General features: G+C 37.1%; 2 protein-coding genes across 5 annotated transcripts; both read left to right on the top strand.

The window, feature by feature from the left end:
- The first annotated feature begins 8,422 nt into the window (after positions 1–8,422).
- syt9a (synaptotagmin IXa) lies at positions 8,423–23,396 on the top strand. The gene is made up of 7 exons (XM_038306678.1): positions 8,423–8,712; positions 14,014–14,509; positions 14,719–15,274; positions 20,236–20,356; positions 20,455–20,626; positions 20,867–20,996; positions 22,767–23,396. Exons 1-7 carry the CDS (start codon positions 8,565–8,567, stop codon positions 22,833–22,835), a joined length of 1,692 nt encoding a protein of 563 aa, XP_038162606.1. The 5' UTR covers positions 8,423–8,564; the 3' UTR covers positions 22,836–23,396.
- A 17,473-nt stretch (positions 23,397–40,869) lies between these two features.
- ppfibp2a (PPFIA binding protein 2a) lies at positions 40,870–62,169 on the top strand. Of its 4 annotated transcripts, XM_038306736.1 has the most exons (23): positions 40,870–41,074; positions 42,962–43,048; positions 46,204–46,317; positions 47,865–47,996; positions 49,761–50,045; positions 50,313–50,405; positions 51,493–51,604; positions 51,749–51,781; positions 52,354–52,415; positions 53,060–53,138; positions 53,227–53,351; positions 53,467–53,534; positions 53,606–53,666; positions 54,234–54,375; positions 55,166–55,307; positions 58,024–58,149; positions 58,238–58,388; positions 58,500–58,611; positions 58,842–58,930; positions 59,029–59,151; positions 59,716–59,841; positions 60,900–61,088; positions 61,194–62,169. In XM_038306736.1, the coding sequence occupies exons 1-23, from the start codon at positions 41,027–41,029 to the stop codon at positions 61,413–61,415; spliced, it is 2,721 nt and encodes a 906-aa protein (XP_038162664.1). In that variant the 5' UTR covers positions 40,870–41,026; the 3' UTR covers positions 61,416–62,169. The 4 variants fall into 4 exon arrangements, with proteins under 4 accessions (XP_038162664.1, XP_038162667.1, XP_038162665.1 ...); XM_038306739.1 differs by lacking the exon at positions 46,204–46,317 and having other exon boundaries at positions 40,872–41,074; XM_038306737.1 differs by lacking the exon at positions 51,749–51,781 and having other exon boundaries at positions 40,873–41,074.
- The last annotated feature ends 9,920 nt before the right edge of the window (positions 62,170–72,089 follow it).

Below are 72,089 nucleotides of genomic sequence, written 5' to 3'. Positions count from 1 at the left end.
ACTCTGGATGACCTTAAAAAATAATCTTTAAAATTTCTGAAACAACAGTAGTACAGATGACCATTTTATGTAATCTTTACAAATGATCAATTTAACTGCACTAACAAAGTATTACGGTACCTATTCAGTCTATTTGCTGAGTTTTTTTCACATGGGTGGTGTGTTAGCTTCACATAGCTCCTTCAATTTGAGCTTCAGCTATGTAGTGTAAATACTGTGCATCTGAAATGCAGAGCGTTGAACTCCCCGTGGTGCTGGTGGAAATCAACAGGTAAATACAACTATAAATGTCACTAAATGAAGTCCTAAGAAAACATTTTATTCAACACATCAATACTAGTAGGGCTGTGCTTTTGGAAGTTGAAAACTAAAAGAAATGTATTTGGCTTTTAATTATTTTGAGGCCTAATCAACACAAGTTCACCGAACATGAGTTATCATGGCAACGTCAAGCAAGCTAGTAGTCACAGAGTTATCACACTTGCAGCAGCAGACTGGTAAATTTACATGGTCTAATAACAGAAACACATTTCAGATTTTTTGGAAAATCAACACCAGTGAAGAAGAACACTAGTACTGCAACCACGACAATGGAGAGCAGTGGAGTGAGGAGACTGTCCACCCACCTCTGATGACAAGCCCTTCCAGCCAACATCCAGTTCCAAATTTCCTGAATGGCTTTGTGGTAATGAAAGTCATTGTCATCATATATGTAGAAGCCTCATTGGACGCTGTCGGCAGCAAGGCCAACGTGACCAGAGGGCGGCAATCTTGGGTCGGACCACAGTAATTTTCAAATTTGTTTTGGTCTTTTTTGAGGGGTTGTGACATGTAAGAGATAATTGTAAAAATATCTCTGACTAATCTTTCATGTGATAAAAAAGAGATCTAAGGTGCCTCGTATTCATTCTGACCGCAGCTGTCTGAACTGTGGTCCGATCCAAGACGGCTGCCCCCTGGGCATGTTGACCAGCGTCCAATGAGGTATCTATGAATATAATGTCTATAATGAAACATTCTCACATTCTGTGGCACCGGCTTGGTTTGCTAGATGACCGTGGCTGCTTTATGAGGAAGAGACTGATCATATTTTGTGTTTCATTTGTCTGAAAGCAGTGAAAAAAAAGTCATACCAACAGACAAATTTATGAACCACAACCCCTTCACGAATGCTGAATTTTCAAATGGACGTAAAGCCACTGAACTTTTTTTTTATTGTGAAGTTTAATTAATAGCGCATATAGTCACTTGAGAACTGATTGATGATTAATGATGTCTGTGTGTTACAGACCCTGGTTTCGTGCACTGAATTGTATATGACAGTAAAGTAGTAAATCTCAATCTATTTATTTATTTTTACTGTTTGTATTTTAAATAGGCCTATAGCCTTATAGGTCTTTTGTCCAAAAAAAAACAAAAAACATTTTTACAGCATCCCCTGTTCAAAATTACTTCCAGCAGGCCTAGACTTAAGAGGTTCATAACATTTATTCTTACAGCTGGGAGCTGTAATGAGCGACTATAGATTATCACTGGCAGCTATTTGCACTGAATGATAATAAAAATGAGACCTGATCCAGTCCACTTCTTTTTGCCATTAGAGGCTGATTTCAGCACGGTCTAAATATTATTTTTTAATTCCAGAAAAAAGCCTATGATGCAAAATCAATTTTCTGGATGAACAAAATTACTTAAATAATTGCAAGCTCTTATATTTCAACATTCACCAGATTGCAGACTGAAATCAGCCAATTGGATTTACAAAGACACATAACAGAATAAGGTTTTAGCTTTGGAAAATAAAAGTCTTTTATTTGGACTATTATGACAGATTCCTAGATCTAGAGGAGGATAGTCCTTTCATAACTTCTAATTGTCTCTGGATTAATTCATTGTCAGGTTGTGTAGAGGTTTTGGAGTTTTGGAACTTCGGAATGAGGCAGAGGCTAGTCTTTCATAATTTAATGCAGTTCCAAAGGTATGAGAAAAAAAAAAATGAGAGCCATCAAGGAAAACCCATGAGGAGCAAATTAACGAGAAGGAACCGGCAAACAGTTACTGAAGAGGAGGAGTATAAGTGGGAGACTGAATTAATACTAGGCTAATTAGCAGACAAGCAATGGAAGCATCTAGAAGATGGGGGCAACAAAGGGTAAAAAACAAATACATAAGAATCAAATACAAACAGAAACAGCTAGAATAACACAAAGTGGAAATTAAACCAAAGAAAACTCAAAAGAAAACCTAAACAGAAAAAAAACACAAAAAACAAAAATGCACTCATACAGTACGTACAAGAAAATATGTTATTTTCTGTATGCATAAGCAATATTTAACTGGTTGATTTACTTTTATTTATAATAGTTGGCCTTAATATAAAGATGTAGAGATATTATCCAAATCTCTACAGTAAGTATCGCTTTGCATCATCATTCAAGTTATCCTTAGCGAAATTGCCCCTGCTAAATAAGCTTAAATTAGAGCTTTAATGTAAACACTCATACACTGCTTGTTAAAAGCTATCCTGGTTTCCCTTCAAGCCTGATCATATGCTACTTAAATATATATATATATATATATATATATATATATATATATATATATATATATATATATATATATATATATATATATATTAAAATATTAAAGTTAAAATATTAACTGTTTTCTGTGCTTACATCCTTGAATGATCTTCTTTTTCTAAAACATTTTTTGTAATTATGTGCATTGAACATATTTGTGTGCAATAAAAAGTGCTTTTTGGCAACATGAAAGTGTGCATCATAGGATAAAACACTGTCTTGTTTACTGTACCTCATTTATGAATCCTGTCCCTCAGGCATATGCACCTGATCCCTATCACTGGGCTCCCCTGTGTGACCTACAACACCTGCCACCTTCTGTCCCTTACTGACTCATTATGTCACTGGCACCTACTTCCTTGTATTTTAACAGGAACATCTTACATCAACTAGTCTCCTTGAGAATATAATAGGCTAGCATGGTATCTACTGATATCAAAGCATTATCTTTCACTGTAATATGCTGCAGAAAAGCCTGACATTTAATGTTTAACTCGACTGTTTAACAACTGCTTTTTAGATGTCACATCTGAACAGATACAGCTACAATAAATGTAAGAACATATAGGAATATGTGCAATGTAACACTCTTATCAAATTGACAAATTAAATGTCCAGTGTGTTAAGTTCTTGAAATGGTTTCTGTGTTTTTTAGCTACCTAACAATTCAATGACCCTTTTAAAATATATTTAAAATTAGTCATATTGACATGGTGTTAGTAACACGTAAAGTTATTTATATTTTAAAAGAAAGAATCACAAAGGAGATACTAATTATATAATATTCTATAATAAAGAGTACTAAATTATGATCATAAGTAAAACAAAAGGATTAAACCAGGCTAAACTGTAGGAGCAGAAAGGCACAATAAGGGGAAAATGAATGAAAGCAGAAAACAATCCAGACAGCCCAAAAAGATTTTTCCTATTACTGAGGTATCACACACAGAGTTTCTCATTATGGGTCAAAAAGTGTGATTAGAAAAACTTCTGCCTTCACCCAGACTGTGTGCGTAAAACATTTATTGTCAGTTTCTGATGATGATACATGAAATTACGATTACTATTACATGTATTAGTAAAACCAGCTAGACTGGTAAAGCAGACAGGTGATGGCCAAAACAGCTTGGTAACAGCCAGAACATAGAGATGTTAGGCTTGAGGAGACGGATTAAGTTACATCCAACTGGTGACAGGCTTAAAGCTTGGTTTTTGCAGACAGGAGGCAGGTTGAACAAAGTAGGGGCAGCCAGAGTAGTCCAGAGTGAGAAACCAATGAGAGTCCAGTAAGAGCGGGCTGAGTAAAGACACTCAGTCACAAGTTTAACATTGACTTTAGAGAAGAACCAGTAAGGACAAGATGAGCACAGGATAAGAAGAAGGGTGGCAATGCAGAATGACACTGAGTAATCCTTATACTGTACAAACAAGGTGTAGACAATCTGTCAAAGAAAGGCACGAAGACGCAGGTATAACAGGTGTGATTCATCTGGACAATAAAATCAAGAGCAGAGCAGAGAAGTAAACAGACCAGAAGCTTCTGCAGAGAAAGAAAAAAATAGCTGTTAAAAATGCCCAGTCAGATGTAGAGCTAAATAATTTATTTATATATTTATGAAAAAAGCTTAAGATCAATCGCATTTATTTAAGTTATAAGACAGTGAGCAAGAATTAGTCAAAACCACATCTGAGAAACTGATGCAAGTCCGTTTTCAGTTAAGGCAATATCTTGAAGTTGACATTACAACAAAGGTTGTATTGCGGATTTTTGTGAACTTTTTCACAAAATTTGTTCAATATTACACTGTCATTCAACTGTCCTAAACATAACTTTATTCATGGTGTATTTTTTACTATCTCTTTGTTTTCTGCAATACTTTGGGTTTCCATGATCCGTGCTCAGAATTATATGTTACATTATATGTAGCAATTTGAATACATTTACAAATGCTTTCCTTCCCCTCAATGTATATCCAACATCTCATTACAGTAAAGAATATGCACCTCAGGTATCTTTCTATCTGTTACACATTCTTGACAGAACTTCTGCCAACACCTTAAGTTGGCTTTGGGTTTTATGTAATTGCATATTTCTTTTCTCCTTAAATGTTCAAGGACTCTCTTTTAGCTACACAGAAGAGTGAATCTAAAAGAGAAATTGAGATGAGAGGATCCCATTCGATTGCCCTTCTTTGAAAGGATTCTCTGAGATATGCACATTGTTTGATGCAAAGCAAGATGAGAGCCTTGGGCACAAGATAACAGATTTTGTGGTGAATAGCTTGTTATCAATCTCATTGAGTCTTCTCTAGCCACATGTGGTTTCTGCTTCACTCTCCCAGCTACTTAGTATTCCACATCTTAAAGTTTGCTTAGCATTTCCCCCTATAGCATGGCCTTACCAAAACAGGCGTAATATAGAAACAGGTAAAACCTCTGTTAATGTTAAAATCTAGAAATGAAGGAAGATAAGCCATATCCAGAGTTATTGTGCATCTTTTGATATATAACACAACTTGTATGTAGTTACAACAAATTATAAAAGTTAAAGAAGCTTGAAAATATTTAACTGGGTGAGAATTGAATGGGGTCTTGTCAGTCTCATGTATTGTCCACCCTTGCCACAAGCTTACTCAGGATGAGTTAAACTCGATCAAATTTTAAATTCAGTGCCACAGATCTCAACAAAGATTTGGGATGGTGGGACAAAAAGAAAGTACTGTACAGGTAATTGAGAAATAAACAATGACTCAGAAAACAAACACTTATACCTCAGTCAGAAAGGCACAGTCGAAATTACTAACAGTACCAGAAGATTACCTGTATACCGATAAAAGATTAAAAAGACAACATATAAAACATGCTTCATATGGCAGAAAGCAGGCATTTTCTAAACTTAGGCTGAGAAATCACTGCATCATCATAAAAACAGGCAGAATGCAGTGTTTGTCTGAGTGAATGGGTGGCTGTCATGCACAAAATGGGCTTATGATATCAGTTCTGACAGCTATTAACCCTGAGTTGAGATTTTCTGTGGTTCCTCACTGAAACAATGAAGCTATCAGCTTTACTGTTCTGAGACCTAGATCGTTATAGCAGGTAATTGTTAGCAGGTCCAACATTCATGGGCTACTGTCTTCCTGTGAACATTTGCAGATGATGGTAGCTAATAATCTTAAAAAATGCACCATTAATTTAAAGTACTGAATGGGGAGAGAATTGGTAGAAACAAGGCGCAGTCTTCCAAGAAATAAAGGAGTCGATAATGACAAAGACTGAAAGGAAGAAAATGAGAGTAATTACGGTGCAGAGAGAAGTATAAGAGAAGTACAAAACATAATATATAATATAATATTTAGGAAGGCAAGCAAAAAGGCTTGGAGAGCACAGCTTGGATGAAGAATGTCTTGCTTTAGTTGCCATGGACACCAAGTAGGCTGACTTTGCGCATTGCTAGCAATTTTCTTTGAATGGAAAACCCACACATTGAACAAGACATAGGACCCATTAACCACTCCACACAAAAGCTCATACAACCAACTCCCCAAGTAGAGAGATTTTAACTTAAACAACAGTGCAAAAACATACTTTGCTGTGATCAAGTACCAAGACTCCATCTGGGAACTTATTACAAGAAGGGATCAGAGGCAAAGTCAGGTTTATATAAATATATACATACACTATCTTATTAGTATTAAAGCTTAATTTCTGAAGAAATAAAAGGCTTTTAGAAACCTTTAAACATTTTTCTTTGACAACTGAACCCCAGAGTTTTCAAATATTTTAATGAAGGAACTGATTTTTGCACACACAAAAATAAAAATCAATAATAATCAAGATCTTAAAAAGACCCTGTTTGTTAATTTACTTTTGCATTTACTTGTAAACCTAGAAAATGTAGTAAAAATAGAATTTTTCAACCCCCTAGTATTTAGGACATGGATTCAGATGTATATATTACTAATCAAGCATCTCACTCTTTGAGATGTTCTTTAATATAGCCTTCTATATTATATTAAGCCTTCTTATTAAAGTAAAATCTGCCTCACTAAATACCAAATAGTGTCTTTAATTGTCATATTTAATCACAAGCCAAAGAAATGTCATTGTCATTTGCTTGACACAAGATTTCTAAGTTAATTTAACTCTTATTTGGAAGTGGAAACAGGCTTTCAAACAGTAATCCCTGTTTATTACATTATGAAGTTAATACCATGTCAACTTATTTCGTGGCTGTATTCTTACGAAGACGGTGACAGAAAAGTAGCCCTGCAATTATTGCTTGACTGGCAAACTGCAAGATATGATGCCCAAGGCATCAGTTTAGCAACCATATGAAATAGTGTGTTGCCTATTTTTGTATTCTATTAGCTGGATTGGTTGTGGATCGTTAAAGCTTAAAATGCATTCATGATGATTTGATTTACATGAACTTTGCATCAGATTCAAGTACAAATACCATAAATTACATATTAATTGTAGGTTGCATTCAGGTATTTTTAGTTCACAATTGTTTATAAGAGTCTCCAATCATTTGACAAAAGCTCAACACCAACACCGCAAAAAAAAGAACCATGAAAGTGCAGCTGAATAAATTCACAGCTCATTATGGGTTGTATTTATGTGTGATGGAATATGACTACTGGGTTTTCTGTTTCTGGTGGAAGGAACACAAAAATCACAGACAGTGCAAGACTAATTATCTTCTTTTTCTATTCTAAGCATAAATTATCTTATACTTTTTAGTCTTGTAAAATCACAACAAAAAAAGACTGCTAATCATAGGTGAAAATGCACATAAATTACAAAAAATCCACCTCTCTTTCATATCTACAAATTTTAAAAGATATAACAACAATATCATGGTAAGTTTGAAGGAGCAATGCTCAAATGCAGATATAGAGGCATAGTAAAACATGAGGAAAATGATTAGATCAGAAAGAAAATAGCACATTAGGAACTCACTAATTGACACCAAAATAACTGAAGAAACAAAATAAACCACGAAGGAACTAATGAAAAAACACGAACCTGTTATAGAAACAGAGGCAAACACAAGGATATTGTGAAAAAGAAATAGTTAAGTCATGATACGATAATCACACTAGATTGCAGTGAGTAATTACCTTTTAAAACCTTTGTTTGAATTTGTTAAATACTATTACCATACTACTATAAACAAGAAGATAAATTGAGATAAATTAAGCCCCTGCTTTTAAATGCATTGTGTGGCTCTATCAGAGACAGTATCTTGAAAGCATCAATGAAAATCCTAACTTTCTTTGTAATGAAAAATGCTGTCAATGACGATTTTCGGAGGTATTTTACACAAATTGAAAAAAAAAAAAAATAATGGTTTTTGAGTGGGAGGCAGTCTTGCCCTAAAAGGCTGAAATGATTTCACAAACCGAAAAAAGGGGCTTCTGATTGGCCATGTGCAGGAACGTAAAACCACACAAGGAAGAGCAGAGATCGAGGCTTTTCATTGGTTGTAAATCTCGCAAATGCGGCTTTTTTATCCTCTTCTATTTTAAAAAAAAAATTAAATAAAACACAGTAGAGCTTTTTCTTTGTTTTGGATTGGTTCGTGGGTTAAATAGGAGGTTTTAGACACCGTCGTTTCCGTGATTGAAACGTTTTATTGCAGCGGCGGTACGCACACACATTTCAGCACCCTGGACAACGCACGGCGTCGCGGAGGTGGTGCGTGGATTCAACCGGTGGCTTCCAGCTGAGCAGCAGTGAGAGGAGGGTTTCACTTAGCGTAAATAAATAGATAAAAACTGATTGTACTCCACATGTTGGAGAGGTTGCTTTCCCCCAGGAGCACTTGGACTTGGATTTTTCTTTTTCACGCTTTCACATAAAGAACTGTGGTGGACGACGTGCCTCTATGTAAGTGGTTCACTCCAGAAACCGTGCTGACCAGCGAGGGATAGGTGCCGTCGAGAGACAGTTCATTTACAAGGATGCTGGTGGGAAATGCCTGGAGACAGAGATGACGAGATTTGTCAAAAAGCACTCGAACTCCTTTCAGATCTTTGCTCGAAGGGGGAAGTGCAGAACGAAAACTGTCTGGATTTCATCTACTATTTCCGAGACCTCGCCAGGCCACGATATTCTGATTCAGGTGAGGCATCTTTTCCACGCATTCTTTCGGCGGAGCAGTTGATCTGAAGGGAATGTGACTTGTCATTTACCGAGTAAAACGTGAAATGTGTCATGAACTCTTGCGCTAGAGCGTTTCTTAATCATAGCAGATACATTTTGATTCATGTCCCTTACAAGAACTTGTTTCAATTCTAAACTCAACTTGGAATTTAAGGCGGTGGTTTAGATGATTGAGATTCACCAAAGGGAAATTAAGGTGCATTCCTGACATGGTTTCATGTAGGTACTCCTACATAGGATAATATAATTAATGCGGTCTTTATCGGTTGAGTAAACATGTCTCTGTAGTCTTTTTGCTCCCTTTGTAGTTCACAGATCTGATTCTGACTCTAGACTTACTTATTTAAAAGTTGAAAGTCTTCTTTAGCCTAAAAGCATCAGGATTGAAGGAAGGGAACATGTTTATTTGTTCATGTAAACCATATCAGACTCAAAGCCGAATTTCAATAAATGATATCAACGAATATATTAGATTATTAAGGCTTTGAGGCAATGAAAGCTCACTTGGCTGACTTGGTTGGTTGAATGCGCGTGTGCAAAGGAGCAATAGATCGTGCTAGGCACAATTCCTGCACTCTTCTACAGTCAGTTTGGGGGAGGGAAAAATGAGTGCACAAAGTGTGGCTTTTTAGGGCGTCATTTTTAGGTTTACTAATTTCCCCTTATATAAAGCTGCTTCTTTTTTGTCTATTGTATGATTTTTTTTTTATCATAAAGCAAATCATGTTTTTTATTTTGTCAGCAGCGTCAAAAGTAGAGACATGAACGATCACAGTGAACATGATGATGAGTTAATATCACAATAGTCTTCATTTCTCATGTAACAGGGTACATTCCTCATAACAGAATAATAGCTGGGATAAAGAACACTTATTTACATTTATTCCTAATGAACTTGTGAGTGTTGCTTTCATTTTTTTTTTATTAGCCTTAGACATACTGATTACTTAGCTAATAATAACTGTTAGTCACTGTAAGCCACTGATCAAATATGTAAGACAATTAGTTAGACAAGTTTAAGATAAGCTAAACTATATGAGTGTTCACAGAAATTTCAGTCTTAGGATCTCTTTAAGCATCAGACCTCTCAGAAAAGACTTTAAAAACAGTGCCATTCTGAGTCAGACATAGGTACTGTATATGAGTGTAAAGAACTAGCTTATGCTTCTATTAAAGCTTTTTCCTCTTCAGCTTCATCAGTTTAAAAATTTCAGGATTAGTATGCTCACTTGTCCTGTACCCTAATATAAGCCAATACACAACGTTTATTCACTTTCTCTCCTTTGTTACGCCAAAACAGACCTTGTAACATATACATATATTAAAAACACTTGTATAGCACTGGGGACACTGAGTAGGAGATAACAGTTGTGCAACATACTTGCTGCTTTTCTAGGGCAGTACAAAAAACTTCTGCTTTCTATAATTATATTATATTTGTAGCTTACTATTGGCCAGCATGTCTTATAGGTTTTAAACCAAGCATCAGAGAGGATCAAAGGGGAAACCACTGAAATTAAAAAAAATCCTGTACCTGGAAACCATCTTTTCATTAGCAAATAGCAAAATACAGTAGTACTGGTTATTATGCATTGAGAAATTTCAGAATAAGAAAGTACAAATACTTTTTTCACCACTTGCTAACCTCCTACACTATTGCACCTCTGAGGGTCTTGTGTACTAAATTGGATCCACCTTCTCTATTGTCATGGCGTCTCTGAGTCTATCCAGGTGTCTGTGGATCCCTCTTCCTTTGGCATTTTGCCAAGCTCTGCTCATTGTCCTCAGATGGCAGATCCCTCAGTTTCTCTATGATCACACTTACTCTGTGTTCACAAAATCTCACAGCACAGAAAGGACAGTTGGTCTTAGTTCCTTTGCTAACTTCTATGAGTGTGCCTACAGACAGACTTAGTAATACAGTAAGCAATGTTGCTCCAAGAAACAAAAGATACAAAATGTACAAAATTACATTCTATATATATATATATATCTATACCGTATATATATATATATATATATATATATATATATATATATATATATATATATATATTTTTTTTTTTTTTTACATTTCTTTCTTTCCCCTTGTCATTGGGTTGACAATCATTAAATTTAGAGGGTTTACTCTACTGTACAAATATAATGAAATAAAAATTGTACTGAGTTTATTATTCTTTAAATTTGCGAATAAGAAAAAAAGTCAAATTTGAAAACTATTTGTCCTGTTTATTTTTTTTTATTAAGTTTATATACAGAAATGCTACTATTACACAACAATGTTATTATTAAACAATAATTGACTGATACTGTATATATTTTTATAATTATTTAGTACTATAGCCACAGTTTTTTTCAAATGTATTACAAAAAGCTCTATCGTTTCTCTGTCACAAAAAGCAACTAATGGCATGTTACATACTCAGGTTAAGAAAACAGAATATGTGTGCATCACTGTCACCAGGTATTTAAAAATAGATAACACTTTGTGGATTTGGCAGATACTGCAGCTATAAGAAGAAAAAAAAAATGTTAAAGAGCGTGAGAAGACACTTATGTGTCGGGCATGTTTAGATTTAAGTAGTTAACAAAAAGAGACAGTATGAAAACGGAATTACTCGCCCCATTTAAAGTTCAAGCAGCTTAATCCGAAGCTCAGGCACATATGGTGGCCAGCACATCAATAAATTCACAAGGGATACTTGAAAGTGGTGGACCAGTGCCAATTAAGCAGGCACATTGTACAATGCTAGATGATAAAGAAGTACAGCGTGTTTATTTCCTGGACAAAACCATTGCAAAACTACATCAAGTGACTAGCAAGTAGGGATGGGAATCGAAAACCGGTTCCTGTTAAGAACCGGTTCCGAATTTTCCGATTCCATGGCATCGTTTGGCAGCTCGCTGAACGATTCTTTTTTCGATTCCTGCAGCAACAGAGCCTAGAGCGCCGGCTCTGGGGAGCACGACTTACGTCACGTTTTTACGTAAGTTACGCAAGTTACGTAAGTTGGAAGAACAATTCGAGGAGGAAGACAACGAGCTGCGGTCACTTTCTGAATCAAAGCCCCGTCTTTCCTTAGCCCAGAGGGTAGATCAGGAAATCCAGCTCTATAAAAGCTTGCCCTCCATCCCCTGCAGGGATAGCGCCACACTGTGGTGGTGGAACAAGCAAGATACGCTGCCCTTGCTATCTGACTGGCTGAAAACTACCTCTGTGTGCAGGCTTCCTCCACCCCATCTGAGAGTGTGTTCTCCATGGCTGGAGACACCGTAAGCCCTGAAAGATCCCGTATCCTTCCAGAAAAGCAGATATGCTCATCTTTCTGCAAAATAACTGTTAATTTTCCCTACTACTGTTTTATAATTAGTATTTTTTGTTATTTAAAATAGGTTATTATCCCATAATTTGTTATTAGACATTGTTGGTTATTAAGTTTGTTCTTGTATTCATTTTTCATTTAAACAAAGATGTTACTCCAGTTTCACATTTCCTGTGGACATCTTGATCTTGTTGAGTTTGTAAGATTGTGCAATAGTTAAGTAAACAAAGTTGATTCTGATAATCAAACTGTTTGTTCTCCTTTTTCCCCCAAATTGGAATCGAAAAAAGAATCGATAAAGAATTGAATCGTTTCATAGAATCGAAAAGGGAATCGGAATCGTGAAAATCTTTTCAATTCCCAACCCTACTAGCAAGGACCTCCTAGTTTATTATCTTAATGTAATACTTTTGTTGTGAGATTGGAAACAAGGCACCAGGAGTAGCAGACATGAAGAAACTAATTTTAAAGGACGCTTCAGTTATTTTTAGCAATCAAACTGAATCACAGTGGTTTGTATTCTCTCATTTAAAATAAAGTTTGTCATAAGTCTAAAGAATTATTGAAATCTGTGAGCATCTGGTTAGCTTTCAATGTGGTTAGCATATCCATTGGCTCCTGGTTGGATTAAGCCCCAGTAAAACACATGACCGTAATTAATTAAAAGAACATTATTTTCTGGCTGAAAATAATGTTCCCTCATGTTGCTTGACCTGATACCTCTGGTGATATCCATTTTGAGGTATACATCTTTAAATCTGTTATTTATTAGTTACTTCAGGATTTCGGAGGATCTTTAGGGGTTTTACAATAGGCTTTGGTAACTGTTTTTGTGTCAATAAAAAAAAGAGCATTTTAGAATGAAAAATATTTGTAGCAGTTATTAACTGTTTGATTTTTAATCAGTTTTCTCTCAAATACTTCCAACTACAACATGAAAACTATGGAGGACCAGCTCTACCATATTTAAAAATAAATACAGAAATAAAAAAAAGTGTCTTAATTTATTCGCCTTTGTAATGATTACCTTATTTATTTATTGTTTGTTATAATCTTCAAATTTATTTATCAGTTACTTATTTTTTTAGGATTTTTTTTATGTGCATGTTTTACTATTTTTGTCTGTTTTATTCTTCTTTTGTATTTTTTTACCCTATTTTTTCAATCCGATTTATTTCTGCCTGTCGTTTTTACATTTCTGTATGCATTTCTTCCTCATTATGCAAATTAGGAAGGTTTTAGAGGGTCAAGTTTTGCCCAACATCTAGTGCTTTTTTTTTTTAAATAAAGGCACTAGAGGGGTCTGAAAAGTTGGTAAATATAGCCACAGAAGCGTTAAGTTGGCGACACAGCTCTTCACACCGTTTGTTTTCAAATGGTTTGCTGTTGTCTGTTTGGACCTTTCTGCACATGCGCAGGAAATGGACTGATCCCAGAGAAACACTTAATATTATAAGTGTTCTGAAGGCATTCTAACCAAAGGATTTTGATCAAAAACATAATTAATATGTCACATAAGTAATATCTGTATTAACCTTACATGTAATCAGAGTTTTAGGGGGCCCCCAAGAACTCTGGGCCCTAGGCAACTGCCTAGTTTTGCTTAATGGTAAATACGCCCCAATCATAGTGTATACATACAAACTAAAGCTAATTTCTTCCTGAGGAATTCATAACTGGTAATTAACGTATATAGTATTTTTTAATTTATAAACAAAAAACTTCATTTAGATAATGCATTTGGAAGATAATTTTTATTAAGAGTTAATAATATTTTCTGCTATTGTCAATTCATGTTAGCTTTTGCAAAGCTTCAGCATGACATTACTAGTGACATCATGGAGGTGCCTGGTGGCAGAGGGCTTATACGGCTCTCAATGAATTATAAGTGAAATCCTTACCTCATTTTGACTTCTTCTCATTTTTGTTCCTCTCAGATATATCAGTGAGTCTACTATCACTAGTGGTTACTGCCTGTGGCTTAGCCCTATTTGGGGTCTCCCTCTTCGTCTCTTGGAAACTCTGCTGGATACCATGGAGGGAACGAGGGCTTTCACCCATGACAAAGGAGGTCCAAGGGCACATAAACCCCACCATGAGCCCTCTGCCCTCACAGCCTGCACCCAAACAGCCAGTTTACACTGCCGTAGACCCGCCATTGCACAACCGCCGTAAGTCATCACATTGTTCTGTTGCCAAAGAGTCTACCCCTGTTGCCTCTGTAGTGTCAGTTGAGGCACCATTAACTCCTGTGTCACCCCCACCTGTGGTGATGGCCACACCAGAAGCAGCTATGAAGATAAGCTATACATCCCCTGACATACCATTGGATGCTCAAAGAAAAACCCGAGAAAATGGAGTTCACACTAATCCTCGGATGCAAAGGCAGACTACAGAGCCAGCACCTGGTGGTTGCTCAGTCTCTGAAATGGGGTCAGTATGGAATTTCTGTTATTTCTATATTTTCATCATCACAAATACATTGTTTGTTTGAAATCATCTAAGAAGCCTATATTTCTCTTATCTTTACTGTTATTGCTGTTATAGTTCTATCTTAAAAAAGAAAAAAAGATGATGATTTTTACTGTTAATCAGTCCTTTCTATAGTCATTCTTTAATTTGCTGAAATGTTTTGTCCACAGTCAAGGTTCCATTCGCAGGCATATGAACCTCTCTAATCCGGACTTCAATGTGGCACAGTTCCAAAGACAGGATTCCCTTACTGGAATGGGTCTTGGACTTGGCCGCCTCAAACCCGAACTGTACAAGCAGCGCTCACTTGAGGGGGAGGAAGCCAGTTGCAGAGGTGGGGGCTGTGGTCGCCTCCACTTTATTCTCAAATTTGACTGCGATTTGGAACAATTAATAGTTAAAATCCATAAAGCAGAGGACCTCCCAGCCAAGGATTTCTCTGGTTCCTCTGATCCCTATGTTAAGATCTACCTGCTGCCAGATCGGAAGACCAAACACCAGACAAAGGTGCATCGCAAGACACTTAACCCTGTGTTTGATGAGGTCTTCCTGTTCCCTGTGGCCTACTCTGAGCTTCCCACACGTAAGCTTCATTTCAGCGTGTACGACTTCGACCGCTTTTCACGTCATGACATCATTGGTCAAGTGGTGGTAGACAACTTCCTGGACCTGGCAGATTTTCCCAGGGAGACAAAACTCTGCCGTGAGATCCAGTATGTATCCTCGGTAAGTCAGCACTAATGTTCAGATTTCAGTTACATAAAAAACATTTATGTAGCAGGTATAAAACATTAATACAATACATATTAATGACAAATAAAATCTAAAAACTATGAGAGACTTTAGAGAAATAACAGTTTTTTTTAACAAGAATTTCTTTTGAAGAAGCTGACATGTTACTCCTTTTAAATATTGTGCCTTGTAAGGGCTTAATAGGGGGAAGAAGCACTGTTGAATTCAACTTCGAAAGCTGATTGTAGTACAATTGAGTTGACTAGTCCTTGTGAGCAACAGAAAAGAGAAATGTTAGAAAGTAAAATGCAGAAACTATAGCTTTCAGATATGTTTCTAACATAATCCTTCCTAATGTTAAGTGCTGCCAGACATACGGAATGACTCATATTAGTTTACGTCTCCTGACATAGTTCAATAACTTCTGCTCCAACTAGCCTCACAAACTCACCACAGATGCATATAAAACAGTTTTTTTTTTATCACAGTGTAGTCTTGTCTATCTCATCTACATTTGCCTGAGTGGAGATTATTTCACTGAAAGCTGATATTAAGCAGTTATTTGATAGAGTGAATAACTATAATCAAATTCCAGCTTTTTGCTATTCTAGGATCACATTTATCTGCTGCTTCATTTTCATTGGCAAGGCTATATTAAAAGTAGTGCAAGTAGCGCACCTTAAACATTGCCCTTGATAAGATGTGGTTTTGATCCCCAAGGGTCATTCGTAGATTATTTGGTTCTACAGACATCAAGAAATTGGTCAAATCACATGCTCTGCTGTTAACACACCTCAGATCCTGAACATGTAAGGAATATATAGTACAGATTACCCACCATTACTTTCAAAACTGCATACAATTTGTTCTGCTCAACAAATTAGTAATAGACATTCTGTGACAAAGGAGGATAGTCTGGGACCAACAAATGATGCATATCTTGCAGACTTTTCAGGAAATCCCGCATCTTGAGATGTGACATGTTGTCAAGGTAACGACATACACTGTCTTCCCGTTTCCATCTGACGTTTGAGCTAGCAGAAACTCTCAGAATCTTTTTCTTAGTAGTCCTATAACCCATTTTTACAGACACCCTTCAGCCAGTCAAAATCCAGTATTCATCCGAACCATGTTTTTTTTTCAAATAATGACTTTGATTTCCAACTTCCAACTCTTGAAAAAAAAAACAGTGTGATTGAAGTGACTTTGCTACTAGGAAGAACAGTACAGCCTCAAGAGGTAGGACTTCCTGAAAAGTAGCCAATCGCAGGTGGGTTGGTTTGTCTTCTGGATAACCCCATCATAGTGAAAGGAGTGAGCAGAATAAGGTCCACACTTCAGAAGGGAGGATGCACATGCGTGGAAATCAGACCACATGCCTACAGATAAGGTAAAACCCCTTGTGTGTGACACATTGGAGCACTTTGTCACTATATTTGTACTTGGGGCGAGGAATGGTTTACAAGTGTCTGGATCAAGTAAAGCTAGTATAGTATAAGGCAAGTACTTATGGCATGTGAACCTTTTGCGCAGAATCCTGATGCCATATTCCATAGACCTGAAAAAGGCATTCAAGTGTGTCCTTCATGGCACAGTTTCAGGTCTATGGAGTCAGTTGCCATATAATTGGGGCAATCTGGTCTCTGTCAAGTGCGGCAGGACTCTGGTCTGCAATGCTGGCATTATGTCTGACCTGTTTTCACTACATGTTGGAATCCAGCTGCATTGTTCTCTGTACCTTATTGCACAAGATTTTAGGGTTTCTTCAACCAAGGACTAGTGGGGCTCTGATTTGGGTACCAGAGGTCTGTATCTCTACATTTCACAATTGATATGGTACTGGATTCTTCCTCCTGCCAAGACCTACCGCATGCGTTGGAGCAGTTCACAGCAGATTGTGCAGTGGCCAGGATAGAGATCAGCTCATGAAGATAATCTCCTCCAAATACAAGACCATGATTCTCAACTGGAAAAATATGGTTTGTTCTCTTCTGGTTGGAGGAGAACAAACTTAATTTGACTTTCCTGCTGTGTGTTGAAACATCACCTGGATAAATTGATTTTAACTGCAGACACACTACCAGTGCTTTTGAAATTTCCTGATTTTTTTATGTGTCTAGGTTTTTGAATTAAATGCAATCATGCACAATCTTCTTCTTAAATTTGTTTGCTTAAATCAAGAAAGCTATCATTCCTGGACTCTCTTCCTAGATTGAACAGAGTTGTGTCCTAAAACAGGTTTTCCTAACCCTGGTCCTTAGGGTCTATTGTCCTTCATGTTTAAGGTGTTCCTGTCTGCACACCCTGACCTAAAGAGAAAGTGATCAACAGGCTTTTACAGCATTTGATGGCTGCTAAGATGGAAATGTAGTCATTCAAATCTGGTGTGCTTGAGTAGGGACACATATAAAACATAGACATTTGGCTCTGAGGACCAGGGTTAAGAAACCCTGTCATAAAGGAGCATCAGTCTTATGTGCAGAGAATATTTTATACAATTTATCTTATCCTTAACCTCCTTTGGAACTGACCAATTAACTGTCTTGTCAGACTAAGACACAGCATTAGAGTCAAAACTGCTGGCAACAACCAGGATTTAAACCTGGGTTAGTACCATTTGCTCAACATTCTGTGATTAAATACTTTACCACAACACAAAGTTTAATGTCTCTTGCAAATGAACAGCAAAGCTGCAGCTTCATGTGAACTAGACTCTTAACATAATTATATTTTATGAATATTTGGCAAAGAGGAATTGATCTAATTTAGAATAGTTTTAGTGAACTGGAGTTTGCGACTCAGGTCAAAAACAATAACCATTTTTTAGATAATATGTGATGGTAGGTATTATTAGGGTTTTGAGTACATTTTTTCCCAACATCTAACAAAATTCCTTAATCTTTACTTTTTTTGAATTGTATTAACCTGAATTTCACAGTTGTGTCTGATATCAAAGTCATTGCTATGCAACAATACTGCAGAAAAGGGTGATGTACTAAATTGCAGCACAAAAGACATATGAACAGCAATGTAGACATGTTAATGCATAATTTCAATGAAGGCTTCTGTGTATATCACACTTAAAAAGCTGTAAGATTTATGGCACCATTAAAAATTTGTATGCAGTGGTTTTCCTATTGCCCAAATATAAATATATGCTTACACAATCATTCACAAGTATACGATAAGATTGAGCTTGATAGGCAATACAGGGATTCACAGTTTTCCACATCCTTCATTCTCAAAAGTTTCTTTCACACTTCCAGTCCTCGGACCGCAAACAGCTCAAAGGCTGTAGGCGTTGCTTGAGCACAGCCTGTAAGACATGTATAAATGCTTGTTTCCACAGAAGTACATATTTCTCTTGGATATTGCCCCTAGGATATAGTACAAAGATATGAAATTGAATAAATACCTCAGCACAAATGATTTGGTAAAAATGATGATATTTTCATTAAGTCTCATTGCCAGAAGGTAAGACCATAATGTCCGTCTTGTTGCCAGATTCAGCTGTTTTAGCTCCACAGCAGAAGCAGATTGCATATTGATGGAATAACATGTTATTTTGCTGCTACTGAGTATCTAATTTGTAATACAAACAAATTGTATCTAATGCTTTTGTTTTTTCCCATTTATATTATTGTTTATTAGTGTAGCCCGGGACCTCGGGTACAGTAATACAAAAACAGTTTGATTTGTACTCAGATGTGTTTTTAGAACAAATGTCAATATATTTAATTAAAGATTATATTGGCTGAAGGTACAGTTCCGGTTTATATTTAAATCAGCCTTATTAATAAATCAGGTTTATAATATAGAAATAAATGTTGACAATTTACCATCAGTTCAGTTATTCTTATAAAAGATTCACACTCCAAAAATGTAAAGCTGATTCCTTTAGAAAGTCAGTCATGAAGGAATATTAGGTGCATCTTGTCTAAAATGACCTGAAGATTTTTATAGAAATCTCAGTTAAACAGTCAGTGTGCTGGATATTTAGAAAATACAGCTAAAGTGAAGAGTTGTCATAGACCATTATTAAACCATGTTTTGGTATCTTGGTAAATGGACACTTGTCCATAAGAACAATACAAATCTGTTAAAGATCCAGGAATGAATAAAATAGGAAACATCGGAAAATACTGGTACCTAATAGCATATGCTGACAGGAAGATATGAAAGAGAAACTATACCTTCGGTGCATATATGTCCATATGAAGCAATTATTTGTATGCAAAAAAAAAGTGCTCGGACAGAACATCAATTCAGTTAATCTTGAAAATAGAATGTTAATCCCTGGAGGAATTTAAATTTAGTAATTTATTTTACAAGGGTTTCAATTTAAATTTTTTTTTTTATTTTGTTCAACAAGGATGAATGGATGGATTCATGAATGGATTTATGGATGGATGGATGGATGGATGGATGGATGGATGGATGGATGGATGGATGGATGGATGGATGGATGGATGGATGGATGGATGGATGGATGGATGGATGGATGGATGAATGGATGGATGGATGGATGGATGGATGGATGGATGGAAAGATGAAATTTTATTATGTAAGTTTGGAATTTAATTATGAATGTGATGATGCCGAGGAATGAAAAGATATAAAATGGAATACATCAAGAACTAAGGAAGCAATAGATTGCAGGAGTAGTGTTCATCAGAAATTTTGTCTGCATTAATGGTTGCCACTTCTTAGTGAAGCTATTTTCAGTGCAGGTGAAATCTGATGTATCGCTAAACAGAAGTATTCTGGGTGAAGTATATGAGGCTGTTATCTGAGCCAAGCTTAGGACATGAGTCTTTTGGCTAAAAATATGTGGTTAAAGCACTATAAATAAGTCATACACTGTTACTGTTCTTTAGCCTAGGCATGTATGCATAAACAGGTAATGTGAAGATTTCACTTTAGGTGGAAAGTAATACGTTTCTGATTGCTTTTAGGATAACGTTGACCTTGGGGATTTGATGTTCTCCCTCTGCTACCTGCCTACAGCAGGCAGATTGACCATCACCATGATACAGGCTCGTAATCTTAAGGCCATGGATATAACTGGTGCATCTGGTAAATTAAGTTTGATATTGTTAATCCAGGGTATTTCCACCTGTTGTCCAAGAAAGAGATAAATGCTCACAATCCCTATTTCTGTGTCTTTTATAAAGATCCATATGTGAAGGTTTCTCTGATGTGTAAGGGTCAGAGACTGAAGAAGAGGAAGACATCTACAAAGAGGAACACCTTAAATCCAGTCTATAACGAGGCCATTGTGTTTGATGTCCTTCCAGAAAACATCGAGCAGATCAGCCTTTTAATAGCAGTGATGGACTATGATCGGTTCGGTTACTTTAAGTTATACCCTATACCATATTTGCATCAGTCATCACTTTATTATAATTACAATATTAAACTATACTTAAGGTACTTTTAAAGGTTGTGTAAACATTATTTGAAGTCCTGAACATTTCTTGTCTGAAAATTTTGTTTCCATTGTCAAAGTTTTCTTTATATTGACCTAGAATTCAAGGCAAGCTAAGATTATATTCTCTCTTCTCTCTCTTTCTACTGCGCCTGTAGTGTGGGCCATAATGAGGTCATTGGTGTCTGTCGAGTTGGCAATGATGCAGACAGCCTCGGTCGAGAACACTGGAGTGAAATGCTCACATATCCGCGGAAACCTGTCGCCCACTGGCATCCTCTTGTTGAGGTGAGTTGGCTTCTCTATAATGTATGTGACAGGTGTTTCCAGGCATGGAAGACTGACCAGGTTTTAATCATGAAGATTTCTTCTTTTTTCCTCTAACCATTTTAAAAGTGGCATCTTACAAAGCTTGACCCTTCTGCTTAGCTTATGAATTATGCCATTGTTTAAACAGTAAAATTTCAAAAGCATTGTTTGGTTTCTTAAAATGTATATTGATAGTTTGATAAATATTTCAAAACCTATTTTTTGAATGTCATTATTTGGAATGCTGTGTTGTGACATATCTCAATAAAAATAATAAAATCAGTGGTTGTTTAATATTTCAAAAATACACTTCAGATATTCCTAAAGGAAAAGCTGTGCCTGATTAATGAAAAATAAATCATATTTTTCCCCCAGACAAGGCAACCAATGTTTGTCAGCTCTGACTGACACAGTAAGATGTTGTTAAAATTAGTCTTAAAAAGACTGCAGCTTATATCACTGCAACACAAATATGTTTTATTCGATTTAGCAGAAGATATTACATTAATATAAACTGTCAGAAATCGTTTAAAAAAACTGAATGACTTGAATAAGTAAACTATATATGTAAACTACAGAACAAATGAAAAAGAATCTGTTTCATCAAGGAAAAACATCAGATATATTAAGGGAAACCTTTAATGCTTTAAGCACTTAAGACTTCTTACTGTCTTGACTAGTTTTTGTCTTGATCTTAAAGTTAGTAAAACTCTGTAGGGTTGTGTGGTTTTTTTTAGAGGACCTAAATGCAGAGACGGAAGCTAAAGTGGTTTCTTGCAAATTCAAAGAACAAAAGGTGGCTACTGAAGCAAAAATCCAAAAATAACAAAAAACAGTCAGGGAAAACACACATGAGGAGCAAGGAAATGACAAGAAACCAGCAAACAGTAACTGAAGAGGAGTATAAACGGGAGAATGAACAAAGACTGGGCTAATCAGCAGATGAGGAACAGGTGTGGACACAAGCATGTAGAGGGGAGCTAAGAGAGGGAGACTGACACAAGGGGGCAACAGGGTAAACAAGAAATACAAAAGAACTCAAATACAACCAAAACCAACTACTACTAATGGAAATGAAACCAATGAAAACTCTAAAAGAGAACTTAAACAGAACCAAAGTCATGACAAACTTGACAAGCATAACTTGAGTTCTTTAAAAAACAAATTAACTTTAGTAAACTGTGTCTATAAAACTTGACAGCGTTTGGATAAAAAAAAAAAAAAGACATATACATGAACAAAGTGGAAAGAAAAAAAATAAAACCTTAAAGAATCAATAAAACTACCTGATGTTGAAGCTTGATAGTGGGAAATTGATGGCTTGAAGTTGTTCTGCAGCCTGTTACATTTGTGTGAAGAAGGTATTTATCTTAATACTAAAGTGGGCATAGAGTAAAAAAATAACTATAACTGCTCTGAATCTGTATTGAGAGTACACATACATCAGGGCAATTTTAAAACAAGTTTTTTTTCTTTTTACAAATCATACTTTCCCTTATTCACAAAGCAGTAAAAGTTGCTATTTGTACCACCCACAGGTGCATGTTTATTCATCCACATCCCAGATAAGCATTTTGTCTCAAAAAGCTTTCATCCTTTTAAATGCAGACAACTGTCTTTGCAGATAGCTTATTAAAAATGTAAATACATACTTTATCTCAATTTACATCTGCTCTCTATGATTGCGAGTCTTATGTTCATAGTTATTAATTATTTTGCTTTTGTTCTCTTGTTCTTCTCTTTGCACAGTACCAGGGGACTACAAGTAGTAGCCAAGGAGGATCTTGTAATTCCCTAAAAGCGCCTCCTTCTCCGTAGCCTTCAGCAAAAAAAAAAAGACACTGCTCATTGAGAAGCACATTATGAGTGCTGCTGAGTGTTGTTAAAAAAAATATTTTAATAAAAAAAGGTGCAGGCTTTTAATGACAGCTATGGAAATGAGAGATGCAAAATTTCTTATGTTGGATGTAGAATGATCGCCAAGATGGATGTTTTGTTTTTTCATGATGTTTCCTTAGAAAACAGGTATATGCAGACATTTTAAGTCTGTGCAATTCCTGCGTTTATACAGATAACACTGTTACTGTTTATTTTTACATAGTCTTGGTACCTGTTTTGAAAAAGTAAAACTGTACTTGCAAGATGTACTTCAAACCAGTTGAACAGCCAAATGTTTTTTTCTTTTTATTTAGTGTTGAAGTGGTGCATGGGGTCATGGTTTGGTGAAATATCTTCTCCTGGTTTGTTTGCTTCTGTTCCTAATTTTATATTTCATTATGTTGTACTGTCAGTAAGTGTGCAGTAACAATTTATTTACATACGAAGTATATGTAAGCAGGATATGTTGAATGTTAGAAATAAATAGTGTAATGTAAAAAACATGTTTGTCCATTATTGTGTATTGACATAAAATGTCCCATTTAATTAAGAAGAATATTAATAAGTTAAGGAGTTATAGTAACTTTACTGAATTTAGTAACTTGGTGAAAAACATTGTTTAGATGAATTACATATTATATTGTCGTACGGCTCGGGAATAGAGGACTCTGACAGTAGAATCGAGTTTAAGGTTCTTTTAATACACTGAGGTCAAACACCAAACATCCAATGGAAGCAGGTTTAACAAAAACAGAGGAAGGAAAAGGTCCAAAAACAAGCATTATAAAAAAATAACCAGAAAGCTAAGTTCAAATTCAAAAAGGCTTGACCGCTTGACTCAAAGTACAAAGACTAACTGCCATAGGGAAGCTGCATGAATGAGAAATAACTAGGCCAACAAACTAATGAGGATCACAAACTCCAGGTGAATGACATTAATGAATGACAAAAACAGGAAGTGAAAAGAAATGTAACACATTTAAACTCAACCCTGGAATACACTGTACGATTTTTTGCCCTTTTTGGGACGATTTTCCAGTCGTGCAAGAATTTTTTGATTGGTCCGGCTTTTAGCCTAACTGTCTGTCATGCATCGTGTAGTGTACATGGGGTAACGAGGGGCGATCAGCCACTCAGGACAACCTTCCAATCAGGAATCGTGAGATTGGGAGAAAATTAAACATGTTTGAAATTCAGTTTGGCGTTGTGGGCAAATTGCTCATTGGGCATGTTCAAACAAGCATACTTCTTCTTCTTCCTCTCAGAAGAAAGGCTGGTTATAATCTTGCAACTGTGTGTCGCAGTGCGCTTGTTGCAGGTATGATACAAATATTTTTGGTTTATGCCCAATTTTGAAGTGTGGTCTGCGCTATGTTATTCCACACCACAACGCAAGAGGGACAATCATGAGGGGGGTGGATTTCTGTTCATGTTAAAGGTTCTCTGATAGATTTTAGACCAAACATTTTGATCAAGCCTAACTGATAAATCAGTTTCCTATTTTCCAGTGGGAAGTGACTCAGCTATAGGAATAGACTCAGTTATTTTCGATAAACACCTATATATTTTGGACAGTAATTTTGGAGGATTAAGGCTTAGTAAATCCTCCACATTTGGTGCCATTTGCAGACCTGCTTCATTGATCTTAAATCTGTTTTTTTAATTATAGACATATTCTGTATATGTTGTAAAATTAAGCTGCACAATGGGATAAAATAATTCCTTCAAATAAACGTTCCAAAAATGGACAAAAACTTTACTATCAAAATTATTTAGAAAAATAGCCCCTCCTGCCGAATGATAGGTTCCATGAGATTAAAAAAAGAAAAAACATGTCCCCAGTTCACTTTTGGTTGTTCCTTGCAAAAAAGAAAGACGGCATCTCACTTCAAGCCATATGTTTAACAATGAACATAGAAACATAGAAAAGATAGTAGCATAAAGCTTCCATTCACATTTTAACTTACAGGATGCATCATTTTCTGTGTACAGGTGCTGGCGCCCCTGTCGAGACCTTGAGAGAAGGGGTTCCAGATGTAGGTTCCATATTCTTCTCTCTATCTGTAGCACAGCAAGCCTTTTACTTTCTTTTGCATAAGATATGAATCACATAAAAATCTAGTGTATAAATTTGCATCTGGATAAAATCCTTGTTGTGCTGCCACTACAAATGATTTAAAGGCCAAATCTGAATACCTAAAATCAATAAAGACACTTAAGCCACAGAGGAAGTTCATCCACTGTGGCCGTATTAAGTTCTATTTGAGCACTCCTAACAGTTAGGAAGGAGCTGGGAAAAAAAAATACAGCATGGTGCCAATTAGCCATTACATTTCGTTGCTTGACAGAATATATAGGCACAGCCCACTTTAACATTTTATTAAAGCATTCATTTTTTCGGTGTATTCTGTGGGACACATGCTAATGTACACTTTCCAGTGTCACAAGCAACGTAAGGAACTCTCTACATTTAACCCATCCCCTTGGGGAGCAGTGGGCTGCCAAATTTCAGAGCCCTGGGAGCGCTCAAGGACCCAGAGTGGCTGTCTGTGGGAGTGGGGCTTAAACTCACAACCACAGGATTCCAAGTGTCACCTGTCCTGACTTACCACTTGAGCTAGTGAGCCACAACACACCTTCATATTTTCTGGGTTTTATTAAACAGAGAATCAACTGTTTGTTACAACTGTGCAACTTTTGCTTTTTGTAGATCTCTTCCAGATAACTGTTCGTGATGTTTGTGAAGGCTGAGGACGTTTTTGATTCACCAAAGCTCATTTCCTACCTTTCTTTGAATTATTTCCGTTATCCCTGTGAATCGTGAAGGAATAAAAGCTAGAAACAGTAGGTTGGATTGAGCCTATGTCTTGGAACATGATCCTTACAGTGTCTTACAAAATTAAAATAACAAAAAAAGGGTGGCTTTTTAATCTGTTATTCAAGACATTTATCTGACCGAAAAAGTGATGCACATAATAATGCCATGAAAAACCTTGATTGAAAGAACGAGGAGCAAAATATAAACATCCCAGGGACTGATATCTATATAGATAGACAGGGACCTTACAACATTTCAAATTTCTATTTGATTATTTTTTTATAACATTTTTTGTTACCTAAAAACATATTACAAGTATATGTAAATAGTTTGATGCTGGTTATATTCTTCACATTGTAACAGCAGTGGAATGTAATTGGACATGGATAATTAAGGACCCTGTGTTTAACTATGATAGGCTTTAAACTTGTGACCTAGCAGTGAACAGCTGTGACCCTTTCAACTTAGTCTGCAGCTGATTATAACACACCATGTGACTTTATCATGACAGAGTGTCATCTGAAATAGGAAAAAAGAGGGAGAGTGTTGGTTGTCACAGCAGAAACCGAGGTGAGTGGGTTGCTTGTTAAGGCCTTGTTAGTGGGCACTGTGTATGACACATTTCTGCTTCTCTATAGAACCAGTGATTCAGCAAGTAGTTGGGGCAAAGAGAGAAAGATCTTTTCACAGCACATCTTACCTGGTGAAATAATTATTCATCTGACATTTGCCTACATAATCTAATACAGGTGCTGGTCATAAAATTAGAATATCATGAAAAAGTAGATTGATTTCAGTAATTCCATTTAAAAAGTGAAACTTGTATATTATATTCATACATTACATACAAACTCATATATTTCAGATGTTTATTTTGTTTAATTTTGATGATTACAAATGACAACAAATGAAAATCTCAAATTCATCATATCAGAAAATTAGAATATTGTGAAAAGGTTCAAAATTGATGGCCCCTGGTGCCACACTCTAATCAGCTAATTAACTCAAACCACCTGCAAAAGCCTTTAAATGGTCTTTCAGTCTAGTTCTATAGGCTACACAATCATGGGGAAGACTGCTGACTTGACAGTTGTCCAAAAGACGACCATCGACACCTTGCACAAGGAGGGCAAGACACAAAAGGTCATCGCTAAAGAGGCTGGCTGTTCACAGAGCTCAGTGTCCAAGCACATTAATAGAGAGGCGAAGGGAAGGAAAAGATGTGGTCGAAAAAAGTGTACAAGCAAGAGAGATAACCGCACCCTGGAGAGGATTGTGAAACAAAACCCCTTCAAAAATGTGGGGGAGATTCACAAAGAGTGGACTGCAGCTGGAGTGAGTGCTTCAAGAACCACCACACACAGACGTATGAAAGACATGGGTTTCTGCTGTCGCATTCCTTGTGTCAAGCCACTCTTGAACCACAGACAGCGTCAGAAGCGTCTAAAGAGAAACAGGACTGGACTGCTGGTGAGTGGTCCAAAGTCATGTTCTCTGATGAAAGTAAATTTTGCATTTCCTTTGGAAATCAAGGTCCCAGAGTCTGGAGGAAAAGAAGAGAGGCACTTCATCCACGTTGCTTGAAGTCCAGTGTAAAGTTTCCACAGTCAGTGATGGTTTGGGGTGCCATGTCATCTGCTGGTGTTGGTCCATTGTGTTTTCTGAGGTCCAGGGTCAACGCAGCCACATACCAGGAAGTTTTAGAGCACTTCATGCTTCCTGCAGCTGACCAACTTTTTGGAGATGCAGATTTCATTTTCCAACAGGACTTGGCACCTGCACACAGTGCCAAAGCTACCAGTACCTGGTTGAAGGACCATGGTATCCCTGTTCTTAATTGGCCAGCAAACTCTCCTGACCTTAACCCCATAGAAAATCTATGGGGTATTGTGAAGAAGAAGATGCAATACACCAGACCCAACAATTCAGAAGAGCTAAAAGCCACTATTAGAGCAACCTGGGCTATCATAACACCTGAGCAGTGCCACAGACTGATCGACTCCATGCCACGCCGCATTGCTGCAGTAATACAGGCCAAAGGAGGCCCAACTAAATACTGAGTGCTGTACATGCTCATACTTTTCATGTTCATACTTTTCAGTTGGCCAACATTTCTATAAATCCTTTGTTTTTATTGGTCTTCAGTAATATTCTAATTTTCTGATATGATGAATTTGAGATTTTCATTTGTTGTCATTTGTAATCATCAAAATTAAACAAAATAAACACCTGAAATATATGAGTTTGTATGTAATGTATGAATATAATATACAAGTTTCACTTTTTAAATGGAATTACTGAAATCAATCTACTTTTTCATGATATTCTAATTTTATGACCAGCACCTGTAAGTGTACAGCTACCTTAACAAAAACAAAAAAACAGATTTTCAGCAAAAACAATAAAAAATTTATTCTATTAATACATATTAACAATATTGCTTGCTTGCTTTGCTTTGCTTACAGTAAGAATGTACAACATAGCAGTGAAAAAAGTTTGGGTCCATTCACTATTTTTTTCTGCTATGATCAAATTAGAGTAATAGTGGAAAATTGACAAATTGCCTAACCTTTATGAAGTTTATATTTTAAAGATCCAAATATTAAGACTCTGAGAAAGCTACAACTATTCAGTTGCAATTTGGTTTTAGACTGTCTGATTGCTTCAAGAGTCTTTTTAAGAGCACATCATAAAAATGCTAAACCTCTCTGTCACAGAGATCATTATTATTTCCTTTTCAAACATCTTCATGATTTAAACATCCTTGGTATTTCTATATGATATGCTGGGAGAGAACTTGATAAAATTTAGGCCATGTAATAATTTTATCTAGAGGTTATTGTGAACTTATTGTGATATGTGCTTTACATCTTTCTTATAGATTGACTGTAACATGATCACCTGATTTTTGAATCATTTGCGCCCCTTGCTGGTAAAAGAAAGGATAACAAATCATAGCCTTTTTTCCTTCACTTGTGCATGTAATCTTCCTTTACATTTAATTACCCTAATTTACTGGAAAAAAAATATTTGGATATGATAAAACAAAAGTTAGGAGCAAGCTGTAATGCATTTTTTAGCTAGTATAGTAACTAGAGAATAATCTCAACATTTGAGAAAGAAAACTTGTAGTTTGAATAATGAGGTCACAGAAAACTTATAAAGGCAGCACTCAGATGCTTGCTATAGCCTTGGTGCAGATAGATTTTAAAAAAAGTATCAGAAAGTTATTTTAATAAAGGCAGTGGAAACTGTTGAAGCTTGCTGGCCTGTTTTCGAATTATAAGATTCAGTAATTGACTTTTAGTTTAAATATTAAAAAAATAATAATAATTAATTAATCTTTCTGGTGCATGAACAACCACAAAAGAATATGTAGTTTCCCCAGACTGACAGATAAGCAGATTGCGCTGGCAGATTTAACCCCTTTGTTCTTGCAGCATTCACTTAAAGTAAATTTTTGACAAAGTAAGGGATGCATAGATATGGTGAGCATCTAGATTGTTAAAAGTTGTTTTTATGTAAGAAGAGAAACTTTAATAATTCAGTTCAAAGTGTTTTCCACAAAAAGAGCCTAATTTTCAAAAGGTTTGTGAGTATAAAGGCAAAAAGTATAGCATGAACAAACCTAACCAGGTGTAAATCTGATTGTGTTTCTAATGTATGAAGAAAAGCAGGCACAATCAGTTTTTCTGAAGATGTTTCAGCTCCTGGTGCCTATCTCCAGCAGTCAATGGGCAAGAGGCAGGGTCCACCCTGGACAGGTCGCCAGTCCATCACAGGGCAACATAGAGACAAACAACCATTCATGCACACACTTGCACCAAAGGAGAATCAATTAACCTAACAGTCATGTTTTTGGACTGTGGGAGGAAGCCAGAGTACCCAGAGAGAACCCACGCATGCTCTTCTTGCTGCAAGGCAGCAGTGCAACCCACTGCTCCACTGATCAGCCAAAAATATTAGCCCTTTTCAGTAGATTGAAAAGCACAATATTATAGGTTTTCCCCTATTTTTATAATTTATTATCATGATACAATTGGGCCGACCTGACATGAATCTAAATCTAAACAAGTTAGTGCAGATAGTACAAAGTTTATATTTATCACTTAAGTTTTGAATGTGAGTATTCAAATATGACAAATGATGGGCATGTTAAACTGACTCTGAGGGGGAAAGTTGTCAATTTTATCAGTGCAAAAAGATAAACTTGACCGCCCTTCTTGTAAACATGGCCATGCATATACAGCTGTTTTAACGGAGTTAATGTTGACTGTCTTTCAAAGGTAAACCATTTAAATAATCTGTCAACACCACACACTCAACAAGCTAGTTGTACTCCCACAGCAAAATCCTCCTCCTTTCGCTTCTGGCTCTTTCATAGGGACGTACCCAAACTTACCCAATCAGGTTTTGGCACACAATCACTTTATGGTAATTTGGCATAAGCCAGATGGAGATGTGTTATTTTTTTGTTTGAATTCTACACAATATCCATCTGAAAATATTTGCAAGAGGGAGGGGACATTCATATTGTTGAAAGAAACTCTAAATCAAGTCACAAATCGAGACTGTGCATCGCACTGATAAACATATAAATAGTACTCAACTCAGATGTTTTTCTACTGCATTTTTGCACTATATATATTTGTTTGTTTTTGCACTGCTCTGAACTTTCATATCAATGCCTTTTGCACCATGTTTTTCTCCCACAGCGTTTACATTTGATCACTGCTGCCCTTTATGAAATGGAAATGTCCCTTTTCACCTCCAAACTGCTGCTCAGTCACTGTCTGAAAGCTGTATAGGCTACCAAATGATAAAGTCATATAATTGTTTGAACTTATAAATCACCACGTGACACATGCCTCCCATTATGAGCTTTTAAATGTATTTATTTTTATTCTTTTAAATTCACAAATCTTGGAAGAAATCTTGCTTGCAAGGTAAACTTTATGGCACAAGGCCGGTAAACCTCAGATTGACAGGTGAAACAAATTTTGTTTTGTACAGCTTACAGAAGGTCATGTAGATGGGTGAGGGCATACCATACCATACCAACTTTATTTATGAAGCACTTTATGCACCGGACAGGACCAAAGTGCTGTACACAATCATAAAATACAATAAAATGAGTGTAAAATACAAATTAGTATACAAAGAGAATAAAACAAAGTAAAACCTCTCAAATTACACCAAAAGCCAAGGAAAAAAGATGAGTCTTAAGAAGGGACTTAAAAACAGCAAGAGAAGAGGCCTGTCTTATGCTCAGAGGCAGATCGTTCCATAGCTTAGGAGCTGCCACAGAAAAAGCACGGTCTCCTCTGAGCTTGCATTTTGTCTTTGGGACCCTCAGAAGCAACTGATCAGCTGACCTGAGGGAACAGGAGGGTGTATAAGAATGCAACAGCTCAGACAGATAAGAAGGGGCAAGGCCATTAAGAGTTTTAAAAACAAATAAAAGAATTTTAAAATCAATCCTAAAATGTGCTGGCAGCCAGTGCAAGGAAGCTAAAACAGGGGAAATGTGGTTGAATTTTCGTGTACCTGTTAAAAGACGTGCAGCAGCATTTTGAACCCTCTGAAGTTGGGAAATATACAAGTCACTGACCCCTGTATAAAGTGAGTTACAGTAATCCAGCCGTGTTGTCACAAATGCATGGATCACTGTTTCAAAATGTTGTTTTGATAGAATGGGTTTTACTTTGTCTATAGCTGCCTTAAGTGGAAAAAGCTGGACTTTATAACGGCGCTGATGTGCGCTTCCATTTTAAGACCAGCATCCATCTTAACCCCTAAATTAGTAATATCGTACTTAACGTACTGAGCCAAGGAGCCAAGACTAGTCACAGAATCAGCAGTGGATCTGCCAAAGATCATTACCTCTGTCTTGTTTTCATTGAGTTTTAAAAAAATTAGGGCCACCCAGGCCTTCACATCTTCAAGACATAAAAACAGAGACCGAAGAGAGGTGGAGTTTACATTCTTTAGCGGTAAGTATATCTGTGTGTCAGCTGCATAGCAGTGAAAGGCAATCCCGTGTTTTCTAAAAATAGAGCCGAGAGGAAGAAGGTAAAGTAAGAATAGGAGCGGGCCTAGAACTGAGCCCTGTGGGACACCACACGACAGTGGAGCAGAGGGGGACCTATGGTCATCAAGACAGACACAAAAAGTATGTTCAGCCAAATATGATCTAAACCAATCTAGAGCTATGTGACCGATGCCCAGCCACTGTTCCAGACGGCAAAGTAAAATGACATGATCAACTGTATCAAAAGCAGATGATAAATCCAACAAAGTCACCTGAATCAGTTGCTAAAAGTATATCATTAAAAACTTTTAAAAGGGCTGACTCTGTGCTATGAAATGGTTTAAAACCGGACTGAAAAACCTCTAATATATTATGTTCATTAAGATAAGCCATTAGCTGATTACAGACTACCTTCTCAAGAATTTTTGAAATAAAAGGCAGTTTAAAGATAGGTCGATCATTTGCCACAACAGTAGGATCAAAAGCTGGTCTCTTAAGTAGAAGCTGCAGAACTGCATGTTTCAGAGTTTTAGGAACAACGCCAGAGGACAAGCTACTATTTACAAGAGCAAGGACAGAAGGACCAACAGTAGAGAAAACTTCTTTAAATAATTGGGGCGAAATAACATCATCTGGAGAACCAGTTGGCTTTAAGTGACTATCGACCTCCTGCAATGGTTGCAAGTTCACACATTTAAAGCTGTGGAAAACACCAGAACAAGGCACCACAACTGAAGGATCATAATAAGAGGTGACAATCTGGGCCCTAATAGAAGCAACTTTCTCATCAAAAAAGTGTAAGAAGTTTTCACATGCAGCAGGTGAGGTCTCCACTATGTGAATCATAGGTGGGCTCTCCTCCTCCTCTGCTGGAACTACAAGCGCTTTTGTGTGCTTTTGTGCCCTTTTAACCAGTTAGGTGGTGTTTAAAATCCAGGTGAGTTTGTCTGTGATGTGCACCCCCAGGAATTTGGTGCTGTTGACCAACTGTACAGCTGAGTTGTTGATGTGCAATGGAGCGTGGTTAGGCCGATCCTTCCTGAAGACAACGATGATCTCCTTCTTCTTCTACACATTCAGTATCAGACTGTTATCTCTGCACCAGTCCACCAGTTGCTCCACCTCCTCCCTGTAGTCCTGGTCTTTGTCGTCTCTGTTGACGCCCACCTCCGTAGTGTCCGCAAACTTCACAATGTGATTGGTGATGAACCTGGGGATGCAGTCATGTGTCATCAGGGTGAACAGCAGGGGGTTCAGGACACAGCCCTGTGGGGAGCCTGTGCTTAGGGTGATAACATCAGAGGTGTTCTGTCCGAAACAGACTGACTGAGGTCTGTCCGACCCCACTAACTCTCTTTCCGATTGGCTAATGTCACAGCTCTGCTAAGTTTCATTGGTTGAGAGCAGCCTCAGTTTAATACCTTGACTAAAACTTCTGAATTGCAACTAACCAAGATCAAGTGGATCTATTTTTCCCTCTCATTTTCTTGTTGATGGAAATATGACACAGCAACAGAAAACTTTAATCCAAGAGTTATATTTTGGTTTTGTCCATATTCTCCCATAGCCTGACGTAGTCCGACTCAATTCTAGTCAGAATATGAGTCTGATACTGCTCCATAGAGCTGTGATTATGGGGCGTGTTTCGAACGAACCAGGAAAAAAAATGCCTCTGCACTCAATTGGATAGATCTACAACCAATAAGAGCAACGTGTGTGCGTGACGTATGTTAAGCGAGGCATAGTTGTTGTCCACAAAAATCAAAGCGTGCAGTTGCACGCCTATAATAAGAATATGAGACTTGATCGCGTTTCTCTGTTCCTCTTTTAAAATTAATTTGCTGTCGATATCTTCTAGAACAGACCTAATAGCAGAATCTACTCACCTCAACTCTCCAGCGGCAGCCATTATTGTTGTCACCCAAGCGCGCATTGGTCACGTGGTTGATTACGTTACTGTTTGTCAGCTGTCCATCATCGTATAAAGCCCGCCCTGACAATTTGATTGGATCGCCTGACAGTGGGCTTTAATACTCGCGCTACTATGGAGCAGAGCCAGACCGAACTTCCCCGACCTCAAACTTTGTGGGCGGGACTAAGTTCGGAATGGCACCCAGGCTAATTCTCCCAGTCCTCTCCTGGATCATCTACATGTATATGCTCTCTGGCAAAACTGAAATGGCCCTGGACATGCACACAATATTTTACCCAAAATTTTAAGATTGCTGTAATTGTATTACAAAAGAAAGTCTTGTTTATTTTACTTTAGATCATTTCAACAAAAACCGGTTAAATAAACGTTACTGTCTTTATCTTGGCTGAGAGCTGGTCTAATTGCTCATTTCACTCACCTGCCTAACTATGCCCGGTTTCCGATTACCTCTAATAATTCATTCATTCCTGCTTCTTTATATACGACTCAGCCATCAGGGAGAGATCATTGAGTTTAAGATTGTTGTTGAAGCTCTAGTTCATGTTCTTGGGGGGCCAGTGGTAAGAGAGGTTTTTAGTGTTTCCTCATTTCCTGATCATGTTCTGTCTCTTATCCACTGAGCATGCCCTGTTCCTGTCTTGGATCAGTAGAGAAAGCAAGTTTTAGCTTACCGTAGTGTTCCTGTTATCCTGACCTATTCTGCCTCTCAACTACTGAGCTTGACTGTTCCCATCTGAACATTCTGCCTGAACTCTCGGTTCAACTCCTGGAACCCTGAACCAGCCTATTCCATTTCTGATTGAAATCCCTGACCAGGTTACTGACTCATGGATCTCTGAACCTTCCTGTTCTGATCTGTTTCCCTGCTCTGGTTCGGACTCAAGCTTGCCCTCTGGGATTGCAGCATCAGGGACACTCTGGGTGGTACCTGCCCCATCTAGCTGGCAGCCCTGTGGCCGGATCCTACTGCATTAAATGGAGATGGACTTAACTGATAAACCATGGTTTCCAGTGATAGAAGGTGCCCTGCAAAAACCGCAGCCACTGCAGATCAGCAGATCCACTTGTTTCAAACGCTTTGAATTTTCCCAGTGTCTGTCTCGCCCGGATTCTGGGTCTTACATCTTACCCTTACTTTATGCTTAATAATTTTTACAGTAAAACTTAGTTATTTGAAGTAAATAATCATCAAGCTTAGGTATTAATAAATTATTGTTTGCTTACTGTAAGTTAATACTAATGAATATATTTGTTTCAAATACATAAAGTGTATTTTTTGAATTGCATATGTCATGATGCTGGCACTGGCCTGATCACTCACCTGTTTAGATCTGCCTGGTTTCTCATTACTGCTTATCTGATCCACCTGTTTTCAGCTCATATATATGCTGTGTGTTTTCCAGCTACCAGTGCCAGATTATTCAAGCTGTTTTGCGTGAGTAACTAGCATTCTGTTTGTTGTTCTGATTATCTGATTGTGACCTTTTTCTGTCATGTGGAGCCCAAGTTTTGCTTTGCCCCTGTCTGCTCTTTAATCTGCTCTGTTCTGGACTGATTCCTGGATTCTACTACTGTAGGTCACCAAACTTGGACTGTTCTCCGACCTCGGCTTGGATTCCCCTTCTTTACCTCATCGGCTCTCTGATCTTCTGGTCTGTGAAATTGGTTCTGCTATGACTTTGGCTTTGGACATTCCCTTCACGACTCTGTTGCCCCTCTGTATCGGCTGGCATCAGCTCCACTCTGAAACAGGTCAGTGACTATTTAATGGGATCCAGTGTATCCGCTCTAGCTGACGAGCAGCCGCACGCTGAGTGTTCAATAAAGACTTGTTTTGCTCCACATTTGCATAATCACATTAATGCTATGGGATGAGATCTAACTTGGGGCCCCAGATCTAGGGAGACTAACAATGGTTTTGTATGTCTTCCATTTTTATACACTTGCTGCCACAGTTTATTTATTCACACCAACTGGCTTGTCTATTGTAGAGTCACTCTTCATACCAATTGTAGGTGTATGATTATTTTCCTGGTTTCCGTTGACAGATCTTTGGTCCTGGCCATGGTTGAGTTCTGAGTATGACTGTTTGAGGCCTCTGGACGGATGTATTTTATACAGAAAAAAAGTTCAAAAAGGGGACATTATTACAGGTAGCTGGTATAGGACAAAAGTACTTACCGTATTAAAAAAGTTATACATCTGTGAGGACCAAAAATCTTGGTTGTGAGTGACAAAATCTTCATTTCCACCATAATTTAAAAAGAAATTATTTTTTAAAAATCCTAAAATTTGAAATCCTAGATTATGCTTAATGTCTAACATATGTGTCTGTCTAAGATCTGCTGACCAGAACTTGTTAATGGTCCCTCGAACCAGTTTTAGGATGAGAGGTGATAGGTACTTCCAAGCTGTAGCACCCAGACTGTGGAATGCTCTACCATTTTACCTGTGTTTGGTGAACTCCATGGATGATTTTAAAAGACAACTAAAAACATTCTTTTTTTTAATCAAGCATTTTAGACTCATTGGTATGATTGTATTTATTTTGTCTATATGTGTTTTATATTGTGCTGTATTGTATTTTATGCCTCATGCTATCATTGTATTTATTTTGCCTATATGTATTTTATATGATGCTGATTTGCATTCTATGCCTCATATTGTAGAGCACTTTGACGCTTGTCTGAGAAAGGAGCTATATAAATAAACCTTTCTTACTATGTGTGTACCTAAGTGGTACGGGGGGGGGGGGGGGGGGGGGGGGGGGGGGGGCAACATGGTGGAAAGTAATTATACTATGGAATGGTGAAGATTCTTTGAGTAATAAAAAGACACTTCAGGAAGCTGCTAATAACAATACAAACACACGTTTGTTTTACTGCTAGAAAAAGGAGACAGATTCTAATTGACTCAAAACATTTTTTTTCATATATGGTAGAGTGGGACAGAACAAGGAAATTAATTTTAGCTTAAAGCAGAGAGGTGAGGAGGGGAGACGGTGTCCAGTGACCGAAAAGAAATGTAACCAAAACACAGCAAATTAAAAAAATAAAAAGAGGCTCTGCACAAGACTGGAACACACAAAAGCAGAGTTTAATGTAAAAAAAGAAACAAGACAAAATTAGGAATTAAAACTAGAAATATTATTTTGCTCACGTGATACACTCAATACTAAGTCTAAATAGAACCCAAGCCATCCAATTCCCTTACGGCAAAAAGCAGCAGGTACAATTCAAGCCATGTGGCAGAAGTATAAGCAGACCATCTAAACTATTATAAATTAATATTAATTAATACAAAACCAAACTACAAAAAAGACTAATTCTATCATTGCCTTCATGCTGATCAGTTTCAAGCAGTATGGACAGATGTGCAGGCAGAATGATACATGAAGACACAGCAGCTGCACTAGACAATCTTTTCACATAAAGAGGAGGCAAAAAACTGCCTTCTAGGCCTGGAATGAAAAAAGTCACTGGATCGACCCGTATAAGAAGTGAACACAAAGGAGGGAAGGCTAAACCATAATTTTAAAAACTACATAAATTACACTTGCGTATGCTTTAAGAACGAATAGGCAGCAAAACACATTCGCAACCCTTCCTGGGGACCAGTTATCAAAAGCAGAGGAAGCATCATGGTGTAGGCAAATTGCCACACAGAAGGCAATGTCTTTTGTACAGAAAGCTTTGCTGGCAGTCTCAAAGTGGCAGCACATTATTTATGCTTCTACACTATGATGTAAATGACAGACCTTTCTCAGTTTTCTAAGTAGGGGGACTTGCACAATCAGTAGCTGACTAAATACTTTTGCTCCACTGTATGTGTACGTGTGGTATATGGCCTCCCTGAATACAGATCTTACTGTAGTAAGAAAGGCAATTGATGGCTCCCTTTACAGTTTTTAGAGAGCCTTTTTTTTTTTTGTAGTTATTTCTTGGGTTTCTTTTCAGGGCCTCTTAAGAATCTCAGTATAGGCCTGATTGTTTTGCATGTTAATCAGTTGTTTTTGTGTAGCCCTGTGCATCTAACTTTGTCTGCTGGCAAATGGTGCAAAAAATCAATTTAGTAAGTTTGCCCTCATGAAGAGCTAAATCAGCCATCCCCAAAGCTGGTCCTTGAGGGTCGCTGTCCTGCAGGTTTTAGAGGTTTCCCTGCTCCAGCACAGCTGATTTACATTAATGGTTGACAGGCTTTTACCTAACTGCAATCATCAGAATCAGCTGTGCTACAGACTCTCCTGTATTCTCTTGTGAGCTTGAGAGTGAAATCCAATATAATTCCAACAACAACTTGTAGAAGATGAGGAAAATCATCTTTTATTTTTCCCAATCATGGTTGTAGTGTTGTGTATTAATCTGCACTAATCATAAGATAAAATAAAGTTAATGTTTTATAAGTTTAAAGTTGTTTTCCCAAACACTGTTATAAGAGCAATTCGAGGCCAGAGAGGAGAAAAGCAAAGTAGTGAGTATGTGTAGCTGTTGCACCTGGCCCCAATAGGAGTGAAGTCTGCAGGACAACGCAGGGTTGAGGCCCCTTAGTGATAAGAAAGCACACTCAATAAAAATGAAATATTTGACATATCAAGGTTGCCCAGCTCAGCAAAATTTGGCCATACAACTTGTGATAAATAGAGTTGTTATTTTCAAGGCACACGGAGCGGTAATGGTCCCAGAAAGGGTGATGCTTTGACTAAGAGACGAGGGGGGAGCAGTAGGCCAGACTGACATGGCTTGAAGCAAGGGAAAGATGTGTTCTGACATGTTTGTGACTAAACCGTCATAAGTTTCTGATTTGAATGCACCAGATGTTTTCATGGCCTGAGAGATTGCTCTCACAAGAATGAGATGTGTCTATGAATGTCACCGTGTTTTGCAGATAAATATCAATGTGACCTTTACCAAAGACTGAAATATGTTCTGAAGGGGGTTTTCCACCGATAAGAAATGTATAAAAGGGAGCTGTCTTCACCAGTTGTCCAGCTTCGGCTCACCGGTGACCAGCTCAGTGTGAATGTGTTGTGTTTAGCAATAAACACACTGGACCCGGACTCAGCTGCCCCTGCCTGAATTTTTTGATCTTGGTTTGAGTCTTTTTCTGCTTTTTAAGAACTTTGAATTTTTATAAAACTTAGCTTCATTTTTAAGTCGTCAAGAAGAGAATTATAGACGACAGTAGGGTATGTCCCACATTGTGCCAAACAGCTCTCTGCTCTTTATTTCTCTTTCCCTATTGATATATTCCAATAATGCAGATGAATCATAGGGAAAAAAATGTAGTTAATTGATTTTAATTTCTTATAATGCCAGTAGCTGGATTTAATGCCCCTGGATTTAATTTTCTATTAAAAATTAGAAAGTTTCCATAGTTGTTCCTCCTCGCCCAGCATTTGCTCAATCAGTCATTTAATAAACTAGAAATACAAAATTATTTTCAAAGCGTTAAGTTGCCCTGAGTTTACTTTTGTTTTGAAAGGGCTCTATATATTTAAACTTAACTGAAGTGAAAATAAACACTGTAAGTATGATCTTGGGCCTTATGTGGATGAAACAGTGACAATGTTTGACACCCTGGTCACCAAATGAGAGGAGTCTAAACCCCAAAGCCACATTCAGGATATTGTTGACATACAGTGTCACAAAGTATCAGGAATGCCGTTAGGGTTTTGCAGCTTGATCATGATTCTCAGCTTTGCTCTGCAGATAAACATTTTTTCTAAGACCAAAAAAAGTGAATAAGCAAAGACAGAAAATTCCCATTTAGCATCATATACCAAATTATTCCATAATGAATTTGCCCAAACTCTCATGCAAGTTTTGATTTTGATGCTGTACCTTTTGTCTAAGTCTCACATAGTACACTTGAGCAGTAAACTGCATTAACTACAGCTTCAAGTGGAACATGTAATTGCTAAATTTTAAAAACTATCTAAAGTGTAATGTAGCTTAGGTTCTATATAAATGATTATTACAGCTTAACAGCAGGGCATCCCTGAAAATCATTTTCCTCTTCTCGCCAGCTGCAATTAATGTGTATTGTTTTGATGAGCTGCTTGCAAAAGTGCTCCTATGTTTGCATAGTTAAATTCAATTAAATTAAAAGAAAATATTTAAAAAATATTATATTAATCCCAAAGTAAAATTAATCTTGACAAAATGTAACATACTATCAAGAGGGATAATTGATGTAGGGGGGACAGAAGGGGGTGAAAAATAAAGGTACACTTAGTAACCAATGTTTAGCCATACAGTTAATGCTATATTAAAATGCAATAAAGAGGAGGAGCATGTTTTCTTCACAGTGACATTTTTTCCACAAGCTGATCACCGAGCATTATAACGTCATGGAATTATGTACATTATTTGCCTGAAAATACTATAGATGTGCTGTATAATACATACCAACCAGTTCTGTAATATGATTCAAATTAGATTTGTTGGAGGTTCTTAAAGATTTCCTCTTGGTCCAAGCGTTATTTTATTCCACTTTCTAGTCTTTCATCCAGCTAAGCAACATCTGGGGGGTTGTTTTTTTTTTGTCTGGTTAGAAGTGTATAAATGGCACTAGTAATGAGTTCCAGAGCTTTAATTTGCAGTTTAGTAATAGTTCTATTCCTTTCTCATATTTTATTTCTTAATCATTCCTCCTTTTCCTAGCCAGAAATATTCTTTTTTAGTAAATGGTTCAAGTAAGGCACCAACAGTATTTTTCTGTTGTTTAGATTTGTTCCTACACCCCTCTTCACTCTTTTCCACTGCCTCCTCCCCTTCTGAATAGCCTTTACTGACTGTGTGCCCCTCACCACATCTGAGAAGCATATGGTGGAGAAAAAAAAGTTTTCTTTCCTATATTTCCATTTAGACAGCCCAAAAAAAGCTGGGTTGCTAAAGGGCCAAAGGAATCAGGGATTCAAAAATAAGATCATAAGCGAGAATGTTTCTTACAGAAATAGAAAAAATATTCTCCAATCACACACAGAAAAATGCAAAAATAGGACATTCAAAATCAAGAAGTGAAAGAAAGAAAAACAGAGCAACTGAAAGTAGATAGAAAAAGTAAGAGAGGGTGTGGGGGATGGAGGGACAGGAGGGAAAGTAATGCCAACTGGCATACTTTGACTTATTCAGCTCAGCTGCAGAAGTCTAAGGGAGCCTGAGCTCCAAACCACATAGACCTAGATCCTTCCTGCACGCTCCACATCTGCAGCATTTGGTTCTAATAAAAGAAGGAGAGCATGCAGTGTAGTTAAAAGCCACTGTTTTGGTTGTGTGTGCTGGTACTTCATAGTATATGCTCATTTCTGTTAGACATAAGAAGGAAGAGCTCAACTATGGATTTGCACAATGGAGTATCATATTGATTTCTACAAACACTTCCCCTGGCTCAGAAGGGTAAGGTTATTTTATTACACTTCTGTAACAGAAATAGGTTTGAAGTTTTTTTTTTATTACCAAAGTTACTCCATCAACTGTTTCCAAAGAACTCACTCAGAGTTATTTGCAATCTTTTTGAGAAGAATGGGATTACCTGGCAGTGGGCGATGTACTTGTTTACTGTGGCATGCCAGTTAATTCACCAAATCCCTACCCCCTGTAGAGCCAGTAAACTTGACCCATATCTTTTTCCAGGTCTTTGTTCCCCCCCCCCCCCCCCCCCCCCCCCCCCTGTTTGGGTCTATTAATAATTATTAATCAAAGAACTGTAATATTGAGTGAGCAACTAATTTTGAACAGCTACCATTAATCATATATTTATATCAATAAGTGAAAGAGTAACATAATAATCATTTGATTTCCAGGCTGACAAAAAAAAAAAAAAAGTCTTCTTTCTGACTGACTTGTAACCCGAAATAAAGTTTTCCTTTCACCCCAATAATCTACTGTGATAGGCATCAGCCCTCTCCATGCCCCCTCTTGGATAGGTTATCCTATACAATGGATAAATGTTTGGATGGATGGATGGCTGGATGGATGGCTGGATGGATGGCTGGATGGATGGATGATGGATGGATGGATGGATGGATGGATGGATGGATGGATGAACTTAACAGAGGAAACAAAACCCTGCAGTGCTTTAGATGTTTTTTGTTTTTTTTTGTTGTTTTTTTTTGTCTGTGCTTTTGTGGTCATCCCTCCTGGATAAGTTTTCAATGCCATATTTTCTTGATTTGTCTTTATTGGCTGTGAATCTAGTTTGCTGGAATCCTCTAACCTTAGAAAAGCTTTATAATATTTACCAGATGAGTAGATTTCCTATTGGACTTTTAATTTCTTTAGACTGAGGCACCATGTGTTTTGATTTATATCATCAGACAGGCTTCACATAGTGATATCTTTATTCTAAAGTTTCTACACATCCCGCTTTAATTAGTTTTCAGTTGTTATCTGAAAACTGTTTTGTACTATAGTACTTTTTTTGATCATCTGCAACATTTTGTAAAATAATACAAACACTTTCTAACAGTTCTGCACTGCATTGATATATATTCTCACTTTTTAAATACCTAAAACATAATAAATTTAAACAATTATAAAGGATAGGTAGACTTTTGAAATCTTGAGCTCAATGTTTTTGATGAGACACACAGGCTGCAAGAAGTATGGGCCAACAAGGTAAGGTAACTGGAAAACTTATTTTACTGTCCCTAACCTGGCTATGATAACCCACAAAAACAACACACGTTACCCAGTCTTTTCCAAATGAATTCACGGCATGGTCATAAATAATTAATGCTGTAGTTGCTTTCAATAGAATGTGTATGGTCTCTTCAAACTGCCAAAATATATATAATAGTGTTCAACAGCGTTGAAATGTTTTACAAACCACAAGAGCTTATCTGTTAAATCGGAGAAAAGCTTCCTTATGGGTATTTGACCAACTTTGCCTTAAGCCCAGTTATGCAAAAATTTCAAGCCAGTTCACTTACTTACCTTTCATTAAAAACAATTTACTTTAATTCAATTCAAAAACACCTCTTACTTTTTTGTGTCAAATTTCTTCCATTTCATTTAATGTGAGATTTCACTGAGTAAACAAGCTACACTGACCTAATCCACTTCTTCCCCCCTCAAACCAGTATAAAATGTGGTACACAAAGTTTTAATGCTGGATTAGGATTTGTAAACCTCTTAAAGCCTCCAAAGAGTTCTTGCACTGCAAGAAGTTTAAGGTTTCTGCTTCTAAAACCTAAAGACTGATAAAAAAGAAAACTGAAGACCCGCTCAGCAACTTTTCTTTGCAGAAGACACTAAAATGTATTCATTCTCTATTTTTGACAGGAGAATCTCAGCTCAAACAACAACGGTGAGTCTCACCAAGACTGGTTATCCCGCCTAGAGGGAGACAAAGAGTCACTAGTTCTGCAGGTGGGATACTGCTGCTTTGGTCTTTGGAAATACAGTGAAAGAATGAATAAATAATAAAAAAGGAGTTTCCTACTATGTTTATTTCCTCTGCATCTGAAAATAGAGTGGAAAAACATGGCAACTGATTCAACACTTTGAATGTGTCTCAGAGAAGAGAAAAAAAAAAGAAAGTCTGGAAGGCCAAACAAAAAAGATGTATGGCATTTGTATATTGCAAATCTTGCATGAGTTTCTGTTCCACAAGTCCGGTGAGACAAGTGTCATAAAGTGGGTTTGGTGCTGTTAGGATACTAGAATCTCCTGTTTTGACTGATAACTTGAAGTTGTTGAGCAAGTGCTTGGTAGACAAGCTCAGGCTTGCACCATTATGTGGCAAGTTGCATGTAGGTGTGTTTGTATGCCAGTGTAAGTTTAGAGCAGATACCTTTTAGCACTTATTGTGGGTCTTACAGGAAGAAAACCAATTCTTTAGAAATGTAAATTCAGTCTAAGTACTCATAAGTATATTGTCAGTTTCAGCATCAAAGGGCAACATTTGCTTGCTACAGTAGTTTTAGATTTTTTGCTAATTTCTATACATTAGGCACAAACAGTAAAAAAATATATTTAATTCACTCTTTAATGGAAAGTGTCATTTTTATTTAATCAAAAAAAAAAAAAAAAAAAAAAAAAAATATATATATATATATATATATATATATATATATATATATATATATATATATATATTTTTTTTTTTTTTTTTTATTAAAAATGCATCCAGGTGCAGTGGGTAGCACTGCTGCCTTGTAGCAAGAAGGTTCTGGGTTTGATTCCCAGCCTGGGGTCTTTCTGCATGGAGTTTGCATGTTCTCCCTGAGCATGCGTGGGTTCTCTCTGGATACTCTGGCTTCCTCTCACAGTCCACAAACATGACTGTTAGGTTAGTTTGCTTCTCTAAATTCTCATTAGGTGTGAGTGTGAATGGTTGTTTGTCCTGTTTGTCTCTGTGTTGCTCTGCGATAGAATGGCTTCCCTGTCCAGGGTTTATCCTGCCTCTCCCCCTTAGACAGTAGTTTTAGATTTTTTGCTAATTTCTATACATTAGGCACAAACAGTAAAAAAATACATTTAATTCACTCTTTAATGGAAAGTGTCATTTTTATTTAATAAAAAAAAAAAAAAAAAAAAAAAAAAAAAATATATATATATATATATATATATATATATATATATATATATATATATATATATATATATATATATATATATATATATATATATATATATTAGTGCTGTCAATCGATTAAATTTTTTTAATCGCGATTAATCGCATCAATGCCTGAGTTAACTCGCGATTAATCGCATTTTAATCGCAAATTTTTTTTCTGATTGAAAATCATTTAAATACTCTCGATGACATACAAAAAATACATACAGGCTAGGTTTGTGCCAATGTTCTTTTTTTTAAATGAGAACAGGTCACAGATACTGATTTATGCCATAGAAACATATGGCAAGAAGATGGCATGTAGCAAAAAATAACAAATATGTAGCCAAAAAAAGGCCCTGAAAACAGGCTGATGTAAAAGACAGTCTTTACAGTTAATACAGTCTTTTGAACAAAGACAAGCATTTTACCCTACTGCTATAAAATGTAGTAGAGTTAACATTAGATGTTAATTAACCAAGATAATAATGAACAATTTTCAATCAATACATCAAAATCAATAGACCGACATCACTAGATGGAGGTAGTCTATGAAAGTTACTTTTCAGACTCTTAACAAAAATGAGAACACACACACACACACACACACACACCCACACACACACCGACACACCCACCCACACACACACACACGATACCGACCTGTGACAGCAAGAGTGCCGTAGCAGATTCCATTTCACCTCAGTAATCTGTTTTCTCAGCGTATTTCAGGTTGCTACTAGTTACCAGACACTCAACTTGTTTGTTGGTGGTGGGGCTTAAAGAAAAGGCACTAGCGTCACCCAGTGTATGAGCGTCTTTTTCCCTTGAGGAGCTCCGCTCTGGAAGCCTATGAGAAATGCATACACTGGGGGAAAATAGCCCCGCCTTCCCGCAGGCTGCAGCGGGATGTACTTGGAAAATTTTACCATAAAACCACATAGCGTTAATCTCACGTTAAAAAAATTATCGCCGTTAAAATGGCCTCGCGTTAACGCGATAATAACGCGATAATTTTGACAGCACTAATATATATATATATATATATATATATATATATATATATTTTATTAAAAATGCATCCAGGTGCAGTGGGTAGCACTGCTGCCTTGTAGCAAGAAGGTTCTGGGTTTGATTCCCAGCCTGGGGTCTTTCTGCATGGAGTTTGCATGTTCTCCCTGAGCATGCGTGGGTTCTCTCCGGATACTCTGGCTTCCTCTCACAGTCCACAAACATGACTGTTAGGTTAGTTTGCTTCTCTAAATTCTCATTAGGTGTGAGTGTGAATGGTTGTTTGTCCTGTTTGTCTCTGTGTTGCCCTGCGATAGAATGGCTTCCCTGTCCAGGGCTTATCCTGCCTCTCCCCCTTAGACAGCTTGAGATAGGCACAAGCACCCCTCGAGACCCTGCTAGGGAAAAGCTTGATGGAAAAATGGATGGCTGGATGAAAATGCATCCATTGGTTGTACAGCAGAATAAAATGTGTTTTCACCCATTTAACATTTTTCAAATCTCTTTGTAAAAGCTGTTTATTGGTAAAAGGTGGCCTCTCATCCATCTCTTGAAAAGGAAGGCTTATCATTATTTGAGGCAATCGGTGTACATTTTATACATCCACTGTTAGAAAACTGTATCCTCCAGAACCCGAGTACCTCTTCCACAGAGAACAGGGTTTATCAGATTGAAAAAGCAAGATTTGTTGATGGACTTTTTACTTATTTCCAACAAACAAGTGTAAAACCAATTAATTTAACTTGTTGCTCCAACAATTTAAACATGAGAAGTCGAAGAAAATAACCTGTTGTTCAACTTTGCAGATGGCAATGAGAATAAAATGCTTGGAATCCCTTGGCATGGGCTACAACTGTGCAATCTAATTTGAGGATAGTAGTATCTATCTGCAATCTATGTTCTAAAAAATATTTTGGTTTGTAATATTTATTTTGACATACAAAATCCCACATAGGTGAGTGTATTGACAGACCAGGTGGAGGCTCAAGGAGTAAAGATCCATGATTTGGAGAGTTCCTTGATGGAGCATCAACACAAACTCATCTGTACAGAGGAGATGCTACATCAGGTAGATGCCAAAATAACTTTGACTTATACTGATCTGTCTTGCATACACTGAAAAAAAGATGTGTTAAAGATGACTAAAATAAGAAAAGCCTGATGTTAAATATAACACTAATTTGAAAACAAAAAAAAATTGTTCCATCTTCTAAGCTACAACAGGGCATGAATATAGTCCATCTCTTTTAAACATACTAATTTCTCTGTAGTTTCCTGTGTTTCTCTGCCTCACATTTAGAAATTCTTTTCTTGGATTCCAGTGACAGTGGCTTTAGGATACCTTGACTACAAAAATATTTAAGATGCTCAGACTCTTTCCTGTAGAGTTTTAGCTCTTGGTGCCTGTCTGGTTTATGCAGGGCTAAACTCACCCGTCTGGGCAGGAGATTAACTGAGCAGCAAGCCACACCCCCCAACTGGTAACAACCATGACTGCTCACATGCAGGCGTCTGGAGAGAAGGAGAGAGACGAGAAAGACAGCAGAGGGAGGGATACGGGGAAAAAAACAAGGAAGGGAGAAACAGCTGTAAAAAGGTGGAAAAATAGTAAGGAAAAGAAGAATGCTCCTGCTGTTGAAGTTGAATGTGCTCTGTTGGCATTTAGTTGTTTGCTTCAGTCTTCAAAAAGTTTGTTAGAAGCTACTGGATGGACAGGGTGGATGAAACCTTATCCCACTTGAACTTGGAGACATTGCTTGCATGAAGGCATTACGGGTAGACACTGGATAAACCAGGTATTCGTTTACTTTCTTATGTTGCAACTCTTGCAAAATCTCAACTTTAGCCTGAAGGGAAAACAAACAATTAATTCAAAAACTGGTTTATAACTTTGTCTCTTTTACAGAAACCTAATTTAAGTTTTCTTTTTGTTAAAGGGTCAGTTTCTTGGAGATGTGGTCGAGGCTTTGAACTTGAGCTTTAAATATTTTCCTGGTGACAGTTAAACTTTTCCATGCGCTCTCTAAAGGGGGCCAAGATCTTTTGGAGAAAAAAGCAAACACTCAAAATCCTTATCTCCACTAAAGTTTCAAGCTCATTTCTGGACATTCAGCACCTGCTTGGCATGAACCAAATTAGAAATACATCTACCCCCATGGTCTGGTGTAACTGATGGCTACAAAGCCTTTGGTTATCTACAGTATCTTACCGATCTGTTAAATTGTGATTTCTCAGTTTTAAAAAGGAGGTCATTCATATACGGAGGACAGGGAAATGCACCTGTCAAAGATATTTTGATAATCTGTCAATGAATGTCTTGCATGCTTTTTCTTGGTCTAACCCCCTCCCTCCTCTCTGCTATGTGCTCTGAGCGAGCTGCGAAATAGGCATTATAAATAGTGGTCATGAGTTGTGTATATTTAGCCAACCAAACAGCTTCAGAAACCACTGTGGTTTGTGTGGATAGGGCTGTCACTAGATAGGTGGTAGCTTGCTGTGCCTCACACTCATGCTGCCTTTGTAGAGAAAGCACTGTATATTGTATATAATTGAAGGGATATATGGCTGCACCTCTCTGTCTTTTTTCCCACTCATGCTGTGTGTCATTGACGACAGGAGCTCGTGCATAGGATGTCCCTCGAGAAGCAAAAGCTGAATCTTGTAGGGGAGGTTTCTAATCTGAAACTGAAGCTGGCCGACATGGAGGGAAAACAAGTTCATTCGAATGTGAGGCAAGACAAAGCAGAGGTGAGACTGAAGTAGACTGATATAAGTTTGTCATTTTCACATAAACTTAATGCCTGTATATAAAAAAAAGTTTATTTGAGCACATGTACTTAATTAGTAATTGACTTATAGCAAAGCTAATAACTACATATTTTGTCCAGTGCAATGAAGGGGCTTTCTTTTTAAATTCTCTAAAGCTTGTTTTTTTTAGATGAAGGTCTTTAATAATTAGAAATTTAAACATGGCTCTGATACAAATGACATGGCTTAAAATAATAATCTGCTTATCATTCTGAAGCAATTCACTCAACTGTTGATTTTATAGAAGCCTTTAAACACTTACAGACTCACAGTGGAAAAATAAAATCACCCAAATACTGCTTTTATTATTCCTTTTATGAATTAGATTTAAATTTTTTCCAGAGTTTAACCAGCTTATGTGCTCAACATTTATGTTTTAGGATGTGTTATGTTACCGCCTGACTTCCTGAAGTCTAGAAATTGAAAGCAGAACTTTAAACAGGCAGGATACCACAGTGTAAATACTTAGTCAAAAAGCTAATTGTCAAAAGATATCTTATCCTCAGTTTAAAATAGTTCAAAAAGTGTTGTATTGTTTGATAGCCCAAATATGTGAGGGTTTTGTTATTAGTGCAAATTGTGGTCTCAGGAGAGTTTTAAAATAGAATCCCATTTTAAATGAATATTTCCACATTTTTTATTTTTTTTAAATAATTGGAACGGGATTATTTTTTTAATGGAAGTTTTTGTTTTTAAGTCCAAAATAATATTACACCAGCTATACCTTTACCACCGGCTTTGACTTAGACCAAATATACTCCTTTCATCACAATAATTGTCCTCCATGTTCTTCGCTTATTACATAAACCTGTCCTCACATATGCATGGCTGTATGTACACACAAACAAGTGTTTGGGGGGGGCTCTTGGCTCTGAAGCAAACAAGCTCATGTTTAAAATTAGATATGGAGGCCCTCCATATCATTTGTCATAACTGCTGTACTGGACCCTAAGTAAAAAATGTTCTGTCCACAGTCCAGGCAAAACCAACAGCTCTCTTTTATTAAAAATACAAAAAATGTTTTGGACAAACAAATGTTATCTTATATTTGAATATTAGCACCAACGCGTTTTCCAATATGCATGCCTTTAGATACTGTATCAGTTTTAATTGTAGCCATTTGATTTTAGCTACAGTTAAAAAAAAACAAAAAAAAAAAAAAAAAACATGTTGATTTTTTAGAATGTATAAAAGAGACAAAACAAACCAAGCAATGAAAAAAAAAGTTCAGGGATCAGCAACCTTTACAACCCTGGGAGCCATTTTGCCTTCAGTCCAGCAAAGCAACATTTATTTAGATCCCCAAAAAATAATTCAGAGCAAATTAGCTTTAAAGTTTACCTAATATAATTTTATAGTATTATTATGAAGGTTAAATACATTTTCCTCAAAGGGACATTACATTTTTAATGAAATTTACAAAAAAAAAGGCAGTAGTTTTCAACCCAATGCTCTTCATAGAAATGGTATTTTACATAAAATGCCTAGAAGACACTGCTAACGCTAGCAGTTTTCAGTTACTAAAACAAGTGAAAATTTTAGACCTGTCTGAAATTTCTTTAGATTTTTTTTTGGTTTGTTTAGAAATTAATGTAATTTAACAGCATAGACTTTTAAAAAATACAGTATGTACAAGTCCAGTAAGTTTCTCCTTTTTCTAAATGCTATATTTTTTTTCCTTTTCTTCTCACTCATATCTTTCAGACTGTAGTGAATTTCATTAGTGAACTGCAGGAGCAGATGTGTCAGTTTCAGAAGGAGATCAATAGCAAGATCCAGGAGAAAAAGCCCTCAGAGATCTTGACTGACAGCAGGTTTCCAGCGGTGTGCTCTGAGTCTGCCATAAGCCGAGGCAAAAACCTCCCCACATGCTATGATGGACCCTCAGGGGGTATGCACAGGACAGATGGGGCTCCAGACAGACCTTTGGGGAGCCCAAGAGAGGGTAGCTCAGATGCAGAGCAGCCATGCCACTGTGGAGAAGAAAGAGTAGGCATAGTTCAACTGCATGGCTTTTACTGTTGGAACTAAATGGATCTTCTCAATGTGTTGTCTCAATGTTTTGTCTTCTATAACTTTTATCTAATAGTTTAAGTAGCTTTGAATTTAGCTTAATAAACAGAGCAATACCCTTCTTTTCTAAATGAATGTACAATTTCAAGAATCTTTAATAAAAGCATTTTATTAGTAATAACAATGGGCATCTTTATGACAGCAGCTGGATATAAAGCCTGATAAAATGCTTCCTGTTTTTAGGTTTTAATTAAAGAAGTTAGAATTCTCAAGGACAAAATACAGCATCTGGAGGACCAGAAGCTACAGTATGAAAGGAAGCTCAAGGCTACCAAGGTAAACTATCTGTTACAGATACACCATGAGCCCAAATTTTACAGTTAATTCTCCATTCCACTCTTCTGACTGTAGTCCTGTCTCATGATTTTTCCACTAAGCTAATCCCTCTGTCATGCACATTCTTATTCTCTTTTATTTACCTTTTCTCTTTGTCATGCAATATACATAGAATTAATAATTCTTGGTGTATTTCAATTAGCATATTTCATCTCTTCACACTTGCTTTTACGATTGACTTTTTGCTCTTCATAGTTTATTTAAGTTAATTAAAATATACATTCATGTCAATTGAACATTTTACTCTTCAAATATTTTTTTCAAAATGTTATTTAATTATCACATTGGTAAAGATATTACATTTTAAACATTTTGAGACATTCTATTTTCTTTTACCAGCACTCTGTGGGATTATAGGGATTTGCTGTAGTTTTGATGTCATCAGATAGACTGTTCACAGTGCTTTTGTTAGAGAGGAACACTCCAAGATGGCTGTGCTATTAGGAAGTAAATACAGAATGAGGTTCATGAAAGAAAAAAAAAAAGTTAGAGGCTGGAGTTGGATTTACATGAACAACTAATGGGAGTTTTGAAGTTTTTGTGCAACCAAAATATATCTTATTAATATAAAACCTAGTTGTCTTCTTACCAGTATATCAGCTATATTCTTCTATTTTCATTGTTGATTCAAAGAGCTGTCTCATTTAACTTTACTTTTAGGACTCAAAAGGAGTTAAGCGTAAACTTAATCTCCTGTATCTTATTTTGAAACAAACTGTAAACTCTGGGATGATTTTGTTCAACATTTTGTACAGCAGAATTTGGAGGATACATTTTCTTTTTTGCTTTGTTTGGGATGTATCATAAATGAAAGAGGGGGAAAAAAAATAATCAAAACAGGGCTCTAAGCATTGGGACACACTAGCCTGGCCAGCTAGAATGACATGCGAGCTGACCTAGGATTTAGGATTTTAAATCCATTTATGAGCCTATGTATCATTGATAGTAAATGTTCATGATATAGATATTTTCTTTTGAATAAACCTTTGTGTAAATGGTGCTAATATTCTTTACTGTACAACCTCAGACAGAGATCAACAGCCTTCAGCAACTTCTGCTCAGTAAGAATGCAGAGATTGAGAGCTTGCATACTCAGTTGCTGGCCAGACCTCCTCTGACCACAGAAATCTCAACCAGAGGTGAGCAAACCATTCATGCACATTCAAGCCATGAGTGACATACCAGTGTAAACAAATTCATAGATAAAGAGAGTTATCCTATAAAAAAATGCCTTGACCAAATATAAACTGTGTTTTGAGGGTATCTGTGTCTGTCCCTCTCAGAGGAGATGTACAGGAAGAGGCTATACACTGAATGTAAGACTATGCAGCACTAAATTAAAAATCCTTTGGGACCTGTCTACTTTTAATTTAATGTTCCTGCCTTTTTCCTTGGGTCCTTTTCTTAATTATACTTTTTATTTCCTTCTGCTTTAAGGGACGCCTTTGAAAATGAAAAATGTTTACAGTAAACTACTTTTTAACTCTTCTTCATTGGGTTTATATCTTGTATTAAGAATCAGTCTTTATTCATCAAATATTGTTTCTGGGCTGTTGATTGTTTAAATTTAAAGTAATTTATTGCACATGTTGATTATTGCAATTAATGCATGGAAATATATATAAAAAAAATCTCTCTACAGACCTAAATAGGCCAAGCTTAGTTTTGCAGTAAGCAGTTCCCAAAAACTTATTTGAGTGATGTGTAGAGATGTTAAAACTAATGAAGACATTTTGGCCAAACATTATCATAAGAAAGTGATCTAAAACTTGCTGGCATATCCTTTCTTTTCTTATCTACTTTTTCAGTTGAAGGATCTGTATGTACAGAACATGAACAGCTGCCAAAATAGAATAATAAAAAGCTTTATTCTTTTTTTGTTACCAAGATCAAGAACTTCAAAGACTTCGAAGTGGAATGAAGTCGCTGATGGCTGCCAATGATGAAAAGGTAAGAAATTATGTGAAAGCAGTTGGTCAAAACTAAGCCATGATGGCAACACATCACATTAATGTATAAATTTATTTCAACTTTGTATGAGCAAAGACCAAATTTTTTCAAATGCCTGAAAGTAGCTGCTTTTAGACCCTGTTATTTCTTAGAGGTTCCTCCCTCTGACCATTTATAGCACAGAGGGTCTTTTGTATTCTTCCACTCAGACTATCTTGCACTTAAAGCATTTGCAGACAGACTTGCATGTGGCCCACTGCTGAGAACCTGCACATGGACACACACACCCTGATACAAGTCTTTTTTAGACTAGCCACAATTAAGCAGGCTTTGCTTTGCCAAGCTTAATTTTGGAGTGAGCAGCATTAAGAGAATTTTGGTAAAATCATGACTGGCACCACTTCAAAAAACACACACTGTGCAGCTGGTTGCCATAAAATACAGTTTAAAGTGGGGCCTAGGTCTAACCCCTCTCTGTCCATTACTTTGATGTAAAGGCCATACTGTGGAAGAGTAATGTTTGGGTGTATCACACACCAGTGGTTTAAAACCAGCAGTGGGATTTCATGCTTTCAAACTTTTAACAAATATCCTAATAGGTTTATGTTGACTTACTTAAAAGCTCCCTGCTGTGTTTTCTGCAGGACAGACAGATTGAGGAGCTAAATCTACTCCTGAATCAGTGCAGACAGTTCAAAGAGGTTACTCACATCTCAAGGCAAGGTAATGGGATTATTTATTATTTTATATGAGTTACTGGGTTTCTCCCCATATGATGTATAATGTTTAATCCCTCCTTATGTTGTGGAAGGGCCATCTGCTATTCGTTCCTTGTCGAATGGTCGAACTGCTTCAAGTAGCAGCGAGGAAGGAAACCAGGTGCTGACGAGGACTGTTGACTCTGCCAGTATAAAATCTGATGATGGGAAGTCTGAAGTGAGTGAGCAAACATTAAAGAAATCCTATTTATTTTAATGTTTGCATTAGAGCTAGTTGACTATGTCGTCCATAAATATGCTTTGTGTGATTTAATTTTTTTGAACCATGACAGGTGTCAACAAGTAGTTTGTCCTCCCAACAAACATCATTTCAGTCAGTCCAGAAAGATAATGATTCCAGGTAAATCACTACTTTTGAAACCAGTTACTCTATTTGGGATCTTTCTGAGTACACTGTGTTTCTCTTTACAGAACAGAGCCACAGACTTTCACAAGCAGCTTGAATGACATGACAAATGGACCTTCACCAAAGGTATCTTCTGGTATTTGTGTTGTATTTACCTTAAACTTGAAATGAAAGAAACAGGCTTCTATCATGGACAGTTTTGTTTGTGCTATACCTTTACACTCCTTGTGTGTTTAATATTTTTTATCTGTAAGTAAAAAACATGACAAGCATTACTTAATACATGAAAAGTGTCAACAAATATTTTTTGTAATTTTCATATTCTATGGTCTATTTCTGTGTGGGCCACATTTGTCTTAAGCGGCATCTTATATTTGATAAATGTGTTATGAATTTGAATCCTGTAATTAGCTTTTGTGTCCAAATAGTTCAGCTTTAGACTGATCTGTACAAAGAATATTTATCTGCAGAAGTCCTGGTCTATGTCAGCTTTGTGCACAATATTTATCATTGTACAGACATCTAGTGTACTTTTGAATAAACAGTGCCCTTTGACTAATTATTTTAGGTTTTGCAGCATACTCATAGGGCAAAATGTAACAGTAAAGGTGTTTAAATGTCTAAAGTAATTTAAATTCATCAGTATTAATAAGTAATTTTCTTCCTTTTTTCATATTTCAAATTTGTGAATAGTTTCTCCATGGTGAAATGAGTGAAGGGAAAAGTCAGCCTCTGCCTCTGAATTCAGCAGTCCTGGAACAAAATGAAAATGGAGATAAAGATACTCAAAGTCAACAAAATCCAGATCGATGTGAAGATGGAGACTCTTGCCATAGTAAGTGCATAGTAAAAAAATAAAAATCACCAGATTGTTACTTAGGATATGATAGGCTGCACTCTTTAATACGATTTGGCATAGGATCTCTGAGTGGTCTAGTAATTCCCATGAGAGCAGACAAGATTCATATTTGGAGCTATAACCACTCTCTTCTGACCAGACGACCACTGTACGCTTGATCACAGCTAATTGCAGAGGCTCCTGTCAGAGCAGAAGGATCATGGGACAGGGTTGATTACCCAACCCAACCTCTTCCTTGCATGGACTGACCACATTCAGCTCAGCTCCACCCTTCCTTGATGTGACCGACCAGTTTTAAATCCAGGCACACCCTGTTATCTTGCTGAAACATTTTCACTGACAGACGTGATTATGAAGATCATACCTTGGAAATGACCCAAAATTGTTCATTTCTCTATTTACCCCGTCACTTGCAACCTGTACCCATCAAAACATTTTAAAATGCTACCAAACATGTTTCCCATTTATGAAATATAGAAAGAAAATCTAGCCCTAGATTCACTTATCATCAGCAAGATATTCTCAGAAACATTGCCTAAACTACAGGAAATAGATATAATCTTTACTCAGATGTCTTCAATCAAGAGCATTATTTTGGCAGTACACTGCTGAAGCTTAGTCTGCTCTGCTTCTACTCTGAGCAAAGTATTTTTTTAACAACACAAACACATCTTCAAAGGAAAAAAAAAAGTGGTATTTTTAGGAAGCAAACAATCTGCATCCTCTTTGTCCTCAGTAACTGTGGTTTTTTTCTAACCTCTTATAGAAAACTTTGAGAAAGCCCATGACTGTAAAACCAGTGAGAATTCCCCTGCTGATTGTGAGCCGCGTGTTCAGCCTGGCCAGCGAGCTATTGGATCTCCTGAATATATGAAGAACAATAGGAGCTTCAAGAGATTCTGGGGAAAGTAAGTAAAGAGACACAAAACAAGTAAACAATCTTCACTCACTTTAGAAGCAAGTCCTATTATTTATTACATTTTTCATAAATTTTTTTTTACTTTTTATATGCTGATGAAGGTTCTCAGTCATCCAGGTCATAGTCATTCTGGGTGTTCACATTCTGGATAAAGAAAATAGGTGGTTTGAGAGGGGCGTGAAGGAAGCCATCTATGTGAAGAGAGAAAAACCAACTTTAAACAGAGATGGTGGACTCAGATTCCAGCTTCCAAAAACAATTCAATTCAATCATAGACATGATCCCTTCTAGATATCACCAAACCCCCCACCCCATCACAGAGGAACGAGGGACCTACACGCTCCGGCCGGTGAACAATACCTCCTTAACGACTGACTCTTAACAATCATAGACAGGTTTCAGGTATTACAGGAGACAATCCCCCCCTTAACGGCAATCCCCCCCCTTTAACGACCGACCCTCAGAATCATAGACAGGTTTCAGATATTAGTCTAATGATGGAACCAAACGACCAATTCATCGGTTACCATTGCATGTTTCCAAGCAATACAAGGCTTTGTCTATATAAGACTCAAACTCACTGCGGAACCAGACATTTGAATTCAGAAAGCTTCCTGGAGAGGTGGCGAAACGTCTTCAAATCTTGGAAACCAAGTCCAGTGGATATTTTTTGAATTTTTACAGATTTACTCTTTATAAATAAGCATGGGTAAAAAAAAATATATATATATAGCAAGCACTGTATAGTAACAGAAAAAAAAAAAAAATAATCCCTGTCTGTTGCTCTGCTTTCCTGCTGCTTTCCACCATCTATCCCTGACAGCAGGAGCTCTGAAACATACAGTATATTATTACTTACCATACTAACTAAAAGATCAGAATTGAGCGTTAAGGCCTGCAGTGTGAATGTAGCCACACAATAATGCCTGCCCCCACCGCATCACAACAAGCACATACTTTTCTCATCAACTTTGTGGACCTTTCCATTGACTTCCATTAATTTCTAAAGCTTAACCGTGTCTTGCCCTAGTCCTAACCATTATGGGTTCATACCTAAACCTAACCCCAAGCCCAACCTAAACTCACTCCTGTTAAAGATAGGCTCTATTTATGCACCCTGATGCTCTATCTCTTCAGTTTTTTTCCCTGAAAAGAGATAATTCGGGACAAACTCTTAAAATAACACTTCATAACTTATATATATATATAAAATACCCAGAAGATATGACAACAGATTCTAATGAAAATTATAATCTTACTCAGATCAGAGAACTTGCTTAGAGTTTACAGAATGACTGCTCATTGCTGCTCACCTCCGGGGTCACTGCACTTTAACAGTTAAAAAGGCATTTTATACATCTCCAGTCTGCCACATCTTCATATTTTACATCATACACGTTAGCAGATGAGTAGACATCCATGCCTCCAGCCTTATCAAAATATTACACTTCGTTCTTAGATGAAGGACGGCGCTCTCATTCCATTTCCAAATCTGTGCCACGTACAGAATGAAGATTATAATTATATCCAGACAGAGGTACTGTCTTAATTAGATTAACTATTGTGGAAAATATCAGTTCTGACATGCAACAGGCAGCCAATACCAAGGTGTAATAATCTCACCTATCATCAATGATAATTGTCCTAATGCTCCTTAGTCCTAAACGTGACCCCAGACCCAAAAACAGCAATTCCCCTTGTGGGATCCAGGCATAGGACCCAACAAAGAGCAGCTAGTCAACAACATGCCATTTTTCCAGAAAATAGGCCCCACAATATTACCGAAAAACAAGAACACACACACACGATTGTATTTCTATTCATATTGAGACTCTACATGAACTTAAATACATTTTAGTTACTGCATTTAAACCTAACCCTGACATTTTCCATAACCCTAACCATTATCAGCATATTCCTAACCCTAACCTTAACTTGATTAACACCATACCTCTAAACGGACTCTCTAAGTTATAAATGGGGTCAGCACATTAGGACCCTTCGGTCTCCATGGACTTCCATTCATGTTGCATTCTTTTCTAACCAAGACCATTACCCTAACCATTACAGAAACATACCTAACCTTAATCCTAACCTAAACTCAATTCATAGCTTAGTCTTAAACCCAACACCCATCCCAAGAAGATAACCTTTCCTCATGGGGACCAGTCATTGGTCCCCACAAGTATAAATCAGAATAATGTGGCATATTCCTGGGAAATTGTCCCTACAAGGTGACAAAATATGGTCACTAACACTCACACAGAGACAATTATCAAGTGTCACTATTTCAGTGGGAACTTTCCATTGACTTTATTTATTTGCAGGTGATTTCTACAGCCCAACCATGACCTTTATTCTAAACCTAACCATTAGTGTTACAGACATAACCCTAACCAAAACACAATTTACATCCTAGTCCTAACTAAAACAGTAATCTCCCCCAAGGCATCCTGGCGGAGGTCCCCTCAAGGATGATAGATCCCCAAAAGATTTTAATAGAAAGTGGCCCCCACCATGTAGGAAAAACAAATGCGTACATACACACCGAGCACACAAAGAGACCAACATAATGATATTGAAAGGCTGAAGAAAAGCTAATAAAAAGGCTGAGTTCAGAGAAATGGCACATTGAGTTTTAGTTTGCTTTGAGAATCAAATCTGCAATTGGTTTAATCTGCAACTTTGTGCTTTTATTAACACAGGCTACGTAGAACCCAGTCTGGGGGGTTCCAGCCAGCAGATCAAGAAGCCAGCCAGTTTAGAAGAGGAGGCTTGCGTGCAACCGCAGGGCCGAGACTGACCAGAACCTCTGAATCTAACCCCACATGGTAAAGCAAGTTGTGTTTCTACATTTTCCTATTTTCAGTATATGATGAATAATGTTATATGTCTCTTTATACAATTTGTTGCTGTCAGTGATCTGAATATTCCATTCAGTCAATGGACCAAGGAGCAAGTGTGTAGTTGGCTTGAGGACTATGGACTTGGCCAATACATCAATCTCACCAGACAGTGGGTTGAAAATGGGCAGACACTTTTGTCAGCCACGCCTCAAGATTTTGAGAAGGTTAGAGAACTTTAAGCCAAGCAGAAAATTTAGACATTTATCCATTCATATAGTATATAATTTATCGGAGCCCATCTTTTATTTTATGTTGACCTTTCCTTTTGATTTCAGGAAATGGGTATGAAGCATCCCCTTCACAGGAAAAAGCTGCAACTTGGTTTAAGGGCTTTTACTTCCAAAGTTACAGAGAAATCCTCAGAGTTGGACCACATCTGGGTTACCCGTAAGAGTTTATATGCAACAAATTCTTCTCAAACCTTTCTAAATTTTGTCAGATATAAACTCACAAAGTACTGTTTAAAACACAATGTGGTAGGTAAACCCATTGCATGATAACAAGCAATTTAACATTTGTCAAAACAAAGAGATAAAAGTTTGCAAAGTATTTGCAATAAGGAAGTTTTATAATGTATTTGAGTGAGCACAGTTATGATGCTATTTTTTTCTACATAGGATGGCTGGATGATATCGGCTTGCCTCAGTATAAGGATCTATTTTATGAGGCTAGAGTCGATGGACGGATGATTCAGTATCTAACTGTGGTAAGCTCTAATTGAATGTTTAAACACTTTTTGAATACACCTAAAAATCATTAAGTTGTTTAAGTTATTTTTTTATTTATTTACTTTTGTCATCACAGAATGATCTCTTGACATTAAAGGTCACCAGCCAGCTTCATCATCTCAGCATTAAATGTGCTATTCATGTTCTTCATGTCAATAAGTTCAACCCAAATTGTCTTCGGCGCAGACCTGGGGAAGAGGTTTGTTAACAAAAAAATTATTAAGTTACATAAAAAAGCACTTGGACAGTGCAGACCCTTACATATTGTGACTACCACCTTAGGTTTATCCCTGTATTGACAGAATATTAAAAAAATAAATCCTGGATCATCACCAAAATCTTTTAATTTGTCTCCAGTCCCGATATTCACCCTCTGAATATTTCAGCAAAGTCCATAACGTTTTTATTTTTTAGAAAACAGACAAACAGAATGACAAGCCAATGCAAATAAAGACATAATCTTCTTGGTAGAGGTAAAAATGACATTATACTGAATATTCAGAGTACATCCTTGCCTTATAGATATTCAAATGCAAGAATATTCCTAAAAGGCCTCTGGATATTGGAATGTTGTAATCTAACAAAAAATCCACAAGATGGCAGCAGAGGGGACATGTATTTAAATGCAGCATTGTTTTTGCTTTTAAAAAAATGCTCTTATCATCAATGAGGTATTATACATTATTTTGTTAAGAGTTAAACAGATATTTGTGTAATTTTGGTAGTATATGATTTTAAATATTTGTTTTACTTTTATTCACAGAAACACCCCTCTCCTTCAGAAGTAGTACAGTGGTCAAACCACTGTGTAATGGAATGGCTAAGAGCAGTTGATCTTGCTGAGTATGCACCTAATCTACGGGGGAGTGGTGTACATGGTGGACTTATTGTAAGTACTGTGAAAAAACAAAAAACAAAAAAAAACTTTCTTTTCAGTTTGGTGGTAATATATTGAATAGGATATTGTAACTGCTAATTTGCATGTCTAAAAACAGTTACAAAAATTACATTTGGAAACAAACTGTTTATTATGTGACTATAAGGGGGGTTAGATAATAAAAAATTATTAGCTGGAAACCCATGAGGGCAGTCATATTCTATTATACTTTGGTGAGAGATGTGATCAACCACTTCAGTCAATCCTGGGGGTCCTTTTGATCAGTGGAGGGTAAGAATAACAATAAACAGGCTAAAATAGAAATTATGTTGCATCAAATGGGGCTAATCCTATTTAATTACCCACTTTCCAATCCTAAATTTATTCAGAATCGTATGACAGTAGTGCAGAGCAGTGATACTCATACCCCTGGTGGTCCGCAAATGCATTGCGGACATCAAAAATATTGTATATGCAGAGAACAGCCTTGGATCAGCTGTTTTTTTACACTAAGCTGTTAGACTGACTGACTGACTTAAACTAATTAAGTCAGTCTGACTAAAATTTTTGTTCAGCATTTTGCTCCCAATTACTCAGAGGAGCTCCAGTTTTAAAAAGGCACATTTATAACATTTTTTTTGCATTTATTTTGATTCCTAACTAACTTCCAGGAAACATATTTATTTATTTTTTTTTTTTTTGTTGAGATAGAAAGAATAAAATGTCTAAGAATTAAATGCTTGAATTAAAAGATTAAGTAAAATTGTTTTTATTTTATTATCAGTTATTGTACGTTCCACTTTTGGACAATCATAAATAATTATGACTGAGGTGGGTACTCAGGGTAAGACAAAATGCCCAAAGGGGTACACAAGAGAAAAAAGGTTGGGAAGCACTGATCTAGAGAGACAAAAAAAACAGGGTTTCAGAGAAGAACATTTCCCATTTGCAATAATTTTTATAGGTTGTGGCTTTAACATAAATAATAAAAAAATATATATATACATATTTTCTATTTTCTGTGTTAGGTCGAAATATTTTATTTTTTTGCCCCCTTTTTTTGTCCATAGATCCTGGAGCCTCGGTTTAGCTCTGAGACTTTGGCCCTGCTTTTAAATATTCCTCCACAAAAGACTTTGCTTCGACGTCATCTTGCCACTGCTTTTGCTGCCTTGGTTGGGCCTCAAGCCATGCAGGAGAAACGGGACTATGGCAATGCCACAGGCCATGTACCACTTACTACCACTGCTAAAGTAAAAGTAAGATGCCCATTTAAATAAATCGTTTGGTCACTGTTGTTAGAAGAAAAAAATCTTGATATCATAATGGGTGAGTATTGTGTTTAACCATTTGTGTTCTTTCAGCCTAAGAAGCTGGGCTTCACCCAATTCAGTCATCTCAGAAAGAGGAAATCGGATGAATCTGCAGACTACATATGCCCAATAGACACTGAGGCACTAAAAGTGAATGGAGTTTCTCGCTTGCTTTCATCCCACAGAGGCTTCAGCTCAACTTTGGACAGACGAGTTGAAAAGGGGCAATCAGCAGGTCTAAAAGCTCAAACAACAGATCCAGTTGATACCTGAATAAACACACATAATTCTGGATCTTTCAAACATATGCTGACTTAAACTTTCAAGAAAAAATTATTTGGCTTTTCACCAGGACCTATTTATCTTGGGATCTGCTGGATGGGCTGAAAATGAGATTTTGAATACAAGTAACAACTGTTTTATTTCTCACAGCTTTATTTTTTATTATTTTTTCAGATGTGATTTCAAAGCTATCAATATTTAAGTGGTAATAATACATTATGCCAAAAGTATTTGTTTGCCTACTTTTTACATACACAATCAATTTTATGACTCTATTTTTATTTTATGGGGTCCAATGTGTTGATGGACCTCCATTCCGAGCAACAGAAACTTTTACTATTCTGTAAACATCTTCTGCAAGGGTGGGTGTTTAGAGTGGAGAAAATAGTTAGAAGAAGACCAGAATTGCAGCGTCCTCTTTTCTTGATCCCAGTGCTTTGTAGGGTGGGCCACGACATATTGGAGGCAGTCAAATTTTACATCACCAACCTTGATACAAAACGCAAAAGATCTAAATTCAATAAGTTATTGGTTTGATCCAATGCATTTATTTATGTATTCTGGCTTTTTTGTGAATAGTATAGAAAAGGCTGCTCAGTGCATTCCTAAAGAATATTGATTCCGAAGCTTACCCCATTGCTTTAGAAATATTTTATTGGCCATTTTGTACTTTCTTTATGTCAGAATATTTTGATGTATATCAGGATTGTCTGTACGGCATAATAAATGGCATTAGGTTCCTCAAGACAGTCCTTTCTTTATGTCTGTCGGTGTGTGTGTGTTTGTGTGTATGCGGCGGGGGGGAGCTCTGGATTTTGAATTCTTTTCGAGTTTTCTACCCCTGGTATTGCGTTTGTACTTAGAAAAAGAAAAAAAAAAGTATTGGACGGCTTCATGGCCCCGAGTGAGTTCATTTTTTAACTCCCTTCAGCTATTAGTCTCTTTATCATCTTATTTTGAAATTCACTGGGATATTTCTGAAAAAAAAAAAAAAAAAAAAAAAACACGAAGCAGCACCTAGAGGCTAACTTTCCAAACAGAAAAGGGATGGTTGGTACATAGAATCATTTTGTGGTTAAAGTGTAAACATATACTGTAAGGTGAATTCTAAATATATTCCTGGGAGCTTAGACATGAAAAATAACTTCCTTTTTAACAGCAAAGATGTTTTCTGCAACTATTTAATGTGACAGCTCGGCTTGCTTGTTTGAACGAAGCAGCTTTTTGGCTTTTGTTAGACATGGCCACACAGAGATCACCCTCAAATCTGAGGAGTCGTGATCTGTACTTTTGTTTCATGTATGTCTGTGCAGATATGTGGGTGCAAATTGACACAGTGCATCAGTTGAAGTTTTCTAAAGTGCTGGGTACTCTGTTGCTACTAACAACCAGAACTTTTTCAGCACGCATGCGCACACCTAAGAGTCTGTAATGTATGATCAGAGGAGAGGTCGAGCAGGGCTTCTTGCATCTCTGATGACAGGTGATGCGAGATGATGGTGAAAGGCTGCCCTATAGATAGATAGATACTTTTCCAGCATGTCATAATTTGGGGAATACCTTTTGAAACTTTTAAGCAATTTCCTGAGGTGGCAATACTTTTTTCATAGTTTGTATGTTTATGTCATTACTCCCCATAAAGACTTCAAGCTACATTTCACCACTTTCCCCATCAAGTTGGACAGCCCACAACTCCAGCGTCCTTCTAAATGCTGTGAACTTAGTGGACAGATTCAGTGTTTAGTTACCGACAGCAACTGGCTTTGTGATAAAATGCCTGAGACAACCGCTCACCTCCCTTCTAATGTCTGGTCAGAAGTTACATTAATTTTGCACATATATATTTTTCTAAATGATTAGGCAATTCACAGAAATCATCTTGTGACACCAATTGGGGTCTATACCCTAAGGTTGAGAATGTCTGTTTTAGATAATCAAATAATGCTATCTGTAGATAGATCTGTAAATCTGTCGGTGTTGGCATGTAGCTGCGGTATGGAACAGAAAAAAGAAAGTTTCTTAGAATTACTCTGCGGGGAAAAAAGATCATAGTATATAATATTGTTTTGAGTTAAAAACAAAATAAAAGCTTAAATTATTAGCTAAAAGTATGCTTCTCAGCACCTTTTTTTTATTATTTACAGCATAATTTGTTTTTGTTAGTAATTTCACATTCAATTTACATACTTTTTTTTGTTAATGAATCATCTTTGTAACAAAACTTAATGTTCCCAGTAATTTAGTTTGTTACAGTACTTGTCAACATTTGATTAACATGCTGGCAGATCTCTACTAGTCTAAACTGACTAAAAGTGGCAGTGCTTGGTCAAAAGCTCACTTAATAATAAGTAGTTTATCCATTCCAGTCCTGTAAGTGAAAAAGTGTACTTTAAATAACATTTTTAAAATCAGTTGAAGATTGTGTAAAATAGTGGGTTGTGTGAAACAGGTGTTGCAGAGAAATAAAGGCTACAAAAATGGCTTTACTTTTAAAATACAAATGCATTGTCTGCAAATCTTAAGCATAACAATAACGGCAATTGGTATTATTGCTAATCTGGTTCTAACAAAACAACAAAACTCTTTTAGCTTTAGATACTATCTAAAGCTATATATACTGATAAACTTTTAAAAGAAATTTGAGAGATATAGGAGCAATAGTTGGCATATTTTACTATTTTAATAAAATTTGTTTCTCAAGTATAGAAGTAAAATTTTTATTATGCACAATAAAATAAAAATTGTTAAATGAGAAGGATAATCATAATATAACATTTCTATCAATCCTTTTAAACCAGCAGGTGTCAGTGTTGCCTTGGAAGTCTTACAGAAATGGCACCAATTATGAGCTTATATCTTTAGTTTCAGTTTCAACATTTATGATTTAGCAGAGAAGAAATATGATCAATTTTACTTTGGTGTAACAATTTCATCACCCAATTTGCTCTGTAGTCTTGAAAAGTCAAACAATAAACTCATTTTTCAGTGCGTGAATTGCAGAGTATGAGAATTTCAAGTTTCTTTTTCACTCTAATTGTAAAATAAGTGAATATTTGGTTTGTTAGACTTGTTAGACTTTTTAAGACAAAAAAAATAAATAAAAATAAACTCAAGTCAAACCTTTATGACTTAACCTTTTTTTTTTTACTTCTTTGCGTAGAGAGGTTGGCTTTGTTTATAATAGAGTATCTTGGGCTAATTTCAGTAATGTGATTTAGCCTGCACCCGCTGACAGTTTAATAGCTCTTATTTGTGTCACTCTCTCTCATAATGCCCCAGCTATAAATTGTTATGTGCAGTGAAGTAAGATTTGACTGACATCTTACCTTGCAATATGGCATCTATTGTTTTAATTAAGTGAAAGTGTTAGTGAAATTTATTGGTTTTGAAGTTACTTGTTAACAACTCCAAGACAAAAACAGTGAAATGGAATCATTATGGTTTACATTACATACATAATTTGTCAACCATTGCAAATGATTAAACATTATCTCACAGTCATTGTCAATTCATCTGCTACTCCGCTGTATCACATGGTTTTGATCTTTTTTTTTCTTATTATTCTTCATTCAGCTTTTTCCCTTCAGTTTTTTGTTTTTAATACCATTTTGTTCATTCTAATAAGAGGCCAGTTTGGGGTTATTTCACTAACAAGTCTATGTATTTTTTTACTTTTCCCTTTTCTGCCTGATCAATGGACCCTTTCAGATGATTAGTGGACTTAATCATATTTTTATCTGATGTCTCTGGGCATTCCTTTCAGTAAAATACCACCAGCTGGCCAGTTAAGGTAACATATTTTATATTAAGTCAATACTTGTGCCGGATACTCTCTACCAAGCCACTGAAGCTGAATCTGTCTCAGCCACACCAGTTTGTTCTGACAGGCCTGCCACAATGATGACTACATCATCCAGATGCGGCACAGTGCCTCTGAGCCAGTGCTGACATCTTGTCTAAAGGAGCAGCCAGTTGTCTACACCAGTTTCCTTCTGACCCATCAAACCTCAGAGCCTCATCTCATTTCTTACAACCAGGAAACATCACCCATGCTGGTTGCTCATTTTCCCTTTCTCCAAGATGAGTTCACTCAACGTGACAGAATTGAGTCGCTTTTTAATTTTTTGCAATATTTTGCAGCTTCAAATTTTTAAATTACCCAAAGACATGTTGAACTCACTGCAATAAACTTTATGAGAGCGTTAGTCTTGAAAAACATGTCAGAAACAGAAGATAATTTTATAGAAGAACAAAGTACATAATAACAAATTTTATCTTTTTATGTTCACTTAAAGATGATCCTGTTAAAAAAAGGATTAAAACTCAAAAATATTAGTTCAACACCCACAACAGTTATTACCTGATATAAATATTGGATTACTAAAGAGAGACAGCAGGCGCAAATCGTGGCAGAGAGCCTGCCACTGATTTCTATGACCTGCCCCAACACCGGAGCGGGTGCCAGACAGCCCTGCTGTCTATTTTGGCTATTTTGAATGACAGCCACGCTGCAGCAGATCGTTGCCAATAAATGACTTTTGAGGGTACAGTTACATTTCCCAGAGTACTTAATATGGACAACAGAGAACAAATTGAAACCCTTCAGGCCATGTAAAATTGGAAGGGAGATTACGATGAGAACTCTCCAGCCAAACTTTTATCTTTGGTTTTTAGAAATGACTACAACAAGCTCTGCTCTGTCATTATTAATCTGCAAAATCTCAAGGTTTTTGCAAGATTTGGGGAACAATTACTACTCTTTGTGGCAGGATTGTCAATTATCAAGTTATGGCAGCCAATGTATCTGCTCACACTTTTTGTTTCTACCATGGCATCTTCTGGCATCCTTTGGTGTCTTCTTGGCCAGATAATTCTACAGATTACCAGCATGTTTTTAAGTGATTTTCTTTTTCTGCAACAACCCAGCTAAGCTCTAAGCTGCAGTGAGTCTTTGCCATGATTTCAGCACGCCATATAACCTACATACCATGTATTAGGACATATATTTAATATATGAAGTATACAATCACTCATATTGCTTTCAGTAAAAAAAAAAAAAAAAAAAAACATTTTCAGGGTATCCTCTCTACACCTATTGATTGCTTGAGTCTTGGCACTGAAACAAAAGAATTCAAAAGACATAGTTTGAGTGTAAGGTTATTGTACTTTTGGATACACCTACCCATGATCTGAATCCAAATAGAAATTCGTATTTAAACTTAAAAAAAAAAAAAGAAGTAAATATATTTTATATTAAAAGTAGTGACTTGACTAGGTCAAACTGGATTTGTTATTGTCCTATTGGAGCAATTCCATCAGCCAGTTTTCTTTTGAAAAGCTGGAATCAGGCACAACCTTAACACATTCATAAACTTTTGAAGAAGTATATAATTGGCAGCCTTAATTCACTCTATGTATTGAGGAACGGTTTATGTTTACAAGATTCACAGAACCACAATGATGTTTTAGAAACTAGACTATTTGCTGTAAATGACAGAAGCATGAATTGAATTCCGTTTTCCAGTAGAAAATTGTAAAGGCGAATGTCCTAAAATGTCCAGAAACAGAAAACAACCCACCCAGGGTGGGCGGAGGGGGAACCAGGGAGGCAGGCACGAAAACAGAACAGAGTCCGAAAACCAAAACAACCCACCCAGGGTGGGCGAGGGCAACGAAAAGTCTCTGGAGGCCGGCCATGGGGCCGGAGGCGAGGCAGAGTCTCTGGAGGCCGGCCGTGGGGCCGGAGCTGAGGCAGACGCTCTGGAGGCCGGCCGCGGGGCCAGTGGTGAGGCAGACGTTCTGGAGGCCGGCCGCGGGGCCAGAGGCGAGGCAGATGCTCTGGAGGCCCGCCGTGGGGCCAGAGGCGAGGCAGACGCTCTGGAGGCCGGCGTCTCCAATGCTGCAGGAACCTTGGAGGAGGACGCTGCCTCCGCTTCAGCAGGATGCACTGAGGAGGACGCCACCTCCACTTCAGCAGGATGCACCGAGGAGGACGACGCCTCCGCTTCAGCAGGAAGCACCGAGGAGGACGCCGCCTCCGCTTCTGTTGCTCTGCAACAGGCTCAGAGGGAGCCGTCGACTGCGGCTCAAGAGCAGGCTCAGAGGCAGCCGTCGACTGCGGCTCTGGATCAAGAACAGAGGAGACCGCCGACTGCGGCTCTGGGTCAGGAACAGAGGAGACCGCCGACTGTGGCTTCGAATCAGGAACAGAGGAGCCCGCCGACTGCGGATCCGAATCAGGAACAGAGGAGCCCGCCGATTGCGGCTCCGAATCTGGAACAGACTCAGATGGAGCCACTGCGGCTCAGGAACAGGAGCAGGCTCGGACGGGGCTGCCCACTGCGGCACAGGAACCACGATGGAGGGGGCCTTGGAGGCTTGGAGCGCCCGCTGAGGGGTCTTGGAGGCTTGGAGCGCCCGCTGAGGGGCCTTAGAAGCTTGGAGCACGCGCTGAGGGGCCTTAGAGGCTTGGAGCGCCCGCTGAGGGGCTCTTGGAGCTGATGGCGGTGGCAGGAACAGAAAAAAATCATCTCTCTCCCCATAAAAAAAAGCTCCAAAGGTCAGACTCCTGTATTAGGGGAGGTCTGAGGAGCTCACATGCCTGGTTCTCTGCTGGGTTCATGTTGTGGCTGGATCATTCCGTCATGAGGCGGTGTTTGTATGGAGGACCCAAAAACAGAGACCAGTAGGTAGAGCTGAATTAAAGTCTGTTTATTTTGGTTCACAGGTCCAGAAGCAGGAATCAGAGTCCAACTGAAAATTACAAACGTACCAGAACCAAGGAGACATCAGGGATAAACCAAAACCAGAAGCCAGGGAGAGACGAGACAAGGCAGGCAGATGATAGACGGGAAGTAAGACGAGGATCCAGCAAACAGGAACTGAAGAGGGAGGGCTTTTTAAGGGGACAGAGACAAAGAGAGAGCTGACGAGGAAATTGGCAACAGGTGCTGGCAGGACAGAGAAACAGAGCAAGGGAGGACACAAGAGGGCAGCAGAGGACAACAAATGGATAACCAAGGAAAACAGGAACAAACAGACCAAGACTCTGACACCTGGGCATTTTAGGAGGACTACAACATCAAACAAATAAGCAGGTCCATCACAGAGTTGCTAAAGAAAAGATTTTTAAGGCCACTACCGAAAGACTTTACTTCAATCTGACTGAGATCCTATGGCAGAACCTTGAACTGATCATTTATTTTTATTAACCATTTATTATTAATCAATTATTATTGAACATGGTAAATAATTAGAATAATTGGAATCGATTGATATAAATCCACAGTGATGTAAATCTTATGAAAAAATGAAATAGTGTTTGATACTACCAGGGAAGAACAAATACTTATTAGATTGGTTAGCCCTTTTGAGTCACTTGGTTTGGATAGTTTTTGACATATAATTTTCTAAATGATTTGAAAAAGTTATTTTCTTTTAAATGTATTTATTTATTTATTTACTCAGCTTATTGTTTGCAAACTAATGTTTGTCTGATCTGAGGTGTGAAAAAAAAGAAAAATACAAGTTGTATTTAAAAAAAAAAAATTATGTTATAATAGACTGTAAAAACTGTGGTTATACAGATTATTTTGATACATGTTATGTTTCCTGTGCTGTGGATATGAGACACAAGGAAATTCAATCACAAGTCGTTAATGTGAATGCTGTGCAAAGAGGAAAAATTGCAAAATACAAAAATGCCCACTGAGCGACTGAATAATAGTGTCAAGGATATGCCATTAGCAACCACGAATAATTTATCTTAAAATATTAGTTAAAGACCTTATCAGATAGTGAAAAACCTGCCTTTGTGTTATTAACCTCCTGTGTGATACCATTAAAATATCAGACACTATGTAAATACTATGAAAATATCAGAGACAGAAAACATTGCATCCACCATTTGCCACATTCTCTTTTCAAACTGCAAAGCTGTTAGATAAGATAAGAGAGTCTCATTTGGGCAATTTTGTATATAGAAATATGCAAGGAAAAAAAAACACACAACAGCAATGCTTGATGAAGTTACAGACAAAAAAATAGTCTCTGATGAATTGGCACTTAATTACCGGTTGATTAGCATAATTATGCATGTTAATAGCATCTCAAATGAATTGCAGTTGTCAGGAGGGAGGAAGCATCTGTAGTGGTGGCAGCCTGATATATATTTTCTCCAATCCAGCAGCATTTTCTAACTCTTCCCCTTAAGTGTTCTTCATTAATCACAACACAGTTATTTTCCTTTGGAGTGAAATCTGGCATTTTGGGATAATTGGCCTATTATGGTGCACTTGTCACATCTGTAATACTGGGCTAATGAGTCCCCTTATGAGCTAGCATTCCAAGATGAAAGGAGAGCGCTGGTACTGAGTGGCAGGTAAAGATATGAATGTTATACTGAAACTTTTAGGTACCTGAAAAGTACTTACATGGCTGCACAAATTGTATCAAATTCTCAAATTTCTAAAACACATTAGCTACTCCAAAGTATGTGAAAAAAAAGTTTTGAGAAACATTTTTTGAAAACATATTACAAAAAGAAAGCCATATGTACATACATACATACATACATACATTCATCCAGTATCTTCTGCTTATTCATCTGGGTCATTAAGGGGTTGGTGCCTAATTCCAACAGTCTAGGTGGGGTCTAGGCAGGGTGAAAGGCAAAGTACACTCTAGACAGGTTGCTGGCCTATCAAAGGGCAGGAACAGAGAATCATGCACACACACACACACACACACTTACACCTAAGGACAATTTAGAGGCGCCAATAACCCTAACAGTCTTGTCTTTGGACTGTGGGAGTAAACCAGGAAATCCTTTTTATGTAAATATCCAGAGATTATTGACAAGAAACTCAAAACTGAGCTGTGATATATAGGCAAGTGTTTCCACTGATCATCTTTGAAATATTTCTGCAGCCTAAATAGATTCCAGCTGTCATAAATCTAGTTTCCATGATTAAGAAAGGTACACTTATCACTGTCAAAAAGTGGCTTCAGGAGGAACCAAGACTTGCACCATGCACCAAGACAGTTTTCAACTGAGCGCAAAGCAACTCAGATGAAGATAAGCTACTCCAAGTTCAAGTCCAAGGTTTTCAATCGTAAAATGCTGGCTTGCCCTTTTCAGGTCTGAGGGGAGCTCCTGCCTCTAGAGAAGTTCAAACTGTTTCACCCCTTTAACAGGGTGGAAGAGGATGTAACAGAAAAAAAAATGTTGAGGGGATATTTAAAAAAAACATGTATCTTTTACATTTAAAGGAAAACCAATAGGAATCAAAGATTAAAACAGGTTAATTACTTGAACAAAAATGGCTGAAATCTCTAACAGCTGCATCTGTAAACAAACTTTTTTTAGTTCTACATAATAACTCACAGAACAAACCAATCAACATGTATCTGCATAATCACATTTTTCAGACTAGATCATTTCAGATCTTGTTTTCATGACCAGACATCTTCACAATGACCATTACCGTAGTTCTCAAGTTGCAGTGCCTTGCGAAAGGATTTGGCTCCCTGGAACTTTTCAACCTTTTGCCGAATTTCAGGCTTCAAACTTAAAAATATAAATTTGTAGTTTTCTGTGTCAAAAACAAGTGGGACACAATCATGAAGTGGAAAAAAAAAATATTGGACATTTTAAACTCTTTTGACAAATAAAAAACTGAAGAGTGGGGAGTGCAAAGTGAATTGACTTGTTTACATTCAGTGTCACAAACTCTCTCCAGGAGTTCAGAGAGGATCTCTGAATGATCCAAAGTGGACCTAAAAGCAGAGGCGGCTTGCCAATAGAGGGTGCTAGGGCGCCAACCAATGACTTTGATTAAGACATAGAAAAAAGCAAAACAAATTAGATTAAAAGATTTAAATATTTCAAAATATATTGATATATATTGTTTAAGATTTACAAGATAAGTGTTATCTTTAATGATGAGTAAAGCGTCATTTCATTTTTCATTGGTGACATTTCCGCCCAAGGGCGCATAAATCTTTGCACATTGACTCTCATTAAAAGTTGTACATGCCCAGTAGCTCCTCTGCTACACAGATGTGTAGGACGGCTCAGGGTGTCCTAGCAATTTTAAATTGCAACTGCCACTAATAGAAAATAGGGCTTTTAAAGATGTAAACATTTTTTTGGTAAATCGGTATACGTACTTTTGTTATTTTTTTTCTACATTTAAATCACATTTAAGATATGCTTAGTAAGGTCTTTCAAATAAATCAAAGAGATGAGCCAACAAACAGAAGAATAACATCCATAACAACCAAAGGTGATTGGTTTAGTCAAGTCTTTGGCTTGTGTGGCAGGGATCCTGGCATTGGAAATGAACTTACTAATGTTTTGTGGTCCGTCATTCGCAGAGACAGCTTCTTAATGTAAAAATAGACAATTAACATTATTGATAACCCAACCCTGAATCACCTCAAACATGGACTATTTAGGTGAAATAATGTTATGCAACCTACATATTGATTCACCAATGATCAATTGGTCCTTGTGTGGTAATTGTCATGATGCAATGGTTTTACTAGCCCAAATGCAGACTCACAGACACAGAGGGAGGATTAAAAGTCCAGTATTTTATTGGAACCGGTTGACAGACTTACAGGTTGCAGATTCGGACAGGCATGGTGGCACAGGTAAAACAC

This window comes from Cyprinodon tularosa, unplaced genomic scaffold (assembly GCF_016077235.1).
Source record: "Cyprinodon tularosa strain WSP-4 unplaced genomic scaffold, ASM1607723v1 ctg59, whole genome shotgun sequence".
Taxonomy (NCBI): Eukaryota; Metazoa; Chordata; class Actinopteri; order Cyprinodontiformes; family Cyprinodontidae; genus Cyprinodon; species Cyprinodon tularosa.
The sequence above is the reverse complement of the archived record's forward strand: the minus strand, read 5'-3'. Positions and strand labels throughout refer to the sequence as shown.

Excerpts from the sequence above, each read along its gene's own strand:
- syt9a (XM_038306678.1), top strand. The coding sequence starts at position 8,565 with ATGCCTGGAGACAGAGATGACGAGATTTGTCAAAAAGCACTCGAACTC. Across the intron at positions 15,275-20,235 it reads AGATCCAGTATGTATCCTCG|GATAACGTTGACCTTGGGGA; the intron begins GTAAGTCAGCAC and ends GATTGCTTTTAG. Across the intron at positions 20,997-22,766 it reads ACTGGCATCCTCTTGTTGAG|TACCAGGGGACTACAAGTAG; the intron begins GTGAGTTGGCTT and ends CTCTTTGCACAG.
- ppfibp2a (XM_038306736.1), top strand. The coding sequence starts at position 41,027 with ATGGAGTATCATATTGATTTCTACAAACACTTCCCCTGGCTCAGAAGG. Across the intron at positions 50,406-51,492 it reads GGAAGCTCAAGGCTACCAAG|ACAGAGATCAACAGCCTTCA; the intron begins GTAAACTATCTG and ends GTACAACCTCAG. Across the intron at positions 58,931-59,028 it reads TGATTCAGTATCTAACTGTG|AATGATCTCTTGACATTAAA; the intron begins GTAAGCTCTAAT and ends TTGTCATCACAG.